The 69,576-nt window shown below is 35.8% G+C and overlaps 3 protein-coding genes across 8 annotated transcripts; 2 read left to right on the plus strand and 1 right to left on the minus strand.

The window, feature by feature from the left end:
* Positions 1–3,420: 3,420 nt before the first annotated feature.
* LOC132600406 (GATA transcription factor 11-like) lies at positions 3,421–9,078 on the plus strand. Of its 2 annotated transcripts, none has more exons than XM_060313551.1 (3): positions 3,421–3,576; positions 5,126–5,383; positions 8,121–9,078. In XM_060313551.1, exons 2-3 carry the CDS (start codon positions 5,129–5,131, stop codon positions 8,772–8,774), a joined length of 909 nt encoding a protein of 302 aa, XP_060169534.1. In that variant the 5' UTR covers positions 3,421–3,576; positions 5,126–5,128; the 3' UTR covers positions 8,775–9,078. The 2 variants fall into 2 exon arrangements, with proteins under 2 accessions (XP_060169534.1, XP_060169535.1); XM_060313552.1 differs by having other exon boundaries at positions 3,447–3,576; positions 5,129–5,383.
* Positions 9,079–28,442: 19,364 nt separating this feature from the next.
* On the plus strand, positions 28,443–34,506 carry LOC132600407 (auxin response factor 18-like). Of its 4 annotated transcripts, none has more exons than XM_060313554.1 (5): positions 28,443–28,720; positions 30,646–31,800; positions 32,939–33,819; positions 33,967–34,029; positions 34,222–34,506. In XM_060313554.1, the coding sequence occupies exons 2-5, from the start codon at positions 30,736–30,738 to the stop codon at positions 34,301–34,303; spliced, it is 2,091 nt and encodes a 696-aa protein (XP_060169537.1). In that variant the 5' UTR covers positions 28,443–28,720; positions 30,646–30,735; the 3' UTR covers positions 34,304–34,506. The 4 variants fall into 4 exon arrangements, with proteins under 4 accessions (XP_060169537.1, XP_060169539.1, XP_060169538.1 ...); XM_060313556.1 differs by having other exon boundaries at positions 28,443–28,648; XM_060313555.1 differs by lacking the exon at positions 28,443–28,720 and adding an exon at positions 28,733–29,106.
* A 5,231-nt stretch (positions 34,507–39,737) lies between these two features.
* Positions 39,738–52,413, minus strand: LOC132600408 (uncharacterized). Of its 2 annotated transcripts, none has more exons than XM_060313558.1 (19): positions 52,115–52,413; positions 49,549–49,652; positions 49,317–49,403; positions 49,108–49,183; positions 48,941–49,015; positions 48,780–48,833; positions 45,985–46,044; positions 45,752–45,868; positions 45,097–45,191; positions 44,778–44,983; positions 44,416–44,513; positions 43,826–43,929; positions 43,524–43,689; positions 43,179–43,328; positions 42,538–42,620; positions 41,761–41,902; positions 41,530–41,559; positions 41,335–41,405; positions 39,738–40,929 (listed from the first exon to the last, which is right to left on the minus strand). In XM_060313558.1, exons 1-19 carry the CDS (start codon positions 52,151–52,153, stop codon positions 40,101–40,103), a joined length of 2,586 nt encoding a protein of 861 aa, XP_060169541.1. In that variant the 5' UTR covers positions 52,154–52,413; the 3' UTR covers positions 39,738–40,100. The 2 variants fall into 2 exon arrangements, with proteins under 2 accessions (XP_060169541.1, XP_060169542.1); XM_060313559.1 differs by having other exon boundaries at positions 39,738–40,926; positions 52,115–52,412.
* Between the last annotated feature and the right edge of the window lie 17,163 nt (positions 52,414–69,576).

Raw genomic sequence — 69,576 nt, forward strand, 5'->3', positions numbered from 1 at the left:
ATACATCTGAGTGATTGATGAAATAACAAACTTGCTAAAAGTTCAAACTTGAAGAAATTTGAGCATTCAATGCAAAATTTTAATTAATATGGAATTTGGTGGAGATAAAATTCACTTTTGGGAAATTTAGAGTTTCAGAACTGCTCAATTATATATTTACGAGAGATCGTTGTGAACCTATCTCCAAAAATAAGAGTTTATTTTTGTCATTCTCACAAAATGGATGTGGATGCTTATATTAGTACTTGTTTGTTTATGTAACATAATATTTACTCCAGTGAACATACTAGCACCCAGCAAGAGCAATAATATGATAATAAAATCATGGAAGAGTTTAAAAATTGAAAATGAAAAAATAATTAAACAGCATAGGGCAAGGGGTTTAATATAGTTAAGCTACATGACTAGAAAAGTGATGGTATAATTTGAGCATTCAAGGGTGTGACCTAGTAGTTAACAAGGTATGTTGAGAATTATGAGGTTTCAGGTTTAATTCTCAACAAAAGCAAAAAATATGAGGTGATTTTTTTTTCCATTTGTTCAATGGTTGATAGATAGAGTTATTCGGTATTTATGTTGATGGGAGATTACAAATATCTCTGAAATTAGTCAAAGTACGTACAAATTGATCCGAATACCGTGATATACAAGGGGAAAAAAAGAAAGATGATGATACAGATTTGAACCTCAAAGTCTTTTTTTTCTTTTGTTCTTCTCTTTGTCTCTTTTTGAGTGTAACCCCTATTTGTCTTGGAATAAAAGAAAAGGGAATTCTCTCATCCCTTAGATTTTACTTGACGTGACTAAACTAATCATAACTCCCCATTGATAATACCTAGGGCAGATATTTGTATAAAAATATGTTTTTACTTGCCAAACAAATTTGTTTTCAAAATCTTTAGGTTTTTTTTTCTTTTTTAAATAGACCAATTCAAACTTACTTTCAAAACAACCCACAATTTTTTTATCAATACCCTTGTTAGCTACAAATAACATGCACTTTATGACTTCATTCTGTATATTATTAGTTAGTTCATTCATAACTTGATAAACAAGTACAAATACAACATAGATTCCTTGTATAAATACAATATATTTGTGATGATGTTTTCATATAATGCTTTTATAACATTTATATTTGATGTGAACTACTATTTATTTCTAGCATCCATCATATAGGTCAACAAATATCATATGTGTGTGCGCAATTCAATCCAGTCACAATTATTTTCTAAAACTTATTCCCACAATAATGCTCTAAAACAAACAAAAAATATACTGTATTAGAAAACATTTCAACATAGAAAACTGTCCAATCGGCACACAGTAACATTAAACCATGTGCATTATTGGATTGCCACACCATCAAATTATGGTTGTCAGAATTTTTTTGATGGGGTCAAAGAAAAAGAGACACCAAAAAGATAAAATTCTTTTTAAGAAATGGAATAATACTGGTCTACCCTTTGATCAGAAAGACAATCACCAATTTTGGACCCTACTCAACAGCTCAGCAATAATCAGAAACTAACATTTACTCCAACTTAGGTCCCATACCATCAAAATTATTTGAAAAGTCCCATACCATCAAAATTATTTGAAAAAATTATAAGTACTTGGTATTAAATTAAAGCAATAAATATAAGATACATGATCTTTACATAAAAATTAATTAATTAAATTATAATTAGGAATAATAATACTTTTCCTCCCTCAACTATTACGCCCTCTGTCCCAATTTATTTTATGTTTTTTGCTTTTTGAAAGTCAATCTTCTTAATTTGACCGTGTGTTTAAATATAAAATATTTAAATTTCTCGAAATAAAATTTACATATTTGGAAATTACTAAAAAATATTATAAGGTGCCATAATTAATAGTTTAAAAGACATATGAAAAAATTTTGGTCAAAGAATAATAAACTTGACTCTCGAAAAGTAAAAAGTGTCAAACAAATTGAGACGGAGGGAGTAATAAATATTGATTTTAGTTCTTGTGATACATATATGACTCAGGACGTGTAATCTTCAGAGAATCATAATGTGTGTTTTACGGGACCTATGTTATTAACTTTTTCTAGAAATGATATTACCATTAAATATGGAATAACAATACAAATTTAACATAACACATGAATACTTAAGTGGTGAAACAATTAATGATTATGGTAAATTTATGAATATCTACAAGCAAAGAGATCAAAAGTGAATATTTAATTAATTTGAAATTAAATATGATTATTCATATATCATAAGAATTAAAATCTAAATTTATCAATAAATAAAAAGATCATAAATATCATGTTTATTGTTAACGGGTTGGATGAAATAATTTCATGCGGGTCGAGTTGGGTTTATTTGGGTGGGGTAAGAAATTATTGGGGGGAAATCGGTTGGGCGTCTAGGATTAGGACACGTGACAGTTCATTTAGTAGGAGTAATTAGGAATAATAATACGTTTGATCCCTCAATTATTAATAAATATTGATTTTAGTTTTTGTGATACATATATGACTTAGGACGTTTAATCTTCAAAGAATCTAAATGTGGGTTTTCTGGCCCTTTTATAAGGGACCTATGTTATTAGCTTTTTTCTAGAAATGTTATTACAGTTAAATATGGAACAACAATACAAATTTAACATAACACATGAATACTTAAGTGGTGAAACAGTTAATGATCATGGTAAATTTATGAATATCTACAAGCAAAGAGATCAAAAGTGAATATTTAATTAATTTAAAATTAAATATTATTATTCATATATCATAAGAATAAAAATTTAATTTATCAAATAAAAGATCATAAATATAATTGAAAATTTTAATTATAATCAAGTGATATATATTCGTCCTTTAAATTTAAATTTGACAAATAACTTTTCTTTGATTTTAAATTTGACAAGTAACTTTTTTTTGTTTGACTTTTCATTGAAGTTCCAAACTTCAAATACCCACCATTCAGACATAAAACATTTCCAGAAAAAAAAAGTATTAAAAAAAGAGAAAAGTTTTTTTTCCTTTTAATAATTTTTTTTAAAAAAAAAATCTATTTGTTTGTTTCCCTTCTATCTATAAGTGTCACTTGTAGCAAAAGAGTTTATTTCAAAATAAATGTCGGTTTAAAAATTCAAATTAAAAAATAGAAATTATTTTCAATTATATCTGTATATTAAATATTTTTTTAACAGTGCTTAATAATAAAAAAATTACTAATAAATAAAGATAATCTAATAAACTATACTTTATATTTATTACTTTTTATAAGAGGCACAAAATGAGTTAAAACTACACTTATTTTGAAACAGACAGTACCTCTTTAGCACGAAAACCTAAAGTCTCAAAAATTGAAATTCCAAATACCCACCATTCAGACATAAAACATTTCCAAAAAAAAAAAAAACTTTTTTTGCCCTACTAATAAAAATAAAAAAAATAAAAATCTAATTGTTTTTCCCCCTCATATCTATATCCTCTTTTCTTACCCTATCTTTTTGTTATTCGTCTCTTCTACAAAAGAAACTCCTCTTTGACTTCAATGGCTTTCTCAAGGGTTTAAGGGTTTTGTTTTTCCACAGGTAAGTACACTTTCTTCTCTACATGCAAAAAACATACTTTTTTCACATACCCATTTCATTATTTTACCAAAATATTCAATCTTTTTTAGAAAACAACCCCCCCCCCCCCCCCCCAAATAGTAAAAAAAAAAAATGGAGTTTTTAGCTATTTTTTGGTACAAATGGTTAAAAAAAATGGGGTTTTTAGCTAGTTTTATTGGTACAAATGGTTAATTTGGCTTAATGGGTCACTGAAAATGCAGTTTTCTTGAGTTTTTTTTTAATCTTTGTAATGATTATGCCTTTTTTGTTTTATTTTTTCAATCTTTGGGTAAAAAAATTTGGAGTTTTTAGCTTTTTTTTTTTTTTTTAAATGTACAAATGGCTAATTTAGCTTAATGGGTCACTGAAAGTGCTGAGTTCTTGAGTTTTTTTTTTTCCTTTTAATTAATCTTTTCCCATTTTTTCACTATTCTACCAAAATTTGTAAAAAAAAAAATTAAAAAAATGGAGTTTCTAGCTACTTTTTTTTTGTGGGTACAAATGGCTAATTTAGCTTAATGGGTCAATGAAAATACTGAGTTCTTGAGTTTTTTTTCCTTTTAATTAATTTTTTTCCCATTTTTTCACTATTTTACCAAAGTTTGTTAAAAAAAAAAAAATGGAGTTTCTAGCTACTTTTTTTTTTGTGGGTACAAATGGCTAATTTGGCTTAATAGGTCGCTGAAAATGCTGAGTTCTTGATTTTTTTTCTCCTTTTTAATTAATTTTTTTTTCCATTTTTCATTATTTTACCAAAATTTGTAAAAAAGAAATTTGGAGTTTCTAGGTTTTTTTTTTTTTTTTTGGGTTAATTTGGCTTAATGGGTCACTGAAAATGCTGAGTTGTTGATTTTTTTTAGCCGACATGTTTGTGTTTGTTTTCTAGGGCAAAAGTTTTTGTGGTTATGCTAGGTTGATGTTACACTTTAGGAAAGTGACTAATAATACGTTGTCGTTTTTAATTAGGTGTAAAATTATTTTTTTCTGTTTATTAATTAATTAATAAAAACACATGTTTTTTTCTAATTTGGTCATGGATTACTATTTGGATGAAAAGATTCTGTTCTGCACAATCCCTTGATTTTATATATTAAAAGATATATTTCCATATATTGAATAATTAGTATAATGGGGTATTTTTAACTTTTATTATTAGTCTGATAATTAGTATTTTAGCATATAATTAGATTCTAATTAGAATCCTATTTTTGGTATAATTTTTACTAGTACATTTAACCTAATACTAATATGTCTCTATTAACTTTCTTTCTTACCTACTAAGGTTTTGTATAAGTAAAATAAAAACTCGTGTACACCTTATATGGATAAAATTTGAATAGGTAATATTAATCCAACCTTATAGATAACGTGACTCTTATTCTTTTTACTTAAATAGTGACAGATAATTTTGGCAAAAAAATAATCTATATGGTGAGTTTACGTGTATAAATTTTGTGCATGAATACTTTTGTTCATTGTAACAACTTTTGGTGTTACAAAGTTACAATCTTTTTTTTTTGTACCTCAGAAGATGACTATGGTTGAAAATCGAAATTATATTGATGGAATTCCGACTATTGTTGATGAAGACTTCGATGAATTATTCGATTTTTTGGATTTTCCATTGGAAAGTTTGGAAGATGATGGACTAGGTGTAGAATGGGATGCTAGTGAATCCAAGTTTCTTGGACCGATTCCTACCGATGCTCTTATGGCTTTTCCGCCCATGCCTCAAGGCAACATTGGTAACGGTCGGGTGAATGCAGTGGCAAATTCTCATCCTCCTGTGAGTTTTTAAGTTTTCTCGTAAAGCTTGTTTGTATGTATGAATGCTCTGTGTAACCATGTATGTTTTTCGATTCAGTTGTGTTGTACTCCCTCCGTCCCTGTTTTACCTAAAGGTGTTACTGTTTGGGGGGAGTCAAACAGTTTTTTCTTTGACTATTATTTTCTCAATTCTTTTTAAAAATATTTTAAAGTATTTTAACCGAATTCATAGTCAAAAGTAAGTGTGTTGACCCTTGCACTCCAGTTACCTTCACATAAATTGGGACAAAGGGAGCAACTAAATATGAAGTTGGTGCAAGCTTATGGTTGTGGGGTTTAGTTCTTTTTTTTTAAATGGTTTATTCTGTTGCTGATAATAAAGGGTCAAAAACACTAGGTGATTTCTTCCCTTTTGTCCTAGCCTTGGTGGACAGAGTTACCGGTACCTGTTTCTGGTTGGAGGTGGCAGGTATTCCGTGGAATGTCTAGGTGTGCGAAAGCTGACCATCGACACCATGGTTCTAAAAAAAAAAAAAAAGGGTGAACTCTGTTTTTGATTTGGAGTCTATAAACCAATGACACTGTCAAATTTTGAAACTTGAGACTTTTTTGTTAATGCTTCTTGCTTCCTGATGAGTGAATTTGGCTTTACTTGCATATGCCCTTTATTCATGTTCCTGCCAAGCCTCTACAATTTTCTCACATATGAAAGCAATGACGTAGAGTGAATTTGGATTTAGTCGCGCATACCCTTTATCTTCTTGTTCCTGAAGTCTCTACAGTTTTCTCATATATGAAAGCAATGTGATAGAGTGTATTTGGCTTTACTCGGACATACCCTTTTATCTTCTTGTTCCTGGCATAGCCTCTACAGTTGTCAATTATGGAATTATTATATCAAAGCAATGTCATTCTTTTTGGAAATCCCAAGGTTTGATAGACAAAGAACCGTCAATGTAGTGTTCTTGAAGGAAAAAAACAGACTTCTTCTTCTTCTCTGTCTTTTTTCAATTTTATTTGTTTGTGTTTTTTTATTCCTCCTACTTTCTCATTTGTAAAAACTTCATGAGTGAAGGCCAGAACCTGTTAATGGAGTTCTAAACCTGAAAGATAAAATGGAATAGACTGTATCAGCTTCCAAAATGTTACAGGATTGAAACGGAAGGATGAAATACATATTTAATTCTTACTTAAATTGGCAGCATATAAATGGTAAGTGTTCCAATGTAGAAGCTACAATAGAAGATTGGGTTACGGGTAGCTGTTCCTTTTTCTTCATAACGCTTCTGTTATAGGAAGTTTTGATCTTTCAATGATGAGTAACGTGTTGTATGCTTCATATAAGAGGACATTGAACCTTTGTGAAGGCGCTCGAATCGGTGACCATAAAGATTAAGAAAAGAGAAGATTATTCTTAAAGCACAGTAGTCTTGCTTCTGTGAACAAAAAAAAGGTAATCTGTTGCGTTGAGGAGTATTTTTTTATTCCTCCTACTTTCTCATTTGTAAAAACTTCATGAGTGAAGGCCAGAACCTGTTAATGGAGTTCTAAACCTGAAAGATAAAATGGAATAGACTGTATCAGCTTCCAAAATGTTACAGGATTGAAACGGAAGGATGAAATACATATTTAATTCTTACTTAAATTGGCAGCATATAAATGGTAAGTGTTCCAATGTAGAAGCTACAATAGAAGATTGGGTTACGGGTAGCTGTTCCTTTTTCTTCATAACGCTTCTGTTATAGGAAGTTTTGATCTTTCAATGATGAGTAACGTGTTGTATGCTTCATATAAGAGGACATTGAACCTTTGTGAAGGCGCTCGAATCGGTGACCATAAAGATTAAGAAAAGAGAAGATTATTCTTAAAGCACAGTAGTCTTGCTTCTGTGAACAAAAAAAAGGTAATCTGTTGCGTTGAGGAGTATTAGAAAGCAAATTCGTAGGTATAAGTCCGCCTAATAACAGGATTCATGAGATTAAAGGGTTATGAACTTTGTCTTAACTCACTATTTCATCTGAGTGACATAAAAATCTGAAATGTAGTTTTGTGGCATATTCACCTGGTGAGCCAGTCATGTCTGTATTTTGGGTTTGAAGTTATTGATCTAATTTTAACTTCTATAACCTTTACAGCTATTAACATGATACTTTGCTTTAAGCTTTCTGTGCATCTATTTGTGTTTCTCATAGATGCAAGCATGCAGCAGAACATTTTCATCTTGTAGCATTTCTTATGTTAACATGCAAGCCCATCAAGATATATTGCGAAAGCAGTTTCTTTTAAGGGGTCGTTTGGTTGCTGGTTAGGAAATGATTTATTCATGTATTAAAACCAGCATAACTAGTACCCATGTTTGGTAGCATTTTAGTTGCTATGAGTAAATATCAGCACACCAAATACGGTGTTTGGTTACAAGTTTACAATTCCGCATAACTAATACATGTATAAGTTATGAGGGAATGAAATGTATTATTTTATGCAGGGTAGAAGACTAACTGATACATGAAATAGTAAACCCTGTATAACTAACCTTGCATAACTCTAACCAGCAACCCGACGACTTATTGTATTGCATGGATATTCATGCGCATATTAGAAGTTTTAGAAACTGAACTCATGGAACTTTGTAGTTCTTTTGTTTCTCACAGTTTTTTCTGTTAAATTCTTGTGATCAACTCTTAAAAGAGTGGTAGAGTGCAGAAATGCTTTTTACTTATATCACATTAATTCCTAATTTAGTGCTATCCTATCAGATCAAATTTACCGAGGCCCAGGGGACTGGTACTTTCCAGACACAGAGCCCAGTTTCAGTTCTTGAAAGCAGCAATTCCAGCTCTGGTGGAAAGAGTATTCCCGTTCGTCCTCGTTCCAAGCGTGCGCGACCTTCAGCTGTTAATCCTTGGATTTTGATGGCTCCCATATCTTCTACAAGAATTGCATCCAAGAAGATTTCCGATGCCAGAAAGGGTAAAGAGAAGAAGCGAAGAATTTCACTCCTATCAAGTGCCGAGGAATCCATGAAAAACTCTGTTCAGCAGTCTGGTTTTGTCAAAAAATGCACACATTGTGAAGTCACAAAGACACCTCAGTGGAGAGAGGGACCACTTGGGCCAAAGACACTATGCAATGCTTGTGGGGTCCGCTACCGTTCAGGGCGTCTATTCCCGGAATATCGACCGGCTGCTAGTCCTACGTTTGTTCCAACTGTGCACTCAAACTCTCACAGGAAAGTCGTAGAGATGAGAAAAAAATCTCTGTATGGAGCAGCTGAAGTTGAAGAACCTTACGAGGTGATGATGGGAAGAAAGAGAGAAATTTTGCCAGAACCAATTGTTATCGAAGGCCCTCCAATGTCACCGGCGCCAGAGTTTGTTCCTATGAGTAGTTATTTATTTGATGTATACTGAAGAGATGATTATACTTTTAGTTAGGAGCTTAATTTAGTTTATTGTTTTATTTTCGATGGGGGCAGGGGTGGTTCTGGTGGTATGGTTACTACTCCTGCTTTAAGAGGTTAATGTACAAATGTTGAATCTTTAGGTGTCTAGGTTAGGTAATTTGATTGGAGGTTTAGAAGGAAAAGCTTTGAGTCATTTGTTTGATGAAGCAAGTTCCTCTAATGTAAAAGCTGAACTAGATATATTAGATGGTTAGGTTTCATTGGTAGCCCCTGGGTTTGACCTTCAATATATTTTTATGAGTCTTGGTGTCCCTGGAGTTGTAGCTTTTGGATTCTTGAATTTTGCTTATTTGCAGCCAATTCTTGATTCATTTTAGGGATTGGAATTGCATTACAGGCCTAACAGTAGCAACTTCAATCTATACTCATATGTTGCAAAGTTCAATTTTACCAAGCCTCTTCCACGTTTCTGCTTCCTAATCCACTTTTCATTTGCTCACAGCCTCACATCTTTCCCAAAAAGAAAAAGAAAAAAACAACAATTCCCTATTTGCAAACAAAGTTGAGATCGGGATCGGCTAGTTTAATTCTCATTGTCCATGTCGCTCTGTTTAAGCCTGTCTCCGTCCAATGCAGCCCTACTACAACAACGTACCTTGTGTAATTCCACAAGTGAAGTCTGGGGAGGTGGTGTATACGCAGTCTTACCTCTACCAACCCAACTAGAAGTATGGAAAAATGGAAGAAAATAATCTATATGGCAATACCTATTGTTGGGATTATGTTTTACTTATATAACAGCACTTTCGTTGGAGTACTCTTTCACATACAACCTCTTTTCTTACTACACTCGGAACACTCTACTCAGGGTTCCAAACCTTCAGTGAGTGACTAAAACGATTATGCCGTTGAGGTTTCCACTACAAACTGGTCAAGGCAAGGGTTTGAGTTATCCATTTAAGTGCAGAGCAAAACTTGAATTGGGATGATATTCATAGATTGCTAACTCTTTGCGTACGTTATGGAGTTTCCACTCCATGTTGAAAGCTCTTTCAATTAGCATGAGCTTTGAAATTCTTCAATTCGACTAGGCCATTAGATTCTTTTTTTATTTTGACTTCTTTACAAATACCAATTGTGGGGATTATGTTTTAGTTATGTTAGTGTGTTTACTTTAGTTCCAATGTTTACTGCGAATTAAACAAAAATTCAGTAAACAGTGGCATACACCTGGGAGTGTCAAAAAAGTATGAAAAACCGACCGATCGAACCGAACCTAATCATACCGATCCGATTTATAGAGCTTTTCCAATAAAATCATGAAATTAATTTAAGATTATAACCATCCCGAACAATTAGGGCGGTCTTTTTAATTTATAAAAAACCGAAAAAAATTCTCAAACCGAACCGAATAGCCTTACATGTATTACATATATTTTACATATTAACAAATATGTTAAATATATCTTATATGTTACGTTTCAAATATAAAAATGAATTTTGGCCACTAAACTTTGAGCCTTTAGTGGATTGAATTTAGTTTCAAAAAGAATGTCTCATATTCATACATTTTTTGGCGCAGATTTCCCTTCTTTTGGGGTGGTCTTTAATTTTTGCCCTTCGCTTAAAAAAGTGACAAAAAATATCCTGAGATTCTGGATTCAAACCCCGCTCAATAAAAAAAAAAAAAAATCACAAAACAAGGCTTTGGGAGAAGTCTGCCTTATGGGGCATAGGTTGTCTTAAGGCATAACTTTGAGTTATGCCGGATCCGGCATAACTTTAATTATGCTTTAAGACATCCTATAACTAAAAAAATCTGTCTTATAAGGCAACCTCATTAGTTATGCCTTAAGACAACCTATACCGCATAAGATAGATTTTTCCAAAAGCCTTGCCTTGCAATTTTTATTTTTATTTTTATGCCTGAGCCGGGGTTCCAACCCAGAACCTCAAGGTATTCTAGGCGAAGGGCAAAAATTAAAGGCCACCCCGAATTAGGGGCATTCATGCGAATTGCCCATACTCATATACCAAGTAACCAAGCAATTAGTTGGCGGCCAAACTTAAACTTTTTCTATTACTATCGCACTCCTATCAAAAGTTTGAAACTAGATACTTCAATTTATTGCCTTGCTACTTTGATAGTTGATATTTCAGTTTAGATAGAAGCTTTATTTGATGGTACAACAAATAGATTTATGGAAGTCTGCATCGTTATATTTTAATAATGGTGTATTTTGAGAGGTGACGCATTAAAATTAAAATAATTAAAAATTAACCGAACTGTATCGATACCGAAGAAAAACCGACATGATTGAGATGGTTTTAAAAAATGTTTTGGTTATACATTATAAAATAATCAAAGAATTTGGATGGTATAATTTTTTAGGAATAACCGACTGAGTTCCCAAAAATAAAAATAAAAACCTTTTAACAGTCCTTTAGGCCCATGTCCAAATGTTAGTGGGCCAAAGGAAGGGCCACAAATTGTAACAGCCCATCACTGTGAAAGGATCTCGGCCCAATAAGAACCCTGAATAGGGAACCTACCCCTGTACTGGGCTTTTCCTCTTTGGGGGTCCATTAGGGCAGTCCGAAGCAACAATGAAAGATTCGCTTTTGCACTTTTGTCCGTATTTTGTGCTGGTCTAAGTTTTGTCCCTCAATAGAAATAACTTTTTTTACGGAGCATAAATTTATATTTCTGCAGCATAATATCTCACAAGTTATGTCCTGAGCCCTCAAAGAATTTATACCCTGCTAGGCATAAGTTTGTTTTTGAATGACAAAAATTAAAGACCAGCCCATTTTAAAAGACAAACAGTGCAATTTCTTCGGGATTCAGTTGAATACCTTGTCCAATTGTATAATAGTTCTAACTGGTCCTTTTTCGGCCCAGTTTTTGAAAAATAGTATTCATCCTATAAATTTACTTTGTAATAGTTGAAACTCTATGACAATAGCTATTTTTCAATTATAGAGGAATTTCTCCCTATACTATGACCCCCTCATATTACCCGAACTCTTGCAATTATTTTTTGTATACTCTTGTACTTAATTAGACCACCAAATGAAGTAAATTTATGTTATGTGTAAATTGATGTAATATATAGCACATGATAGCCGACCGTGAGTTCGTAATTAAGTTTATATATATTGAATTATAAACCATGCACTTATTGATGTGATACAAAGCAAAATAAGTTGGCGAGTATTTGCAAGTTATATAATAATTCATGTGTCTAGGTTTGAAAATGAAGTTCACTCATCTATTCTAGCTAAGTATAACGTGCAAAGAGCAGTACTCATTCTCATACGATCCAAAACACAGTATAGTACTATGTATAAGTACGGCATACTTCAAGTCTAATGACACACTTAATGAAGTTGATGAATTCTTTTATACAGGTCATAATCTAAATAAGTAAAGTTATTTTAATACACTTGACACATGATATGTCTCCATGACCTACTAAAGTAATCATCAGTATTATTATATGGGTTAAATCTTTAAGGTCATGCCTATTATCTGTCAATAAGGTCCTATTCCTTTTTCAGATTTCACAGTGCGAGCTATAGCTATAGCCAATAAGATTCGATTCAAAAAGTAATATCTTAATCAATAAATTATTTTAGTGAAGGACCTAACTAAAATGATTTGATAATCTACTCGATCTGGTCCCAGGTAAAAATTGTTCTCATACATGAAGCTCTTTATAGATAGATGTTCTGGACCGCGCACACACTACACTAAGTATTCAACGAGTATATAATTTTGACCAACAAATACGAATAATTTTTGAAATTTTCTTGGTGATAAAGATGATTATTCTAATTGTTGATCTCAACACAAAATTCTTAATAAGCGCGAGTCATCAGCTCTATTGACTAAGCTTGTGCCCACCGTTATAAAAAGATAGCTTTTCAATGAAGGTCAAATACTGGACAAGGTAGATAATTTATACTTCCCACAACACTATAATGCAGATATACAAAAGTATTGAAACTAAACTTACAAAAATTGCACCGAAGGGTTTGGCGTAGTGGCTGGATTGAGAATCATAAGGTTTCAGATTTAATTTTCAGTAGAGGCAAAATAGCAGGTGAGTTCTAACAATCTGTACAACAGATAGAGTTACCTGGCACTAGAATTTATAGGTTTCTACATTGACTTCAAGTTAATATACAATAATTAATGGATTCACCGTCGACTATTTATACATGTTGAATAGCTTTTTTAACACAAAAACAGAATTTAAACAAGAGCTATTGCGTCCACATGAGCCCGTATAGAATAAGGTCAAAATTAGTTAAGATGCGCACAATCTATTTCAAGGTGTTACTAAAAATAAAATATAAGAGTGAGCGGGAAAGAACAGGGAAATCACACACTTTGGCTGATGGCGCATTCATTGAATGTCATTTGGTCCCCTCAATTATTATTTGCTGTGTTATCCCATGTGATCTTTTCTTACTGAAAAGCCAGCCTACAAAATTATTGGTGTGTGTCAATAGTGTTTAGTACCCATTTTGAGTCCCCTGCACTGGGCCTAGTCCAATAGTCCGCCTGGTCCATACTCTAACTGGGATCTTTTCATTCAACTTTCTGTTATACTGAATATGAAAGTTTAACATCCAAATTAAAACTTTGGATTATTACAATCTGTTTCCAAAAAATCTACATAATCGACGTGGGACAAATATATCCTTTAAAACATTATGGCCTACGTGTACTTTGTCAACGATTCAATATGTAGCTTAATCTCTGATTTCATGATTATAGACTTTGTTGATTTTTCAAAAACACAATAAACGTCTGCTAGCTATCAAGAGATATATCTTCAATGGCGTCCACAAATTTTTTAATAAACGTTTAAAGAAGTAAATAAATAAGTAATTTATGTAATAATATTATATTAAAAAGAGAAAATTTAGACTATAAAATACAATTTAACATATTGCATAAATCTTTTCAACGAATTTTTTTAAAATGTATATTCATGATACCAAGAGACATATAAACCAAACAAAAGGAGCATTACAGAAGCAAACTCTTGATTCGAGGCGTCGGCAAAACATTCTCATCAGTTTCAAAAGCAAAAGCCTCTCTTAGCATACTAGAACGGTGATAGAGCGGAAACGAATTCAGAATTTAAAATTTATTGGTTCTCAATTATCTCACATTAAAAAGACTTAGAAAGACAAAATAAAGGGTTGTATGGGCTTCTGTAAAAGATAACACAAACAATAGGTTAATAAAGGTGCCTAGAGGATTCAAATCCTTGTCAAGGAGGGCACAACAAAGCTTAGCAGGGTTCCACCTTTGCTGTTGAACCAACAACCCGTTTTTATACTGAGTTCACAACGATTTTTTTATTTTTATATATGTAATGAATTCTCAATATAAATACGGAGGCCAAGCGAAAGTTGTTAGGTTTTCCCAGTCCCCTTCGAATGGGGGACAATCCTACACGCAATCAACAACAGCACCGACTCAATGAAGTCAAAATTGAATCTTTCTGTTAGTTTTTTCAATTTAATTGTAAAAATTAATTCAAAACCGTGAAACGAGTATCGTACTTTTAGCACCGGTAAAACCCATCCATAAATAATTAAGACAAAATTTACACTTTAAGGGGTCTTTTGGTTGAAAACAAGTTATCCCATGATAAGTTATCATGGAATTAGTTATTCCATCCTCGCATAGAGATAAAATAACACTATAATCTCAGAATAACTAATTTCAAAATTAGTTATACCATTATTTAGTTATGAGTCTAATCTAATTTACTCTTATGAATTGGTAAACTAAAAATGAGGGGCAAGTGGCACGTGGACTAATGAAAGAAGAACTAAACAGTAAACTAGCTGATGATAGCAAAAGCCAGCAGGCTCATAAATTAGCTGAAAAGGGCCAAAAAGCAAAGGTGAGGATAAGCTGAAGAAAATTGTCAGAGCTATGACATTGATGCTATATTGCTGTTGCTGTTGCTGTTGCTGTTGCTGAGCTTTTTGGCTTTTGTGTCTCTTTATCTTACCCTTAACTTCCAGTTAGCTTTATCCTTTCTTTTATTTTTTGTTCTTCTTTCTTTTTGCTTTTTGTCTTTTATTACACTGAACTGCAAAAGCTTTTACATGACTGGATAGAGTCGTGATTCGTGCATGGTTTAAAGTTAGATTCTAGTTCTAGGTAAAAGCAGAGAAAATGACAACAATAATTACTTAGGCTTGTGATAGATTTAAAAAATGTAATTTTTCAAATATGTATTACGAGTAATTTCAATCTCTTAAATTACGTTTGATTTTTACCAGACATTAAATATTTTAATAAACTCAATCGGTTAGATTTGAGGGAACTAAAAAAAAAAAAAAAGTTTAAGTAGAAGTGTCAAGTCCTATTAAATCTTAGAAACAACACAAAAAATTGCACTAAATACAAAATATAAATAAAATATAGAAGAATTTGTAAAGCTACACCAAACTTTAGAAATAGAAGAAATTAGAAAAATTGAGCATATACAATTGTGAGTTCCCGCTATTTCAAATACCTATTTCTGCGGTTCCTGTCAAGACGGATTGTTAATATTTAACGTAGATCAAAAGTGCTCATATTTAAAAAATTTAAAGGACCAAAATTACTTAGAAGTATATTTTAGGGATTACTTAGAAGATTATATTTAATGTCACCTCAAATTTAAAAAAAAAAAGAATTATGTGTCTGTCAAATAAGTTTTGACCTCCAACTTTGTCCCTCAAATATACTTAACCACCAAATATAATGTTCTGTCGTAGAAACAACCATCGATATAGTTGCAAAATAGAGAATGAGCCCACCTCAAATTCTTCTAAAATACCGTACTAAGTTCTGTTAGCTGGCTCCTTAATTAAACAATTCGTTTTGTTGGATAGTTGCCAATATTATTTCAGAACAGAATAATACGTATCAAACAATTATTGGAGATGAAACAAACAAATGATTGAACTAAGCTTTGAAGTTATCCATGTACGTTATATATCTAAGTAGCTCCTTCCATAAGGACAATTATAGCATCAATTTAGCACTAATTCAAACACAAACGTGTACTGTTATGAGATCCCATAAAAAAAATCTAACAAAAGGTTTAATAGCTTATAGCCAAATTTCTTTGACAAACCCCTTTTTTCACGGGCAATTATTAGTAAGTGTGTGTGTAATGATAATTACATATATGTTGGCTATCATTAAAAAGTTGATCTAAATTAAAAGTAAACGGTTAAGGTTTAAAGTTAAATGAGCCTCAGACAACTCATAAAGTATGACTTTTATGTGTAGATATACGATGGGTTAAATTAGAAATTAAGAGATTATGTGCAATCATAATAGGATTATGATTGCCAAAATGTACTAGTGACTAATTAAGGGCAATTTCAAGACTCAAGCTAAATTCGTAAAAGCCAGAATATGGATGAGTTAAACTTTTAACGAATAACATAGATATTTTCACACAATAATACAGAACTGGTAGTTGTAGTTACATAAAGAAACTTGCTATCTTTAATATAAACTTTTTGAATGTGCTTCTAATAATTGATTGACATGTTTGGTGTTCGGTCGTAAAACTATAGGATATGTTCCACCAGGACAAGCTCATTTATGGAGAACTGAGAAGGACAACCTAAATTGACGACAAAAACAAATAGCTGGACAATTCCTCAGCCCTATTGTTGGATAGTAGTTGGCATAGGCATGCTTTTGTGACAAGACCTATAATCAGAACAAAGGAGAAGCAGAGTATGGTAGATAAATTGTTAAAGTGAAATATAGAAAGAGTAATGGGATCACATTTAATGCTTCTTAAAGTTCATTTTGCTGTTGGCTTGATGTGGTATGTCTGTTACAATGTTGTTTTCTTACCTCTCAACCACTTGTCATTTTGCATATTTTGAGAAGTCACCATAAAGTATCGTTCAGATTTCGAATTCAAGTTCTCAATATTTAAAAAAAATTGGTAGGAGAAATGCCTCTCCTTTTTAATGGGCTTTATGTGGTTGTAATACGGATTCATCGGGACACTATACATGTGCCAGACACAAGGTGAAAAATATATATTTTGAGAAGTATTTTGTTTCCATCAAGACCTTCGATCAGACATTTTAAGTTCGAGCTTGAAAATGAAAAAATTTATGATATGGCGTTCTTCTTCTTAAATGAACCGTACGCAACGAAAATCTGAATTAGTTAGACCGGGTAAGTTTTGATTACTAGAGGGTTAAATTAAGAGAAGTCATTTTCCTTGTTGTATCATTTTTTTATTTTATTTTTAAAAAATAATGTGTTATTGTCCTTGCGCGTAATGCTTTGCATATGCGATATTATGAGCCAACGATACACCTTTCTTAGCTAGCGTTTAGCCATAAATTTCAAAAAAAATCTTGAAAATTTTGATTTGGGTGAAGTTATTCAAGTTTTGAAAATATGTTTGTTCATAATTTTTCAAAATATATTTCACTTTTCGTTTTGAAAAACATGAAACATTACTTATACTCGTAAGTTCTAAAAACTATCAAGAATACACAACCATACAAAATATGCCTACTTGCTAATCTCTAATTATGCAGAATATGATATTTTAATAACAATTGCTAATAATACACTTACTAGCTACTACAATTCAAATTAAAATATAAAGATCCATCCGTGTAAGGAAAAAAAACAAAGGTAGTAACTAGCTGTTCTTTAATATATTTCCTACATTGTACGAACAATCTTCACTTTATAGAAAAGACTGCTTTAATTATGAAAACATAGTAGATACGACTTTAATAGAGGAACATGATAGATAAAATTAGTTGGGTCATAAATAGATGGATTTTTTTTTATAAATATAAAAGTTTGGGATAGTTTTTAAAAGGCCAAAACATATATCTTTGCTCAAAAACAGGTTTGAGCCAGAATTTGAGAATTTGAAGATTTGTTTTCAAAATCTTTCAAAATTTTATGGCCAAACAAAAATTTGAAAACAAATCTTCAAAATACTCTTCCAAAATCTATGGCCTAGCGGGAGCTTAGAAATGTGTTATTTTTTACCTTTTTGACGTTTCACAATGTGTTAATGGTACAAGCATTTACCCCTTGTGGCAAAAAAAAAAGAACAAGAAGGGAAATAAATCAATAATTCATTATACTCTTTCCGACTCATAATAAGTGTTATCTTAGCTAAAAATATGCATATTAAGAAGTCAATAATGCAATGTAAAGTTTACCAAATCACCCCTATATAATAAAAATGAATTACTTTGCCTTTTGATTAGAGCATACATAAGAAGTAAACCTTTTGACATTAGAAATCTAATATTATCAAGTTACTATGTGGTTTTTCCAATCATCATTTAGATGTTACTTTATTATCTAAAGGTAAAACTGAAAAAAAAACTAGTCAAATTATATCTTGATTTTTTAAGATAACATTTATTATGAAATAATTTTTTTTGATTAAGATGATATTTATTATGGAACGGAGAAACTATATATACGAGAATAGGTTTTGCACTTCACAGAATCATAATTGTACTTTATACTTGACTTTTCTCTTCGTCAACAATTCTTTTGTCAGAGGATGTATCACGGACTAAATAGTTTATTTTCTTAACGAATAATCTAATTCGTAGAAGTACCATGGTCAATCATCCTTTACGATAATATTTCATTATAAATGTCAAGTTTTTATTTTTGGAATCGCTGTTCATATTATGTTATATTATAATCGTATTTCATTATAACAATTAAAAAATATTCGGACAAACAACAAACGTACGTCGTTATAAAGAAATTTGGCCGTACAAAATCCCTTAAAGTGCATTAGTTCCACTATTGTTTTGCAGTGACATTCTTAGTTGTTGTGCCAACTCAACTTGTGTAGTCTGTCCTTTTGTACAAGCCTACTTTATAACCATACAGGAGTTTAAACTAGGAAATTACTAATAAATGACATGTTAATGATCTTGATCTAAACTAATGAACTCAAAACCAGAAAAAATTAATTAATGAACTCAAACAAAGAGCTTTATGTCATTTTGCAACAAGTGGGTTAACTTATGCTCGTGTGCAGGCTGAAATCAAGGTCACTTTTCTATTTTCCATGGCTTCATTCAAATGTCTTCTCCAATTTCCATGACTTCATTTATTTTAGCTCTTTCTTCTATATTTCTTTTGTAATTTTAAAAGCTCAGGGAAATTAAGAACAATAAAAGATGATGTAATTGATAGAAAAAAAAAAAGTGACGAAAGTGGGTTAAATTCATAAATAGCTGAGCTTCAAATTCACATGTGAAATTTCATAATATTACTCCTTCCGTCTCAAATTATCTGTTCTGATTTCTAAAAGTAGAGTCTCAAAAAATTTGTCATTTTAGTAGTTCAAGCAAAATTAGTGATTTTCCCCCAATTTTAAACTTAGTAGTAATTATTCTTGAAGACTACAAATACCTCAATTATGGAAAGATGACATATAAATAGCGTAAGTATTCAATAGAGATAATATCTTAAAATATAAATAAGGGTAGAATAGTCCAAAAAACCCTCCTAATGTATGTTTTCTTAAGGGGCGTATAGACGTGTAACTCAATTTAACAAAATGAATCCGAGGTTATGACAGTACAAATCTCACCATCACGCGGAAAAAAAAAACTTGTGCATGTGTGAGCGTTTTGAAAACTTAAATTAAATGAATTATTCCTCCATCTATTTTTACTTATCTTGTATTGACTTGATATGTCTATAAATAAGCCAAAAATAGAATGTTAATTTTACTATATCACCATTTAAATATAATAGATACCATGTTTTGAGAAATACATTAATAAGTGATTATAGTAAATAATAAGGGTAATTTAGGAACTAAGTGTTAAATTATGTCTTAATTTTCTAAACTGAAACAAATAAAAATTGACATATATTTTTAGTATAGAGGACAAGCAAAATTGGACGGAGGAAGTAGTACCTTATTTTTTATTTTTTTTGGCAAACGACATAAATTGATCCCTAAACTATACCCTAAAAGTCGATATCACACTTAAACTTTAGTAGTGATAGACTATGTAATAGTCTACGTAAATATTGTAAATATTCTCTTCCTTATCTATAGTAATTAGGTCCTATAATTTAGCCTAGTATCATTCTGATAGTGAGATACCTACTTTGTATATAATGACTTTCATACATCAATACAGATCACGGATTGATTTCCTACATGGTATCAGACTAGGTTTCTCCTAAAAACCCTAGCATCCTAAACCCTAGCCGTAGCCGCCACCCCTTCCTCCTTCCTCTTCTCTCTTCAATGGCTGACAACAAAAATTTTCATTCTGCTTTAACCGTCACGAATGTGAAATCTTTAATCTCAATCACTCTAGACATGGAAACCGGCCATTATCACAAATGGGCGACACTATTCAAAGTTCTAGCCCGCGTCCACTCCGTACTTGAACACATCATATATACCACCAACTGACACCACTGAACTCACCGCGTACAACGCAACAAAGGCGACTAACCTTCCGCTCTGAAAACGGCTAGATGCGGTGGTCCTTCAATGGATATACGCCACCGTATCCCATGATATTCTTACCTCTATTCTCGTGGCGGATGATGTTGCAGAGAAGGCTTGAAATCGAGTTGCTCAACTTTTCCAAGATAACAAGCACTCAAGGGCAGCGTACCTTGAAACTGAATTCACCACCACAAAAATGGCCGACTTCGGCTCAATTATGGCCTATTATAATAGGCTAAAGTCTCTCGCGGATCAGCTGCCAACGTAGGGTCGCCGGTGTCCGACCAACGTATGGTTTTGCGCCTCCTTGCAGGCTTACCGGAGACATATGCACACTTTGTCACCACCATCCAGCAGAAGGATGTGCTGCCCTCTTTCTCTGAAGTGGGCTCCAGACTCAAGCTCGAAGACGCAACAGCCAAGGAACGTGCCCGCGATTCCAGTCCCGCAGCTCTACTTGTTAATAATGATACTCCCTCCCCGCCACCTGGCGGCAACAATAATTCAACTAACTATCGTGATAATAATCGTGGCAGGAATTCTAACAGGAACAAGGGAAAGGGGAACAACAACCGCGGGAAATCCGGCTCGGCAGCGGCGGACAGACCAGCAACGGTCAGTGGCCGAAGGGACAGCCACCAGCAGGGGGCTACTACTGGCATGCCTGGCTGCCCCAGCAGTGGCCAATGCCCCCCTGCCCGTATCCGACGAGACAGTGGCAGCAGCGTCCCACCACACCGCGGCCCGACAACGGCATTCTCGGTGCGGGTCCACGACCTCAGCAGGCCTATTCCATGCATGGTTCGACCTATTCTGGGTACACTCCGACAGACGTGGAGGCAGCCATGCACACTCTATCCATGCATCAACCGGATGATAATTGGTACATGGACACCGAAGCGACTTCCCACATGATTGCCAACTTAGGTACTCTCACGTCTTATTTTAATTTGAGCAATAATTCTGGAATCATTGTTGGTAATGGTAGCACTATTCCAATTCGAGGCTATGGTCATACATCCCTACCCCCACCTAATCCTCAATTATGTCTCCGAAATGTCTTGCATGCTCCAAAACTCATCAAAAACCTTATTTCCGTACGTAAATTCACTAAGGACAATAATGTTTCTGTTGAGTTTGATCCTCTTGGGTTTTTTGTGAAGGATTTACCGACGGGGATCCCCTAATGAGATGTGAGAGCACCGGGGAATTGTATCCTATCATTGCCACAAAATGGACCACTCCACCATCCACCTTCATTGCCGCATCACCTAGCTTGTGGCATTCCCGACTCGGTCATCCGGGAAATGCTATCCTTAGTTCTCTTCGTAGTAATGCCTTAATTAAATGTAGTAGTGACCTATTACACACATAATATATATAAAAAATGATATTAATTCCACCTTCCGAGCTGATGTGGCACAAAAAAAAATTATAATTAAATAATAGGAGAGTGAGAATAAAATTAAAGCAAAAATAAATTTAATTACAATAAAAAAATTAAGTCCCACCCCACCCTCTTCTTCTCCAACTCGCCTTCTTCATCCCCAACTCCAACCATCCACACCCACACCCACCACCACCACACCGGAAAAATCCCCACACCCACCACCACCCCACCAAATCATCCAATTCCTCCTCAAATTCGTCCCACTTACACTCAAATTCGTCCAAGTTTAAGAAACAATACGTAACTACAATGAAGATGCACGAATTGCCCTTCAAATGGACTTTTAACAACAATGAAGAAATTGCACGAACTACCCTTCAAATGGGAAATTTTCTTCATTGTTGTTAAACAATGAAGAAATTGCACGAACTGCCCTTCAAATGGACTGGAGAAATTTTCTTCATTGTTGTTAAGCAGTGAAGAAATTGCACAAACTGCCATTCAAATGGATTGGAGAATGAAGAAATTGCACGAACTGCCCTTCAAATGGACAAGAAATTGCACGAGAAGACGAAGAAGAAGGGAAGAGCCGGGCGGGGGGGGGGGGGGGGGATTATAAATAAAATTTCTAAAAGAAAAGAAAAATAATTTAAAATTTAAAATTCCTTGACGTGGCATTGATGTGGGAAGAGAGTGTGTACACTCTCCCCTAGTGCAACTGGTCATATTATATTAGGGAGTAAAAAATATCATTTTTAATATATTAAGTGAGTAATGAGTCGTCAGGATAGTTTAAGTGTGAAAATGACTTTTGGAGTATAATTTAAGGGTCAATTTATGTCTTTTGTCTTTTTTTTTTTTTTTAGCTCAAACTTTTAAATTAGACTCAATAAAAGGTGGTCCCCGAGAATGGCTTATAAAAAAGGAGTATTTATTACTCCCTCTGTCCTAAAAAAGATTATCTTACTTTCCTTATTAATTTGTCTCAAAAAGATTGACATCTTTTTATATTTAGAAACAAATTAACTTTATGAGATGATTTACACCCACATAAATATCTAAGGTTTGTTTTGAACCACACATATTAAAAGTCTATCTTTATTTCTTAAACTCTGTGTCAAATTAAACTAGGATAATCTTTTTGGGACGGAGGGAATAATATTTTTCAGTAAATAACCATGTCTAAGGGGAAAATAACAGAAACCAAGTAAATTTAGCACAAATTGAATAGTGCTTTGGTAGAATCTGAGCAACTCAGAAGTACAGTCTTTTTCTTTGTTAGACAAAGAAAAGAAAAGGAAAAGAGAACAAGCAAATTTAATTTAATTACTGTGAATAAAAAAGATACTAACAGGAACTGTGGATTTGATGGGACAGATCCTATAACAGGAAACTACTTTTATGTCACTATTACGTATTTACATCGTATAGCCGGTCAGAAGATCGCGACGAACAGAAGCTAACTGTACTATTAATTGCCTCACGCTTCTATTTAGAGCGTGTGCATCACGATAGTGGCAAAACCAAGACGACGGATTTCTGAACTTTGCATTTTGATTTTATTAAATATTTCCCAGAAAAGATTAAATACGTTTTCTATTTTCATTCGGTATTTAGTACTAGTACTTATTTTGAAGCCGGATTAATTTAGACTACATAAAAACAATCTCACATTGAAGGGTAAATGCCTCCCGACAAAAGGCGACTTCATAATTCATACTTAAGGTTCAAACTTGACACTTATCATTAAAGGTAAAGAAATGCTTATCATTCCGCCATGACTGCTATAGTAAAAACTATCACTGAAACCATTGGCCACAAGGCGAATGTAGTACATAGCTATTGGTTTATCTGAATTTAGGACTTTTAATTTATATGTTACCCACTGCGTTTCAATTTGCCTCTCTTACCCTCTTTTTTAGTCCGTTTAAAAAAATGTCACATTTTTATATTTGGTAAATCTTTATGCCCAACATTGTAAACGACATATTTAAGACTACAAGATTTAAAGGACACTTTCATACATTGCGCACATTTTTAGTTTTTTAAGACTATAAAATTTAAAAGTCTTTTTTTTTTTTTTTTAAATTCGATGTGAAGTCAAATTAAGATAAATGAATCGAAACGGACAGAGTAATATTTTTTACTAAATGAATAATATTAGATCTCATAATCGGTGGAGTGGTAAAAATCCAAACTCTAAATAGTATTTTCAAAATTTTAATCTACCTTTGCTTGGCCATATAAGATAAAACAAATTTTAGACAATAGAGTGGTTGCTACACCAACTATATTTAGAGTAATACAGTTTTCATTTGAGTTTACATGACATATTAACCCTTTTAAAAAGGAACGATACACTTCTAAATCATACGTACAATGTTTAAGTTAAACAAGTGTGACCTCTATCACGTGTTGGTCATTTTTAAACAAGATAATTATAAAAAAGAAAAGCTATAACTAAAATGATGCAATATTAGAAGTGAGAGAAGGATTTTTTTTTTTTATGAGGTAAGAGTTAAGACATGCATTTACCAAAAAATTACAAACTCCTTTTATTAATGTAAAGTGGAGATAATTTTTTAATTGACTCTGTGAAAAATTAAAGTTAATTTTTTGGAAGGAAAAATATCATAGATATTTAGAAGAGTTTTTAGAAAGTTATATTGTAATATCTTTGATATATATACTTAGGAAATGTCTAGAAATTCTAGACACTTAGATATTTATAGTTGAGGATCAAATTATCTACATCCTTTTGTATCTAGAATAATATCAAGATATTCTAGAGTAGTGGTGGGAGATAAAGATAACTAGATTTTTCTAATAGATATATCTAGAAGTATTTCTAGAACCATCTCTACACAAGTATAAATAGGGGTGGTCTTAGTCATTTGTAACCAACCCAATTGAAAGTCATTCAAGCCAATTCAAGAGTCTTCTTCCATTACAAAATTCTCCTTTCCAAAGCTTGCTCTTCTTTAGTTGAATCTTTCAATCTTAGTAACGATCTTGGGCTAGCAAAAGGTTTCTCCGATTTACTTTTATTCTGTTATATTCTCTACATGGTATCAGAGCCATAGTCGTAGTTGGCTTCTGGATTTTATTTCAAGATCGGGTTAGAGGTAGATTCAACTGGTTTCTCTAAATGGATTTAAGAGACCGTGTTAATGGACTGGGAATGGAGTTGTTGCATCAGTCCAATTACAAGGCATGGAAGACATGTATAGAGTCATACCTTGCGGGAGAGGATTTGTGGGATGTTGTTAATGGTAGTTACACAAGTCCTCCTACTGACGGACCAGAAAATAGCAGTGCATACAAGAAGTGGAAGCAGATTAATGCGAAGGCGGAGTTCATCCTAAAGAGGTCCATCTCACACAACTTGTTTGATCATATTATAAGGTGCAAATCAGCTCATGAAATTTGGAGGACCCTTGATCGTTCATTCGTTTGTGTAACAAGAAAGATGAAGCCCGGCTACAAATATTGGAGAATGAATTGGTGAACATCACTCAAGGTAATCTTTCTATTACCGAGTACTTTTTGAGGATTAAGAACTTATGTTCAGAGATCTCTTTATTAAATCCGGACGAGGCTATCTCTAAAGCACGAGTGAGAAGAACTATCATTCGTGGTTTGAAGCCATAGTATATTCCTTTAGTTACATCAATTCAAGGATGGGCTCAACTACCATCCTTGGAGGAGTTTGAGAATTTATTGTCATCACAGGAGCTACTAGCCAAACAGATGACTAGTGTATGTTTTAAAGAAGAGGAAGGAAATGCTCTTGTAGCCGACAAGAGAAACTTCAAAGGAAAAACATTCACAGATACGCCACACTCCCGATTTCAAAGTGTTTCCAGCTCGCCAGAAAAGGAGAGAGAGTCTACTAATAACTATAAGAAGACTCTGAAGTGTTACAGGTGTGGTAAAATAGGACACATAAAAAGATATTGCCGAACAAAAGAGAGCAACATGGCTCAAGTTGAGAAAGCTACTGAAGAAGAGGAGGACTGGGGAAGGTGCTTCGTAGTTGAGGCTCGAGTAGTAGATGCCCCAGCTTCCTTCAATTTTGAAAGAAATTGGATCATGGATTCAAGAGATAATACAGTCCATCACGTGGAGAAGGAAGGCATTAGTGTCATCAACAAAAAGCAAGAAGATTCCAAAGACGTTCAGACTAGTGACGTGGTAGCTGCTATCGAGGAAATCAACGAAACAAATCCTAAAATTAGTATTAAAAGTCTGGACGTGGAAGATGTTGAAGTAGATCCTGAGCATGAAGTTTCTGAAACTATATATGACAATGGTGACCATTCTAGAGAAAGCATTGAGGGAGTTGTAGTGGAAGTTGAAGTCTCTGATCAATCATCTGCCATATCAGAGTCAATCACTGGCTCAGATCAAATACTGGAAGCAGATGGAGAAGCTGACGGTCAAATAAATGAAGAGGTTGACCTTGAAGTCCCAATTTCATATGGAGAGACAGATAATATGGTTCTCGGATGCTCTGAAACTGATAAACAGTTCATTGAGGAGCTGAAAAAGGAATCTGGTGGTGGATCCTACGGTGGTGCTAAGTCTTCGCAGGAAATTAATAGTCAGATCGTGACCGACTCAGGTGCTTCTCCAAATAACACAATTGTCAAGGACCTAAGAGAAAAGAGGAGTCTGGAAACTCAAGAATGTGAAACTCAGCATGAAGATGATTCACGTGGTTCGCAAAGGCCAAAAAGAAATATTGTCAAGTCTGGCCGCAACAGAGATGTAAATTTTATCAACACATATTCATGTTTCTTTGGAGGCCCAATTATTAGCGGAAAACCATCATCATTTGAAGAAGGAAGAAGTGTCGAGAAAGTATTGCTGAGATCTTCACCATGGCACGCTCAAAAGCTTCGTCTGAGTTCTTGCACGACAAGTTCAGGATAGCTTCCAAAAAGTTACTTTAAGGGGGAGTGTGAAATATTAAAGTTAATTTTTTGGAAGGAAAAATATCATAGATATTGTAATATCTTTGATATATATACTTCGGAAATGTCTAGAAATTCTAGACACTTAGATATTTATAGCTGATGATAGAATTATTTAGATCTTTTTGTATCTAGAATAATATCAAGATATTCTAGAGTAATGGTAGGAGATAAAGATAACTAGATTTTTCTAATAAATGTATCTAGAAGTATTTCTAGAACCATCTCTACACAAGTATAAATAGGGGTGGTCTTAGTCATTTGTAACCAACCCAATTGAAAGTCATTCAAGCCAATTCAAGAGTCTTCTTCCATTACAAAATTCTCCTTTCTAAAGCTTGCTCTTCTTTAGTTGAATCTTCCAATCTTAGTAACGATCTTGGGCTAGCAGAAAGTTTCTCCGATTTACTTTTCTTCTGCTATATTTCTCTACAGACTCCACCATAACCTTATCCACTACAAACACACAAGAATCGTCAGAATAGCACTGACAAAGTAAAAATTACCTCTTCCATTTTAATTTATGTGAACCCATTTAATTGAGCACGATATTTAAGAAAGAGTGAAGACATTTAAAACTTATGGTTTAAAATAAGTCTTGAGTAATTGTGTGGTCGTAAATCATTTTATAAAGTGAATTTGTCTCCAAATTAGAAAAAAAATTATTTATTTTTGTACTGACTAAAAAGAAAATAGATCCACATAAATTAAAACAAATAAAGTATTATTTATGTCATTTACTTTTACGGTACTTGTTTTTTTTAACTATGGTTAATTTTGTCAAAAGTTAATATTAACTGTTCTGCTCAGAACTACACTCCCAGTGAAAAAGACTGTGCCCCTTATTTCTCGCGTTTTCTTAACGTCTCTTCCCTCGCGATACGATATCTTATCAACCACCAAATGTCATTACTACTTATTAAATCAATCTTGATGAATTTAATCACAACATTTAACCACTTTGTTTGTTCTTATCTTCAGATATTTGGTTTCAGATCTGAGCAAGGAGAAACAAAACAGATAGACAATTACAAAGACATTCTAACCCCTTGTCTGGATGGTTGTTGCCTATTTTATTTGTATTGTGTTATTAGTTTAAATGCATTATTTGTTTTAATTGTAACTTAAATTTTATTGTATCGTATGTTAAATTCATGATTAGCTAATGATAAAAAGTCTCATTTGATGTAACAACGGATTTGGGATGATTGCATCGTTACTTTTGTTCTTTTCATTTTATCTTTGCTTATTATCAAATATATTATTTTATCCTTTATCTTATCTTTTTATACCAGCTTTATCTGTACCCTGATTTTTTTATAGATTTATCCTTCAAATTATTGATGCATGACATTATGTAAGGACGAAAAATGATACTCTCTCCATAACAAAAAGATTGTCTTAGACTTGTTTTAAATCTATACATTTCAATAGTCTTCCTTTATTTCTTAAACTTCAAGTCAAATTAAACTAACACAAGCTTTTTAGGGCGGAGGGTACAATCTATTCAAATATTATATTCATCAAAATAATATAATATAATATAATATAATATACTCCCTCTGTCTCAATTTATATGACACATTTTTCATTTTGATTTGTCCAAAGAAGAATGTCATATTTCTACATTTAGATACAATTTAACTTCATCACATGACTTATAGTCACACAAAAATCTACGGCTTATTTTGAATCATAAATTTCATAAGCTTTCATGGTGCCACATAAATTGAGACGGAACGATGCATTATAAAAATGTAACAACCATCCAAACAATGTGTAAAAAAGGTTCAGACAGTAGTATACTAGTAGTATAGCCGTATAGGTGTAGCCACTAGTAGTAAAATTCACATATTTCTTCATTGCAGAAGAAAACGGCAACGGTGACGGTGACGGTGACGGTAACGGAGATGATCAGAAAGTAGTGTGTATTCCGTCAAGTATAACGCCGGCGACAAGTCCATGTTGCTTTCGTCATTTAGTTGCTAAGATCCGACTTTTCTATGTTGTTTTTTTTTTTTGTTGGTGAATCGCTTCTATCCGAGTAGAAAAAAATGTACGGAACATTGACATTCACTTTAATGCATTTATGCTGTATAGATTGTTGTACACTCAGACACGCAAAATAACACATCAGTACTTGTTCTGTCTCTCCACTGAAAAGAGATTGATCATTAGGGGTTTAAAGTCAAATTTTAATATGAGGCCTTAAATATATACACATACACAAAAAATTTAGTGTTAGACTTTTTTTTCTTTTTGGTTTAAATATATATATATACACACAAAACGATTACTGTTGTCTTTTTTTTTGTTTTTTCATACTTGTTTGTTTTTTTAAGGTAGTGTTCTAAATTTTTTGGAGTTCCTCAAAATTAAATCAAATGCTTTAGTAGCCTTATCCTTGAGCCAGCTCTGTTGTTTACGATTTTTACATTGGAGGTGTAATCTGAAGTTCATCATTTATTTATTTTTTACTGATTTTGCGAAGCATTTATTCATATTGATATAAGTAGAAAAAAAGGAAGTAAGAGCTTGAGCTTTCGGTTTAGGATTTGATTTAACAGAGAGTATTGATGATGCCGTATGAGTAATTTTTTTTAGGCTTTAATTTCAGTTTTCAAAAATGATAATTTCATTTCCATTTTGATCGGCTTTAATAAGGTTAATTTCATCAGATCCGTTTTTTATTGAGTGTAAATGTGTTTTGTGTGTTTGTACTCTGAATTACTGTATAAGGTTATTTACTGCAGTACTGGTTTCTGTATTTATTTTTCTCGTTTTTGTACCTTTAATTAGAATTTGTTGTTAGAATATTCCCTGTTTCTGTATTTATTTTCTCTTTTTTGGACCTTTTACTAGGATTTGTTGTTAGAAATTTACCTGTTTATGTATTTATTTTCTCTTTTTTTGACCTTTATTAGGATTTGTTGTTAGAAATTTACATGTTTATGTATTTATTTTCTCTTTTTTTGACCTTTATTAGGATTTATTGTTAGAAATTTACCTGTCTTTGTATGTATTTTCTCTTTTTTTTGACCTTTACTAGAATTTGTTGTTAGAAATTTACCTGTTTATGTTTTATTTATTTTTTTCCTTTTGGACCTTTTATTAGGATATGTTGTTAGAAATTTACTTGTTTCTGTATTTATTTTCTCTTTTTTGGACCTTTTACTAGAATTTGTTGTTAGGAATTTGACCTGATTTTTTTTTTTTTTTTTTTAAATATTTTTTTTTGGACATTTTAATTGAACTTGGTGAGATTTGCTAGTTTATGTATTTATTCTCCTTTTTTGAACCTTTTACTAGGATTTGTTGTAAGAAATTTACCTGTTTCTGTTTTTTATTTCCTTTTTTTGGGCATTTTAATTGAACTGGTTGAGACTTGCTGGTTTTTGTATTTATTTTCTCTTTTTTTGACCTTTTACTAGTATTTGTTGTTAGGAATTTACCTGTTTCTGTATTTATTTCCTTGTTTTGGACCTTTTAATTGAACTTGTTGAAATTTGCTGGTTTTGGACCTGCTATTTGACTTTGTTGTTGAAATTCACTGTTTTTTTTTCTCTTTTTCTGTACCTTTTACTTGAATAGTTGTTGGAATTTATTGGTTTTTGTACTTTTTACTTGAATTTATTACTGAAATTTGTTTATTTGTGGTACACAGTATTTAATCTTTTTTTGACTTTTTACTAGGATTTGTTTCTAGAAATTTACCTGTTTCTGTATTTATTCCCTCTTTTTTTGACCTTTTAATTGAACTGGTTGAGCCTGGCTGGTTTCTGTATTAGTTTTCTCTGTTTTGGACCTGCTAATTGAAATTGTTGTTGAAATTTACTGATTTCTGAAAAAAAAATAAGTCTCCTCTCTGTACCTTTTACTTGAATATGTTATCCAAATTTATTAGTTTCTGTACGTTTTTTTCTCATTTTTGTACCTTTTACTTGAATTTGTTACTGAAGTTTATTTATTTGTGGTACGCAGCATTTAAGCTTTTCTGAAATTGCTGCCCTTTAATTGTTTTCAACTAAAGCATCACAGAGGAGAAGGGAAAAGAAGTGTTGGATAGGCGAAATGAAGGAGGTTTTGGAGAAATGTGTGGATTCGCAGCTATGGCACGCCTGTGCCGGAGGAATGGTGCAAATCCCTCTGGTCAACTCGAAAGTCTACTATTTTCCGCAAGGGCATGCTGAGCATACTCTTACAAACGTGGATTTCTCGGCTTTACTGAGAAGCCCTGCGTCGTTTCTATGTAGGGTAGCTGCTGTGAAGTTCTTAGCGGATCCTGAAACGGACGAGGTTTATGCTAGGATTAGGCTTGTCCCAGTTGGGAACAAGGGGAGTGACCTTGATGATGACAACATTTTGGGTAGTAATGAGTCAGGAACAACTGAAAAGCCCAATTCGTTTGCCAAGACATTGACTCAATCGGATGCGAATAATGGGGGTGGATTCTCTGTGCCAAGGTACTGCGCAGAGACGATATTTCCTAGGTTGGATTACACAGCTGACCCGCCTGTGCAGACTGTAATAGCCAAAGATGTTCATGGTGAAACTTGGAAGTTTAGGCACATTTATAGGGGGACTCCTAGGAGGCATTTGTTAACAACTGGTTGGAGTACTTTTGTGAATCAGAAGAAGCTTGTTGCTGGAGATTCCATTGTGTTTTTGAGGGCAGAAAATGGTGACCTTTGTGTGGGAATCCGTAGAGCAAAACGGGGCGGTATTGGTGGGCCTGAAACCCCAACTGGATGGAACTCTGGCGCTGGAAACTATGGTGGATTTTCTGCGTTTTTGAGGGAAGACATGAACAAGAATGGAAATCTGATTTCTTCTGTGGGGAGCTTCAAGGGAAAGGGAAGGGTGAGGCCTGAATCAGTTATTGAAGCTGCATATCTTGCTGCTGGTGGGCAGCCTTTTGACGTTGTTTATTATCCCCGTGCAAACACTCCAGAATTCTGTGTTAGGGCATCTTCTGTGAATACTGCACTGAGGATTCAGTGGTGCTCAGGGATGAGGTTCAAAATGGCTTTTGAAACGGAGGATTCTTCTCGAATCAGTTGGTTCACGGGAACTATATCCTCCATTCAGGTTGCTGATCCCGTCTGCTGGCCCAATTCGCCATGGCGGCTTCTTCAGGTAATTCAGCTACTTTCATTTCTCTATTTGGGGCCAAAGTTTGTGTTGTTGTTTATTAATGTCTTTCTGATATTCTTGGGCATCGGCTCTTTAGTTGATAGGTGAACATCATATAGCGAGTCAATAGTCCACCCATTATTATTTCGGCCTACCTTCCATACTTCTAAGGTGTTGTGAGATGTCATTTTGCATAACTTCCTTAGAGCTTTTCCAAGGTTTTCAAAGCAAGTCACAATATGTAGTTGATTGCTTGAGTAAGTAAGACTACAATGTCTCAGTATGTTTAGGATTTGCCTCAGGTTTTTGTTAGCTCATATTACTTTAAAACATCCCAATGCCAGGAAGATCTGCTTTTTCCTTATTCATGTTTACTGAATGTAGATAAAACATTCCCTTTTATTGCAAGATCATTCTATAAATAGTCCGTGTAACTTCTTCTTGATTCCCTATAATTCTCAAGGGTTTACTTTCTTTCTCTATCCATCATTGTTTTCTTAGGCATAAGGGTTATGAGTTTTAGGGATCTGTCCATCATTGTTTTCTCAGACCACTATTTCATTGGCAAACTATGACATTAGTAAATAGTTGATACCTTTGTTCCATCTCTTGGTTTTCGAATTATAATATTTGAATTTGGACATGCTCCAGCCTTTGGTTCAGTGGTAAGAACAAAGGGCATGGATTGTGGGTTAGACACGCCTCACAAGTTCAAATCTTGCCACTGACTATAGTACAACAACAACAACATACCCAGTGAGTCCCACAATGTGTGGTCTAGGGAGGGTAGATTGTACGCAGACCTTATCCCTACCTTAGGTAGGGAGGCCTGTTTCTGGAAGACCTTTGGCTCAAGAAAAGGCTGCCACTGACTATAGTCTGGTACTTAAATGACGAATGGTCTATACTCCCAGAATTTTGAATCGATGAGCACAATTGGGGTTTTAGCTGATTCACATGGGATTTCTCTGTGATTTTTTTTTCCCCGAATTTGGACTTTCTTAAATGATTCTGTTGTAGGAGAAACTCTATCCACGCGCTATTTGATGTCCTCAAATTCAAATGCAATGTGCAGCTATGGCTCTGCTTACCTTTTAGTCTGAGTTTATTGTGGTAAACTTTCTTCCATTATGTACTGCAGGTTACATGGGATGAACCTGATTTACTGCAAAACGTAAAACATGTCAGCCCTTGGCTTGTCGAATCGGTCTCAAATATGCCAGTTATTCACCTCTCACCCTTCTCACCACCAAGAAAAAAGCTGCGCCTTCCACCAGATTTCTCGCTTGACAGCCAATTTCAGTTACCATCTTTTTCAGGTAACCCCCTCAGGTCCAGCAGTCCTTTCTGTTGTCTATCTGACAACATTACTGCAGGCATACAGGGAGCCAGGCATGCTCAATTTGGAGTACCTTTATTGGATCTTCATCTTAGCAACAAAGTACAGTCAGGACTGTTACCACCAAGTTTCCAGCGAGCTGCAGCTGACTTACAACTTCCTAATGGCATTAGTAAGCGCCAAAATGACAGAAATGATAACATCTCTTGCTTGCTTACCATGGGTACTCCAAATAAGATATTGGAGAAAAATGATAGTGTGAATACACCTCGGTTCTTACTCTTTGGTCAGCCAATTCTGACGGAGCAGCAAATCTCTAATGGCTGTTCTGTCAATGCTCCAGAAGTAGTCCAAATAGGAAAGGACTTGGGCAGGATACAACTGAAAAATGAAAGATTTTCTCCTGAGCAGAAAGGCGTTCAAGACTATCTATCAAATTCCACATTTTTCTGGAATCGAGGTTATGATGCAGCTGAACTTGGTGTCGATATTGGTCACTGCAAAGTATTCCTCGAGTCACAGGATGTTGGGCGTACACTTGATCTGTCAGTTCTGGGATCATACGAAGAACTGTACAGAAGACTCGCAAGCATGTTTGGACTAGAAAGATCAGATATGCTGACCCGTGTGCTCTATCATGATGCAACAGGTGGTGTTAAACACACTGGAGATGAACCATTCAGGTGCCTATTTTTTTTCAGTACCCTCTGCTTTTGATAATTAATTAATTTTGATGATTTTTCCAGTGAAAGCAGGTGTGAGTGTATACACGCGTGTGCCCATTGTTTATTTGAAACTTAATGATCCTTTCTCTTGGACTTGTTTCTCAGCGACTTTGTTAAGAGTGCAAGAAGACTGACCATTCTGATGAACTCAAGCAGCGGTATTAAAAGGTAATTGTAAATCATACTCTTCCTTTGGAGGCGACTGTGTGAAACTTACTATAGCTAAATCCTTAAAGCGGCGAAGTATGATAATTTTGAAAGAAAATAGTCTGACCTGTTCCTAATTGTTCAGGTTTTGCAAGGAACATTTTGTATGTATTTTCTGCTTTGTGATTAATGACTTGCAATCTTGTATTTCAGGAAATGGTTCACTGGTCTCGCAACTGCTGAGCGTGGTCTAGATTCTTCAAACCAGGCAGGACCTCTTAGCATCTTTGCATAGAGTCGTCGGGATTTGATAGCCTATGTGTATAAGTACCTTCGGTTTGTATTTGTTTCTTCATCGTAGTGCTAAGGACAATATCAGTGGAGCATTGTGTTAGTTTCTGTATGGATATTTTGTGTTGCTCTTCGTGTTGGAAACGTTCAATGTGCTTTCTGTAAGATACAGTTTGCGACATCTTGCTAGCCGTGGTACTTTCGTAATTTGTTGGTGTTATTAATCTGAAAGACATGAATATGTGAGCTGCTGCATGAGTCCCCCATGGCCTATCGTTGCATGTTTCATCTAGAAGTTCTGTCAGATAAGAGTCCACTTTTTTTATGGTCTTGTGTCTTTATCTTATGTCAATCACGATTGAGCTTGATTCTTTTCCACGGAGCATGTGAAATTAGTTTTGGATTGAGTGTTGGTGAGACATGACTAGGATCTCTACGAGTTTTGTTACCATTTTGAATTATGTGATGTTTTAAAAAGGTTTTCTTTAGTTGAAAAATCAACATTAAAATGTCTTGTCATTTCAGTTAGGGAACCAAAAGCAACTTTGGTCATGTTTTTTCATGAGGTGTATGCAGTTGAAATTTTAATATTCTGATCTTTAATTGCCCATGGTACTTGGCATTTATTCTCGATTTTGATGGTCCATCTCTTAATGAAAAAATGACCAGAAACTTTATGTGGGAAATAAATTGAATGGTCGAAGATAGCAAATAAAGCAAGCACTTGTTAGGAAAATCGGAAATGAACATCCATTTCTCACCCAGTGTTGGTGTTGGCTCCTTTTAATGTTCGGCAATAATATAAATAATAAATGTGAAATTTGTTCCTCTGTCGTTGTTCTTTTGGCATCAAAAGGATCTTGCGGTGGGCAAGTTAATTCGACATCGTATTTATGTTTTCTTCAAAAAAAGAAAGAAACAGAAATAAATGACACATGCTATGGTTTTGTTTTAAAAGTCTAAAATAACCATACCAACCACCAAAACAACAATTGAAGCATTGTTTTCCAACCCCTATTAAGGTTAGTTTTTCATCAAATCGAATGTGATTTCTACTTTAATCAGACCCCACCCACCCAACCTCTTTGAAGTGACGAAATGAGATAAAAAAAATTACTCGCACCCGTTGTAGATCAAAATAATGAATGCAAGATATATATCTCTTTTCAGAGGTGGATTCAGTATTTAAATTTTATGGCTAATTTATTATATTCTTAAAAGTTATTAAGTTTATATTCATATTTATTTCAATTTCAGCGAATTTTTACACATAAATTTGTGTTCGATGTCGAAAGTGCTAGGTTCGGATGCACCTGTTAACATCAAGCTACGTTCGCTCTAGTGTCGGTCAAAAATATATTTAACACTTAACCATAATTAAGAGATGTATAATTCTTCTATAATTTTCGAACTGTTAAAATTAAATTGATTAATTTGATGTAAATATTTAGTATGGTGGGGGTGGGGTGGGGGGAGCCCTTTTCACGTGGGGGTTCCATTGGCATCGCCGTATTGATGGTTGTGTCTCATTTATGCTCTCTCCACTATGTCTAAACTCTTATTAATGGTTTATTTGACTACACGCACTTTGGTACTATTGATCCCTTAGAAAATGTGAATAACAATCTAGATTTAATAATTCTCGTTATGAAATTAATGCATCACGTTAATTGTAATAATTTCAACAATCCCATTACTAATCCCCATAAATGGAACATTGAATAATGGTCATTATTGTTAAGCACAACAAACGGGTAACTTGTTCTAAGCAAATTAAATAACCTTAGCCTAGTAGTATAACGAGACCAAATGATATGGATGATCTGTTCAAGTTAATCAGAGGTATTTCCGATTTTGAAGTCAAACCAGATTTTCAATATAAAAAGAAATAAAGACATGAAATAGTCAAGGAGACACCATATTTAATACTATATACATAATAAAAGATTGAGCATATATATACAATATCATTTTCCGATGAATAAATGTCATTGACTTCTCTTGAACAAAAATAGCTTACCCACTAAATTCAACGTACATCTATTAGGTATCAGATACAAATGGTCAAATATTAGGGAAACATATAAGATTTTGAGCTTCCCAAGTTTTCAACATTGTGTTATCAGTTCCAAGATAGGTCCAATACACAGAGGCAGATCTAAAGTTTGATCTTTATAAGTTCTAAATTTTAAGACATTGACCTTAAATGCTAATAACTGAGTTTTAGTTTAGTTTTTGTACATATTTTTAGTGAAACTTTTAACATCTAGTATAATGTCTGAAGTAAAATTACCAGATTCTGCCAAATTCATATCTAAATGCCATACATCCGTCCCGACCGGATTTCTACTAGACTTTAGTTTCAAGTACATGGGAATCAACGAGGATTTTGTTTAATAGTTATTTTTTAAAATTATTTTCTTGGTTCTCATAAATCCTATTAACCCTATTCATCAACTTTAGATCATTATAACATATTCATTTCTCAAAGCACTTTCTTGTACTTTTTTGTTTTGGCTTTGGATAGAAGTCGTGTTATTTTCTGATTTCCATGGAGACAATTGTAAGAGTATGATAAGAGTTGAACAGATGTAAAAGAGTACAATAAAATTTATATTTTTGTACATACTGATACTGACATTCTAATCAAACAAAACGGAATTTGGGGATTAGATTGATCTGAGGAAATTATAAACAAATTAATAACTCTAATATATTGTTGAGAATAACAGTATATCCAAAAAGGATGTTATAAAAGCCCTCAAGACTAAATACATTAATTATTATTAACCGTAGTTCCTCGTATATAGGTACCTACAATATACAATTAACATATAGAGTAAATTCCACTTAACCCCCTTAGTGGTTGAAAAACAATACTCCCTTCACAATCTGTGATTCATTTCAATCTATACTACACGAAAAATTTATAAGTCCTCTTGTTTATGATTTATGCGCAATCTAATTAGTTCAGATGCATATTTTTTCTTCAAATATATAAGTGAACTATGAAATTTTCTCCAAGTTGTGACCAACATAATAAAATGATTTCACATCTGAAACAAATGAAAGAGATAAACCGTTTTGCTGGAAAAAATAACATGAAATCTCAAAAATAGTACTACTATAGTAATCTTTTCAATCAGGTAAAGGATTAATGTTTGTCAATTCATAAAAATGCAATATGGACGTCGTGATGTAATTTTCTTTCATTGATTGTATCACTCTAAAAATGAATGGAACATTTCTACTCTTTCGTCCAATATTTTAAAAGAATGCTAGCATTAGTTGATGAATAAACTTCTGATACAACTATTGTTGTGGAGTAGTACATATCCCTTTCTTAATCAACGGTTTCGGCAGATTTAGAGTTAGGATTTTCGGTAGTAAAATTCAAAATAAATAGAAGCAAAAAATTGAAGATGTCAAGAAAATTCAACATCTAATATATACATAAAAGTAATTTTGATTTTAAGTATCTAGCATAATTTTTCGATAAAGGAAGTTTGGATGAACCCTTATGCCGCCCTAACTCTGCTCGTAGTCATCCATTCGAACCTTCCCTCAAAAATAAAATAACCTTTAATAGGAACGAAACTTCCAGGCACGAATATGTATTAACCAGTAAATCTGAGAAACAAAGAAAAAAAAAATGTTAACAACCAACAATTAAGTTTCACTATCTTAACCCCAATTAATTAAGTTACACAAAGCAAAAAAAAAAAAAAAAAAAACCTATTTCTAGAATTAATTATACTAAGAAAAACTACAAAAATAGTGATAATAGTTCACTTTCACTATCTTACCAACTAATTAAGTTACACAAAGAAAATAAAAAAAAAACTATTTCTAGAGAGAATTATCCTAAGAAAAACTACATAAATAGTGATAATAGTAGTTATCGTATTGTTAATGTCATACTCTTTAATCCTTACGTACCAAAAAACGACATAGATATGCAGACGTGGATTAAACCGTGCGGTAGGTCCCACATATCCTTTTTAATATTTTTATCTTTTAAAAAAAAAAGATTGAACCGGGGCAAGGCCCACATAAACGGCTCAAATATCGTTATCGTGTTTCCTTAAAAACCGCTTGAATTGTCAATTTATCAATTTCTCCCGAGATCTCGAGATTTATACTCTTTTCGCCGACACCAAGTGCGTTACTCATCTATTTTTACCGTGGTAACTTTTTTTTTCTCCTTCTTTTACTGTTGTTTTTTATACTTCGATTATCATACTATTTTGTTATAACTACTGTTATTATTTTGCTTTGACTTCTCCGATTTCGTTTTTTTTTTTTTTTTTTTTGAATTCCAAGGATCTATCGGAAACAGCATCTATACCTCCAAGATAGGAGTAAAATTTACGTACACTTTACTCTCCTCATATCTCACTTTGTAGGATTACACTAGGCATATTGTTATTGTTGTTGTAACTTTTTTTTCTTTTTCCTTTCACCACTTGTACCATGAAGTCCGGTATTCTCTGCAGTCCATTCTATTTAAGATTTTGACACTCATTAAAAAGTTAATTAGTAGCATTAATAAGAGATTATTTAACTGAATTATCCTTTATTTTTACTCATGCATAGAAAACTTTTTTTACGTAAAAAACTATATAGATTACTTAATAGAGCAAGAATATATTAGAAGAAATAATATTTAGTGTTACCTTGATTTCTTAAAATGACGCTCATTATGAACCAAATTTAAAGGGATAAAAAGTCACTAATGAATCGGATGAAATACACGGTGATTGAGATACGTGCTAGTATCGTAGAATACTTGACTAATCAAACCCAAAAATTTAGATTTTTATTTGGTTTGATATGTTATCTAATCGGTCAATGTGAGTTATATAGTTTGCCAAGTTGTTCCTAGGTATTAGATTGGCTACCTTAGGCTATGTCCACATTAACTCGCAAAACAAATATAGTCAGTTAATCTGCTCCAACATGAACCAGCTGTTAGCGCAATAGGACTTCTTGGTTTGCTATTCCTTTTTCTATTTTTTGTAGCACTACAAAGTTCAGTCTATCTCTTAATGAGTTTTAGCAAAGAACTTGCAACTGAAGAATAAAGAAAAGAAAACACAAAGAAGATTCAGCAAGCATTGGCCATATCATCGAAAAGTCGCATTTTTATGAGACTTGACATAGTAAAAAAGCAAACTTCTTACCCCTCTCTGGCTCTCCTTGTATAAAACCCAATAGTCAATATTGATTATCATGACATGTCATTTACAGGTCACCCAATCACACGGGCATTAGCCACGAGTAATTGCCTTGATCACACCCGATAGCACAATAAAGAACGTTTGCACTAATTAATCGAAATAAGAATTGTGTGTATGTGTTTGGGGGGGGGGGGGGGGGGGGAAGCCGTTACCTTAGTTTGTTTTTTTCTCGTCTTATCCAATGCACCAACATGAATATCAGGGTAAAGAATATAGAGTTTAAATTGTCTCAACAAGGCAGCCTTTAGGCCTGCTCTTAACAGGATGGAGAACGGAGATTACTTCAGAATCTCCATACAACTACAGAAAGATGACAAGTCAGACGAGAAGAAACCAAAATTTTTTTACAACGAAAACATAACCTGAATAATGAACATTAATAAGAAGAACAATAATTAATTGGTGACAAACCTTAACATTAGCCTATTGTTTGATCCCAATTGTAACCATAGTACACTATACACATCTGCTGCATAAACTCACCAATCGATAGTCAGGGATCCTGGCTATTAGAGCTCCATGTTCCACGTTGAAACAACCAATCAATAGATCTCCACACAGTTATTCCGACACTGCAACTTCTTGATCGACTCTCCAATAATTTGCATCGTTGTACTCTTTTACTCCTGCCCCACCATCATCTGTGCTCTCCTTTTCCGGTACCTTGGGAACAATGCTCCTTTTCAATGGAGCGGCTTCGCCAACAATCCCTTCTTTAAGAGCATGTTCCATCGCCTTCTCAGTACCCTCCAATTCCACGCCAACAAATTCAACATCTTCTTCAAACAAAGAAGGAACGGTAGTTGCTTTCTGACTAGAATCAGACCCCGAACTTTTGCTAGAATCAGGAGATGAGATACCATTTGGAATAGATTCTCCACTACAACTAGTAGTGGAACTAAGTGGTGGAGTTACGATCTCCACTGAGTTGGCAAGATGGTCAGTAGAGTTACTATGGTCTTCAAAAGGGTTCACAGTGGATCCACCAACTTGAAAATTTGGGGCATCCCCCCATGCTACCCATTCGGGCATAGACGTGTCTCCAAAGGGGTCATCATTCTCTGACGTCTCGAACTGTACAGGAATCATGTCAATTGCGGCGCCTGCTTTCTCATTCTGTTGATTTTGGTCTCCACTGTTACCAGAATTGGCTACGCTGAGCCCATTAAAGGCGTTTGAACTAGAGCTGGAAGTTGCATTAGAATTTTTGCTCTCAGCCAATTCATCCTCCTCTCCAACTACCACTTCATCATCACTATTGCTTTTGCTACTATTTGACGTTCCATTGAGGTTAATATCCTCCATAGCATCAGCAGGTGAGGTGCTCATAGAGGCATCACCCATTCTATCATCTTGGAACGCAAACCAGTTTGAATTTGTGAACAAACTGCTGCAAAAGTGGAGAACGGGAAAAAAGGAAAAGTTGGCCATTATACAAACAGTGGTAAGTCCCAACAGATAAAACTGAAAGATATTACAAAACTGAATCTTGTATAAAGTTATAAACTATTAGGTCGTTTTACATCTGCCTGTAAGAGATGTAAGTTCGTTGTCCTGACCTTAGAGGTATTAAGAGTTCCAGTTAGTTGACCCTTGTTTTCATGACGATCTTTTTAAGACACTCAAGACCCAAAGAAGTGAAAAGCACACGTTTACCAGAGTCAAATAATTGGAAAAAAGTACATAAAATTCTTTCGTCATCTGTATTCTCTTTCTTTTTTCAGTTTCTTTTCTAGAAGCAAATTTACTCAAAGTTATTCCTTGACAAAGAAAAAACATGGGAACTTGAACTCACCTCCCCTGATCATCTGCCAACCTCAGGGATGATATCACAACTTCAGCAGACTCGTCATCAAAATAAACATCCTACAAGGCATGAACATAACACTGTGAGGAGCACTATGGCAAATGATAACAAATAGCAAATGCAATAATTTTGATAATATATCCACAAGGAAGACGAGATAATCAGGGATATGAAAGTATTGACCTCATCATCTCGTTCAAGAGCTCCACGCCCCTGGAAAATGCAACAGAGACCGTGAGCAAACTGACACTGAAAGTCCCCCCCCCCCCCCCCCCCACCAAAATACCAAAGGTTGAGTTGGGGGTTCCAGTACAAAAAATGCTAATGAGTTTACACATTCCTCCTTTTTCCTTTTTGCATGTGGAACCCGACACTGTCCCAACTTTCACCTCCCAAAACGAAATAAAAATTTACCTCTTCAGCATCATCATTATCATATATGGTGTAGCGAAATGCTTGACTCAGATTATTCGCTAAAGCTGCTACATCATAATCTCTGTCATGAACATCTTCCTCGTCGCTCTCCCTCGTTCTGTCGTGCAATGCAGTTGGTCGGCTGGCCATACAAATAAAGGACATTAGCATAAACTAGTTATTTCGTGGAATAGCATTAGAATAGAAAAGGAATAGCTAAGGAACTTAAAAAAGTAACTTTGCCACCAAAAGAACTTTACAAATAGACCTCCACTCATCTTTAACAGTTTTTAAAATCCAAGTTTATCCCAATGAATTCTGCAAGCCTCTCATGACAATATCATTGGAGAGTTACCCCCAAAATTTGTTTCATCTAATAGCAAGACGTCCTGGACTACTAGATCACAACAAAAAGCATGTCTTTCAGTCAATTCCTGGCTTACCCCACCCACCCCGATTTCCTATTTTCCCCATTTTTCACTTCCTCATATGTGAAAATCAAAACATTGACAGAGACGGTACAATGGCTGGAGAATGCAGCTTGTTAGGACACCAACAACATACTGAATGACTTGCTTGACATATCAGATACTTCAAACTTCACTTTCTGCATACTCTCTATTTAGTTTTCCATTTTGTATTACTGTACCGGGGCACTGTTAACACATAAAAATATAGTCCAGGAATGGTTCCAAGCAATAGCTTCAATAAAATAATTATCCAACTTCAGATCTATGTCGAAGTATAATGCAGACAACCAATATGATAAAACCTTACCCACAAGCCCAGCGGTAGACATTTTCTAATGTATTACGCTCCTGCAAGTCAGTAGTATGCCAATCACTCCATTCCATATTTTTCTGGAGTACAAGATGAGTAGCAAAACCAGTTAGAACAGAAACATCATCATTATTTTTTTTATTTTTTTGATAAGGTAAAGAACAGTTACATCATTATTAAGAGACAATACCAATTTCAACAAAACGTTAGCGGGGAAGCCGTAACCTAAAGCAGTATCAATACCAACAGGCACCTCAAAAAAAAACACTGCCCTCACAAGGGCAGTGATTACTGAGTCGTGAAAAGGAAAAGTAACCGAGAGATCATTCAAATTCAAACCATTCTTTTGTCATGCACAGCTGAATAAATATCAATGCACACTCAAATATTGTCAAAAACAAACCAAGCTTCAGCGCACAAAAACTTTATAAGAATTTCTGCAATGTGTAAAGGCAAATAACTGTGTGTTGAAATTCTCTTCCCGTGCCACCATGAAGTTTCAAAAAAGAAATTGTCTTAAAGGAAAACACAGTAAATTTTATCATTAAAGCTTCAGTAATAATTACTCCTCATTAGAGAAAGACCCAGAATCTAGGTTCTGTGAAGTGTATCAAGCAACAGAGTTATATCTGACAAACCTCAAGATGAGCGCGAATGAGGTTGTCATTGCTCCCCAACTGAATGAGGTTGTCATTGTTCCCCAACTGAATGAGTTTGTTAGAAATCCTAGTTATATGCCCTATGTTACCTACTCGGGGTGCTTGTTTTCCAGTAGCCGGTAAGGTGGGCTGCATCAGTTAAAAAACACCATTAAATACTTGCACAAGTCATTACCAGCAATGGGACTGCATACTTCAAATTAAACAGACTTATCCTTGACAGGGGGAGAAAACTCGGGTGAATTTTTATTCAAAACTGAAGGGGGATAGTGTGCAAAATCAAAAACCTCAAAAAAAGAATTTCGTTGCTTCACAAAGATCAACCTGATTTCCATCACCAGAAACTGTAGGCTGTTTATCGGTTTGAATAATTTTGCCAATCAAATTGCACTCCTCAAAAAGATGGTCAACGATTGTAGTGTTCTTACTTTCTAAGCATGAGTATATTATACTCTCCACATGATGATGTAATGCATTGTTATAGGGATACCTACACAGAAATTAAGCAAATCGTAAAAATGTCAAACAGAAATTGGTTTTAAAAAATTCAATAATAAGATCTATGAACATTCACCCCAAACTACTTATTAGGCCAATAATCCAGGAACATTGACACAATATCTTACTCAAAAAAGAGATTCAGGACCCTCTCAATTGTCCCAGAGCTGATCAATTCTTTCTCTGCAACTTCACTGCCAGTCTTCAGTAGCACAGAAATGAATTCCACGATCTACAAGGAAAACAAAATACTTTAAGATGGAATAATTAAAAGATTTGTACAAGATTATCAACACAATAGACCAGAGACACCCATTCTGCAAGCACTCAAGAACTGGATATACTCATTCAAAGCTACTATCTCAAATAATAGAGCCTGATAAATATATCCCAAATTTCCATCAGAACATACACGAGATTTATAACTCCTTTGCAACAGAGCCATAAAGCCATTTGATCTCTTGACAACAAATATGAAACATCATAATAGTGAAGTTCTCACTTCGCATATCCCAAATAATAGAGCCTGATAAACCTAAACAAGACTTATAACTCCTTTGCAACAGAGCCATAAAACCATTTGATCTCTTGACAACAAATATGAAACATCATAATAGTGAAGTTCTCACTTCGCATATCCTCCTGAGGGAACACCAGTCAAATAGGAAAGGAATAACAAGGGCCAGTTCGTTCTTCCAGGAATATAACAAAGACAAACCTTTAAGCGATGCTTTCCAAGAGGCGGCCTGAGTTCTCCATATGTTGTGGGCAGAACCTTATCATCAGATGACACATTCAACAGCTCAAGCAAACCGCCTGTGCCATAAGTGATGTAAACATTATTAAATTTTTCAAGATGAGCTCCAAATAAAGAAAATTCACAGGTACAAGTAGCATGCATTCTGCTTGTAATTTTTTTTCTTGTTTTTGCCAGGTGGCAGGAGGAATTACTTTGTATAGATTTTTCATTTTGACACTTCCCTATGAACTGGTCTCTGGTAGAGAACTTGACATTGACCTTTTCTACAGTTAAGTATTCAAATTCAAAAGTGTAAAAACTTTCACATTCAGAAAACTTACTAAGTTTAGGAAGCATTGCATCGATAGTGTCAGCATTGACATGCACGGGAGACTCATAAGCCTGCTGGTTCCGAAAAGAATACATCATAGATGATGGAATTGATCTTTTTGGATCCAGTATAGAGATGCAGACAGACAATGAATGGACAAGGGAAGACTTCGAGTGTGAGTCTTCGAGGGCATGACCAAATATCCTGGCAACAAAACTGCAAGCAGAGAAAGTTGTGGTGCTTAATGAATTAAAGTCACTATCTACAGAAAAGATATCCCAAGACAGAGACCAACTTCCAAGAGCAATATCAACCAAGTTCCAACAAACCTTGGGCTGGATAATTTGGTGGCAAGAGGGGACGGCGTGTTTCTGGTTATTGCACATAGTGATTCTGCTGCATTAGCATGAACTTCGGGAGAACTCTGAAAAAAGAAAGCAGTACATCACAAGAGTTTTGAGCGTGAGGCCGTCATTCAGTAAAAGACCAAGTCACACTAGTGCTCCAAAACACAAAACTCGGAAATATATTAACTATTCAGAAAAATAATAATTAAAAAGGGAAATGAAAAACAGAATTTCCAGTCAAATCAATTAAGGCGGAGAAAGAGAACATGCAACTATAATTGGAGAGGATTCGTTATAGTCTAGTTGTCTGGTAATAGGTAATTCTTATCAGCTAAGGTAAAACATCCAAGCTCCTGCTGCTACTAACACCAGAAACTCATTAGACTCCGCACACCACTAAATAACCACCAATTTGACATTGAAACCAGCAAAGCATGTTTGGAAGGATGATCAGTTAAGGCATTGCAATGGAATAATGATAACAAGAAACACAAGAATAGATACCAACCGATAGGCGAAGCAACGCAATCATATAATACTCTAGAAGGCACATCCAATGCTAAAATGCTAAATTTCCGCATGTGTATACAACATCCAACCACCATTAACATAATATCAGGTAGAGTTTTTCACTTACAAAGGGGCTCAATTTGTCCACTATCATTTCTAATAGATTGCTCTCAGTCAACCATTGCATCACATCTGTAGTAGTGGGGTACATATGATCATCAGCTCCTACAAGTCGCACCAAAACCTTCAAAGAAAGAACTTATTAGAGAAAAAGAGTTGCCTCCACTAGATCAGCCACATCACAATGTGACTTATTAATGATTGTGTTAGATGGTAGAAGAAAAAACGAAGCTAACTAACCTCCATTATGGATGTGATACCAATCAAATCCACCATCTGTTGGAAAACATCATGATGGGCCTGTAACAAGAAAAATCAGGAAGAAAATGCATTTAAACAACCATTTACAGGATGCAAAGGCACACAAATTTGCATTAAATCATCTTCCACATAGAGTTTGCACAATGAAATAACCTAGATTATGGTTCCTAAGAATAACACCCCCCCCCCCCCTCACATAAGCGAGCTCTATAAAATAGTTAAAAACTAGTTTAACCATGGGATGAGCTCATGATTCTCCTAGCTTCATCACCCACTCACCGAGTCTAAGAAGATTTGCAAGAATACACATTAAATTCAACTTCTCCAACAGATTCGTTTCACTCCTTTCTTTTTTTGAAATGGCAGATCCAGTTAACTCCTTAAAAGAACATAATGCAGATTCCGGACCCTGCAATTACTATTCCTTCCCAGTGTATCTTAATCCAACCTTCTAAAAAAGTAAATTCCAAGAAGAGCCAAGCACAAGCTCTCAACGAATGCAAGATAAGTTAAGCGACTTTGGTATTAGACAATGTAGGCTTCAGAACATAGAATGGTTTTAAAATTTGGAAAATGAAGCGAACCGCTTAAGCTCAAGATGGAAAGGGAACAAGGTCAAACCAACATGAAAAAACAAAAAACTATTAGAAGTGGAAGGAAAACATAAAGATCATAACTTCATATCTAGTGAAAGCTGGCCACAGTCCCCATAAAAGAAGCCACAAGCACAATGACGCACATTAATTAAACGGAAAAGGGCCAAATATACCCCTGTACTATTGGACAAGGGCTAAATATACCCCTCGTTATACTTTGGATCCAAATATACCCCTACTGTTATACTTTGGGAACAAATATACCCCTCCACCATTAAAGTTAACTAAGGTGTAACCCAATGCCACATGACATTAATATTTTAATGAAGTAAATACCATGAGGCATACCACCTCATTAATTAAACCCAATTTTATACCCCCCACCCCCACTCCCTCTCCCTACCCCATCCCCTCGTTCCATATCAATTTCACCATTACAGAAGTCTTTCAAACCCCTAATGTATGGATCAATATTTGTCCTAAAAGAAAACTGCAATTGGATTGCTTTCTTCTATTTTAACAGAGGGTACCTTAACCCCTCCCTCCAATTATTAATTCATTAATTCTGGAGCTAGCATCAGATGAACAAGGCATGACGATAAGTCTATTCACATTGGAATCTGGGATCGAATACAACTGAAGTCTAGCATCACATTCATATTGAAGCTTGCTAGAATACAACTGAAGGCGTTGTTGTGGATATCTCGACTCTTTCGCATAATTTTCCAAACCCATTTTAAGGACAAAAGGGTTCTACAGTTTGAGCCCCAATATTTTGCACAAATTTGTTCAAGGCATATAGTTATCAGTTCTTGATCTTGGCATACTATGTACAGTTGCACCTTGAAATTGATACGGAACGAAGGGAATGCGTGGGGTTTCCCCGCGGGGGGGTGTTAAATTGGGTTTGGTTAATGAGGTGGCATGCCACATGCTATTTACTTCATTAAAATATTAATGTCACGTGGTTGGGTTACACGTTAGTCAACTTTAACGGTGAAGGGGTATATTTGTGCCCAAAGTATAACGGTAGGGGTATATTTAGACCCAAAATATAACGAGGGGTATATTTGGCCCTTTTTCGATAGTACGGGGGTATATTTGGCCCTTCTCCGTTAATTAAAACCCTAAGACCTAATCCAATTTTGAGAAAACATTGACGATGCATAAGAGAAAAGGCCGGATTTACCGGAGTTTCTGAGATCCTAAGGCTCTTCTATAGATTAATTGGTAAGCTAAGGAAATAATACAAGAAGAATAACCGACAAAAGCAAAGTGTTCTCTTCAGAAAGCAAGGAAGTCAGAATCTTATTATTTGGAACTGAGACAAGACCCTAATAGGGTCAAAGTCAACGTAAGGTATATATTTTAGGAAGACTATTCGATATTTGGAAGGGATTAAGGATTTAATAAATAATATATCTACCCAATCGGAATGACAAGGGAGATGAGAAGCTATGGAGGGGGAAGGCAAAATCTTATTATTTGGAATTGTCAGAAACGGGAGGTCAAGGGAAAAGTTCTGGAACATCGATTCTCCAAAATAATTAGCCTTCCTCTCTGTTGTGCAGCATAGGATGCTACCCGAACAATTTAAGGAATAGAACAAGATTTTTGTGAGTTGGTGTTGCATGTGCAAAGAATCTACAGAAGATACTAATAATCATTTTGGTTTATAGGTTGGCAACTGCTAACCCTCCAGCTCTTATTGTTCAATATCTGTGTGGGTGTTGCTGAGGACGGTGGAGGATGCAACCATGTGTTAGAGATTACATAGGACTGGCAAGGTAAAGAAGCAGTATGACGGCAACATCATGTCCCTTTTGGAGCATATGAAATGAAAGGAGTAGAAGACTATTGCATCATACTGAGAATCATGCAGAAAGCATCAAGAGATCCTCTTATTGCACTTGTATTTGTGGCGTAGAGAGAAACTTACTATTAGTTCGTCAAACCTGATAGATGACTCAAGTTCAGTTATAGTATACAAATTCTTTTTTACACCGACTTGGTGTTTATGAGATTTATTGTGTCTTAATTAATAATCTTCTAGAGACAAGTAATAAAATATATATATTTCTTGATGGGAAACCAAAACATCATAGCTTTAACTACATGAAGCAGGAAAAGCCAATAACTTATATAATTCATGACATGCAATAGATTTACTAGGCAAACCTGCACATAATTCATAAGTATAGCAGTCTTCCGCACCATAAGGCATATCACCACCTACAATTCAGCAAGAACTACATAAAGCAACTTCTTTTAGACCAAAAAGAAACGTTTCAACAACGAGTAGTTTGTCCACAAAGCTTGTGGATGAATCAAATTTTTACCTTACTAAAATACCCAGCCAGCAAGGCGCTATGAGGACGACTTGGTTCCAGAAAGGAAAAGAGCAAATTCATTAGCTGCAGCAAGACAGATAAACGATTGAAACGTCAGAGCGAAAGACCTTCATTTTAACTTAAAATATCATTACTGCATCTTGTGAATACAGTACCTCTTCATGATCCACTAAAGTCCTAAGGATGACATCAATTTCACAGGTAAATATCTCACAGGCAATGAAAGGGAACCTAGAAGGTGAAACAACATTAGAAGCTAGTAATAAATGTTGTTAAATGAATAAATTTAAGAAAACTGCAGGCACTTGCAAATAGAAATACAGACATAACTGTTAAACCAAGGTCAAGTACTGCAGAAACTTACTTAAATGTTCGTCTGCTATCAGCATCCTCAGAAGGCTCTTCAACAATGTAACGCAGCAACTGCTCAACCTGCGTTCTCTCTCTCAAACTGAAAACAGAAAATGATAACCATGTCTCAGTGAATCTGAAAGTTTAAGCTTAACTAAAAAAAAATATAGTCAGGAACTACATTCTCTCCAGGCGCATGTTAAATTAAAAGCATCGATATAAGTTAAAACTGGGAGAAATTTTACAAATTTATGAGACGACTGTTCAAAGCTTTGCACTCTTGGATTATTTCTTCTTCATCAAGAAGCTCTTCCAAAGTGAAATTTTCCTTGTCTAGTACTGCTTCAACCTAAAATTCCAAGGAAAGAAAAAATCATAAATAACAACATTCACCAGGATGGAAAGAAAGTCAACAGGAAAGCAGATAAACACATACTGTATTGAGGTAACAGATTTATTACGCAAGCTAGACGTAGTCAATATCGCAATACGAATAATGTAGCACCAGGTTATGCAAGAAAAAAATGTGCATAAAGTACTACAAAATCACATTATCAAATCCTCCTCCAATCAGATGGATATTACAGCTGCAATGAAGGATCGGCAATCCGGAAAATACTCCAACTTAAAAACCGTTATGAATTGCACAGATATTCACTTTACTAAGTCCATTCCTTTTCAAATGAACTTATGTATTTGTTAGATTTAAGAGTTATAATCGTGAACTCAATTAATATGAAATTACAGAATAGTCTCAAAGTACTTTAACCAAATTCCTTAAAACATATATGATGATTCTACTCACTTTTGAATTCAATTTTTATTGGAAGGAGGACAAATAATAAAATCAAATGAATTTAGCTCAAAACAATTACTATGAGCTAAACAGAGTTAAGCTACCACCAGCGCTAGCAGCAAAACTACTAGAAATACATCGTTGAAACACCAATAAAAACACGTTCACGATCTACAAAAATAGGCTGAAAACAACAAGTACACTGCTTGGCCAATTCAATATCACAGAAGTAATATCACAGAAGATCAAAAAAAGTGAGTCAATAGATTTCTTTCCACGCAATCAATTTGAACACAAGAGGAAAATAATTTAGTTTCACATAGTTGAAGCACCAACAAAAACACGTTCATAATCTACAAAACAAACAACGAGTACACTGCTCGGCCAATTCAATATCACAGAAGATCAAGATATGCTTCGAAACACAACTTTACAAGCAAAATATAACAGAAGATCAAAATATGCTTCGAACGCAACTTTACAAGCAAAATATCATAGAAAAACAAAATAATTGACCTCAATCAATTTGAACACAAAGGAAAATTGTAAAAATGTTTCGAAAAGCAACTTCACAAGCAAAATATCACAGAAGATCAAAATAATTGAGTAGTCGATACATTTCTTTCAGCTCAATATCAATGTGAACACAAAGGAATTTTTTACTGCACAATAGACATGGATGAATCACTGTTGAAGCACAACAAGTACATTGCTCAGTCAATTCAATATCACAGAACATCAAAATATTCTTCTAAGCAACTTTACAAGAAAAGTATTGAAGAAAATCAAAATAATTGAGTCGCGATATCACAGAGATCAAAATATGATACGAAACGCAACTCTACAAGCAAAACATCAAAATAATTGAGTCGGTGAATTTCTTTCAGCTCGATCAATTTGAACACAAAGGAAAATCGTAAATATGCTTGGAAACGCAACTTTACAAGCAAAACATCAAAATAATTGAGTCGATAAATTTCTTTCAGCTCAATCAATTTGAACACAAGGAAAATTGAATAGATAGCATCAAACCCACTAGAAATACATAGTTTCACGCAGTTGAAGCACCAATAGAAACACATACATAATCTAACACTGCTCCACCAACTCAATATCAGAGAAGATCAAAATTTGCTTCGAAATGCAACTTAAGATCGGAATAAACTGTAAATATGCTTTGAAACGCAACTTTACAAAGCTAAATACAAGTCGATAAATTTCTTTCAGCTTAATCAATTTGAACACACAAGGAAAATCGTAAATATATGCTTCGAATCGTAACTTTACAAGCAAAATATGAGTCGATAAATTTCTTTCAGCTCAATCGATTTGAACACAGTGAAAACTGTACATATGCTTCGAAACGCAACTTCACAATCAAGATATCAAAATAATATGAGTCGATAAATTCCTTTCAGCTCAATATCAATTTGAACACAAGGAAAATCGTAAATATTCTTCGAAACGTAACTTTACAAGCAAAATATCGAAATAATTGAGCTCAATCAATTTGAACACAAATAAAACTGTAAATATGCTTCGAAACGCAACTTTACAATCAAAATATCAAAATAATACGAGTCGATAAATTCCTTTCAGCTCAATATCAATTTGAACACAAGGAAAATCGTAAATATGCTTCGAAACGTAACTTTACAAGCAAAATATCGAAATAATTGAGCTCAATCAATTTGAACACAACTAAAACTGTAAATATGCTTCGAAACGCAACTTGACAATCAAAATATCAAAATAATACGAGTCGATAAATTCCTTTCAGCTCAATATCAATTTAAACACAAGGAAAATCGTAAATATATGCTTCGAAACGTAACTTTACAAGCAAAATATCGAAATAATTGAGCTCAATCAAGGAAAAAACTGTAAACATGCTTCGAAACGCAACTTTACAATCAAAATAATTGAGTCGATAAATTTCTTTTCAGCTCAATATCAATTTGAACACAATTTAAAATTGTACTGCACAGTATATATATGGATCCATAGAAACATACCGGTGAACAAGAGGAAAGCACTGGAAGCTTCCAAAACATATTCGAATCAGATAAAACGACGGCGCACCGTAACAGATCTGTAAACCCTAAAAATTGAATGAATCTGAGAGATTCGAGATTGAGAACCCTAGCTTTTGTAAACCCTAGCTTTTTTTTTTTTTTTTGAAGATCAAAACAAAGTGAAGCCGTAAATATCGATATAGAGAAAGAGATAGATAGAGAGAGAATTTTTTTGTATAAAAATGGCAAAGCGGAGTTATGGAGGCTAATGTTTTTGTTGAGATTGGGACGGAAAAGTACAACTCAGAAAGTTAATAAAATTAAAATTACGTAGGGGATAATAGGTTTTGGTTACTCTGGTAGTGGTAAATTATGATTTTCCATAACTTTCAATTCAATTAATTAAAATGTATGTTTGATGTGGTAGGAAGGTGTGGAGGACCCACATTAGGGTAGAAGGCTAGTATATAAGTCTCGTTATCTTTTCTCATTAGTAGGCGCATTAGCGCATTATAATTTCTTGTGCTTTGATTTATGTTATTATTTGCTACTTTCTGTACTTTGATTACTCTATTTTATCTGTGCCGCTTTCGTGATTTGCATTTCCATATCGCTTTGAATTCCTTGATTATCCTGTTTTACTGTGTCGCTTGCATTATTTCATTGCAATATCGTTTTAAATCTTTTAACCTTATCTGACCCCCCTTTTTATGCTTCTATTAAGCCGAGGGTCTCTCGGAAACAGCCATCCTACCTTGGTAGGAGTAAGGTCTGCGTACATTATACCCTCCCCAGACCTCAAGATGTGGGATTTCACTGGGTTGTTGTTGTTGTTGTTGTTGTATGTTTGATGTGGTAGCGAGCAACTCTTGAGATATCGAATATAGGATGAGAAATCAAAAAAAAAAAAGTGCTATATATGAACTATTTTTTAAGTATGTTATAAGGTTAGAGGCCGGTTTGAACATGATTTCAAATCATGGTATATCATGATTTAAAATTAAAATTTTGTTTAGATATATAATTTAGATTTTTTATGTTGTAACTTTTTTTCATAAATATGAAAACCTCACAATTTGTGAAAATTATCAACATTTTCATACAATCTTATCAAATGAATAAATCATAATTGATAAACAAAATATCAGCATATCTTAATGTTTACCCCAAATTTAGATAATCAATTAAATTTATGAGTGAAGTATAGGATATGTGGTTAAGCCTTAATCTATTTGGTAGAAAAATGATATGTAAGGATATGCTACGAGGAAGCTAATAATAATCGGTAATTTACTATAGATATACGTATCTAATAATATATGAGTATTGTTTGATTAAACAGATCTAAAGGATGAACACAATAATCCGGACCAAAATCAGATGGTGAGAGGGAGAGATTTATATATTATTGCTATTACAAAGTATTCTAGAACTCAATCAGTCAACCCCTAAAAGTAGGGTAGTAACCCTATTTATAGTTTTGCCTCATGGGCTTCATACAACATAAGACCCTAAAGAGTAAAGAAAAACCCTACAATGGATAAGGTTGGTCGTACGGTCTGACACCCGTACGATTGGTAGTACAATGTGGCAGAACGGTATTGACGCGTGGCAATTGTGTAACGGATCACCCGGACCAACGACCACAATCAAACGGACCAATGGCCACGATCAACTCGGCTATGGAGAAACCGGACCAAATGATGTTCTTCTCTTTCTTCGGTTCAAGCACTCCTCCGGTCCAGAAAGAAAGTCTTCGTGCATGTGTTTGTCCCTTTTTTCCCTCGGTCTCCGGTCTTACCGGTTTACCGTATACAGATAGTCCCCACACTTCCCGGACCGTAGTTTTACCGGAGTAACGGGAAGTGGATGAATCAAAAAAACGGTGGTTCCGCATGCCCATTCTTATTTTTTCATTTTGGCGGGAACAGTTGTGTCACGTCCCGTCTGTCGTCAGCCGTGTGCCTCATCCCGGATGGTCAGCTCTGACAACCGCCGTAACGTACGTCGTTTCAAGTCACTTCTCAATTATGGGACACGTGGCAATCCCCGGTTGGCTGGGATTTGTAACCACCTCGATCCCATGCCTATATGACGTCCTTCACCTCTTCATTTTAACATTTTTACCTCTTAAACTCGCTTCACTTCTCTGTTTTCAGTTCTTCACTTCCCATCTTCCAATTCACATCTCTTGTTGATTCGTTGCTTATAGTACGTGAAAAGAAACGATTCTGCCAACTTCCCTTCTAATTATTCTTGTGTGTTGCTGCTTCTTCTCTTTACTCTTTACCACTTCGAGTCCTTATTTGACTGTTCCCTCACTTCTGTTCTTAACTTCACTTCGAATTTTGCCAAATCTTTTTTCGTAATCTCCAAATGTCTGCTAACACCGAAACCACTTCTCATGATGTTCCCTCGGTTTCGTCTTAAGGAACCGAGCCAACTTCACCACCTAAGGCAAAAATCACCTTCGAGCCCACTGCCTTGGATATTGTTCCGTCCAAACCCAATTATAACAAAGATTTCGAGGTTGAAAAACCTTCCCTGGTTTCCGATAGAGGGTATGATGTGAGACGATATCCCTCGTCCATTACTGAGGGCAAACTCGATTTAGTCCGAGCTGATTGCGAATGGGATAACCGTCTGGTTCAAGTTTTTGCACCCGGACCGAATGAATTAATTACCGACCATCAGGAGGGCTTCTTATACGTTTACACTTACCCTTTCACCCTCAAGCTCGACCCCCCGATCGATCCGGTCATTTTGGAGATGTGCAAGACTTATAATGTGACCCTGGCCCAGATTGGTCCGATTGTCTGGAGAACCGTGGCCTGCCTCCGGCTATTGGCCAATAATTCGGGGAAGGAGTTCACACTTGCTCACTTCATCCAGTTATACTCCCCGAGGTTATTCCGGGGTGGTGTAATAAAGCTTGCTAAGCGCAGCCGGAACCCTATCTTTTCGAAGATGGACGAAGATAGAGATCGGGTTGGTTGGAGTGTTATGTCCGGGTGCGGACCTCGGATATTATTCCGGACAACTACATGCCCTTTCCGGAGAGGTGGAATAATAATCGTAAGTCTGAACTCTTTTAATAATTGCTTTTGTATGCTTTGCCAAACTAATTCTTCCATTCTCGCTATTTGTCCACTTTATTGTTTCAACCGTGGGTTGGATTCCTCCGGCTGTCCGGAATCTCAACGAATGGGTTACTGTTCTCCTCAGCCAAAAATTCCCACGATGCACGGACGTGGGGTCACCTGTCGCGCGGCCGATGGGTCGCCCAGAACCACGGTAAACCTTTGCTTCTATCCGCATTCGTTGCATCTTCTACCCTTCCTTCTGTAACATCTTCGGCTTTCAGGTTTACCTAAGGGCTCGGTGGACCCAAGGCCGGATTCATCAGCTGAACCCGCAACATCGGCACCCGAGTTCGATTCGGCGGGTGCATCCCGTATTCTCGCTGCCGCCGCCAAGAGAAAAAGCCCCTCGGACAAAGGGCAGAAACCGAAGAAAATGGCGAGGAGCGTCGTTAGGACTTCAAGGGATGAAGCAGAGCCCGAGCTCCTCGTTCGGAGGATCGGTGTGGACCCTTCCGTGGCTTTGACCAACGAGAAAGGAGTTTCTCCCGTGCTTGATTTCGATGTGGTTCTGTAAGCCCACAATACCTCTAGTAATACTTCCCTCCAGTGATGCTTTGATGCTTCAAGTCTTTTCCTCGGGTTTTGGATTATTGTTTTGTTCGTGGATTCCGTCTGTCCGTTCGCACACGGGTGATATGGAGTTGATACAATTTTCTTGATTTTCAACCCTTCGAGGAAATCGTTGACTTTGCCGCCCACGAACTGAGGACCATTATCACAAGTTATCTCGGCAGGGATGCCGAAACGACAGATAATATGGTCCCATATAAAGTCGATGACCTCATTTTCTCTAATTTTTTCGAAGGCATGTGCTTCAACCCATTTGGAAAAATAGTCAGTCATAAACAAAATAAATCTGGCTTTACCTGGTGCCCACGACAATGGACCAACAATGTCCATTCTCCACTTCATGAAAGGCCAAGGTGACACCACTGAATGCAGCAACTCCCCGAGCTGATGAATCATCGGAGGATGTCTCTGACACCCGTCACATTTCCGGACGAAATTCTTTGAATCTTCCTCCATCCGGTTCAAGTAATAACCAACTCTGATAATCTTTCGGACCAGAGCTTCAACACCGGAGTGGTTGCCGCAGGTCCCCTCATGCACCTCTCTCATCACATACTCCGTTTCTCCGGGACCCAAACACTTGGCCAGGGGTCCGAAGAAAGACCGTCTACCAAGCAGAAACGCGCAGCTTTTGTTCTTAGTGACCGTGATTCTTTTGGATCACTCGGGAGCTTTCCATCTCACAAGTAATCGATGTACTTGTTGCGCCAATCCCAAGTTAAACCCATTGTGTTTATTTCGGCATGTACATTCTCTATCGTTGTATTCATCAAGTGCACCGTTGTCCCGGGGTTGATTTCTTCCCCTTCGACTGAAGATCCCAAATTGGCCAATGCATCGGCTTCGCTGTTCTGCTCCCTCGGTATATGCTGCATGGTCCATTCTTTAAACCGGTGTAGTATCATTTGGATTTTTTCCAGATACCTTTGCATCTGTTCGTCCTTGACCTCGAAGACGCCGCTAACTTGGTTTACGACCAAGAGAGAATCACACTTCGCCTCGATTATTTCGACCCCCATACTCCGGGCTAATTCCAAACCTGCAATCATAGCCTCATACTCGGCTTCATTGTTAGTCAATTTAACAGTTCTAATGGATTGTCGAACGGCATCCCCGGCCGGGGTTCTAAGGATGATTCCTAGCCCGGAACCTTTGAGGTTCGAGGCTCCGTCCGTGTGTAGCGACCAAATACCCGAGGTTTTCCCTGAGGTTAGCAGAAGTTCTTTCTCAACCTCGGGGACCATAGCCGGGGTGAAATCCGCCACAAAATCGGCCAAGATCTGGGACTTAATGGCCGTCCGAGGTTTGTATTCGATATCATATCCGCTAATTTCTACGGCCCATTTAGTTAGTCTACCCGATAATTCCGGTTTGTGCATGATGTTTTTTAGGGGGTAGTCACTACACATATCGGGTGGCATTGAAAGTAGGGCTTGAGTTTTCTAGAGGTGTTTACCAATGCCAATGCCAATTTTTCCAAGTGGGGATAACGGGTCTCCGCATCCCCCAAAGTTCTACTTACATAATAGATAGGGAATTGCGTACCTGATTCTTCTTGGACCAAAACACCACTTACCGCTACCTCAGAGACAGCAAGGTAGAGAAAAAGCTGCTCGTCCGCTTTTGGTGTGTGCAACAGCGGTGGGCTGGACAAGTATCTTTTTAATTCTTGTAAAGCTCTTTGACACTCCTGTGTCCAAACGAAGTCGTTCTTCTTCCTCAGTAAGGAGAAGAAGCGGTGACTCTTGTCCGAGGACCTCGATATGAAACGACTCAGCGCCGCTATCCTTTCGGTGAGCCTCTGCACTCCTTTGACGTTATTCACTACCTCGACATCCTCGATGGCCTTGATCTTGTTCGGGTTGATTTCAATCCCCCGATTTGACACCATGAAACCCAAAAATTTACCGGACCGGACACCGAATGCACATTTTTCCGGGTGTATTTGGATTTGGTTAGACCCGGAGTAGGCATCGAGAAAACTTAACATCTCATGCCCGGCCGTCGCATCGATCATTCTATCGATGTGAGGCAACGGAAATGAATCCTTCGGGCATGATTTGTTTAGATACTTATGATCAACGCACATTCGAAATTTATTACCTTTTTTCGGCACCACTACTACGTTAGTTAGCCAATCCGGGTATTTTACCTCCCGGATAGAGCCTATTTTTAAAAGCTTCGTTACCTCGTCCTTTATGAATGCATGTTTTGCCTCTGCCCTGGGCCTTCTCTTCTGCTTCACCGGGGAAAACCTCTCGTCTAAGCTGAGCTTGTGAGTTGTTACCTCCGATGGCACACCTGTCATGTCTATATGGGACCATGCGAAGCAATCGGCGTTAGCTCGAAGAAATTCAATTAATTGTTCCTGAGCTCCGAGGTTAACCCCGTGCCCAGGTATACCTTTATGTCCGGTAGATATTCGAACAAGATGATCTGCTCCGGCTCCTCTACTGTTGACTTGGTTGCATCCAAGTCATCAGGCATGACGAATGATCTGGGTACACCGAAATCATCCTCTTCATACCCCTGATCCAACCCGAGTGCTTTGATTGTTATTTGGTGTCCTTTTCCCCCGGTTGAATCTTCTTCCTTTTGATCCGATTTTTTGGGCTGAGGTGTTGCTTCTTCGACTGCGAACATCTCCCTTGCAGCGGGTTGTTCACCTCGGATGGTCTTTATCCCCTCCGGGGTCGGGAACTTTAGCAGCTGATGCAATGTCGACGGCACGGCCCTCATGTTATGTATCCAGGGTCTACCCAGTAATGCATTGTACTTCATATCTACTTCGATCACATAGAATACCGTTTGCTGGATAGTGCCATCGATGTTTACCGGTAATGAGATCTCCCCCTTTGTGGTTTCGCTCGCCATGTTGAACCCGCTGAGCACCCGGGTTACCGGTACGATCTGATCGAGTAACCTTAACTGTTCGACCACTCTCCACCGGATGATGTTGGCCGAGCTACCTGGGTCAATCAAAATACGCTTAATTTGAGTTTTAAAAATAAGAACATAGATTACCAATGCATCATTGTGCAGTTGAATGATTCCTTCAGCGTTCTCGTTGCTGAAAGAGATGGAACCCTCGGGTATATAATCCCGATCGCGCTTTTCACGCACAACAGAAACCTTGGTTCGTTTCATCACCGCCCCTCGTGGGGTATCGGTGCCCCTGATTATCATGTTGATTATATGCTGAGGCTCTACTGGCTCGACCTTTTTATGAGTCTCTCTTTCCTTGTAGTGACCTTTGGCTCGTTCACTCAGCAATTCTCGGAGATGGTCATTCTTCAGTAACCGGGATACCTCCTATCTTAGCTGGCGACAATCCTCAGTTCTATGTCCATGGGTTCCATGATATTCACACATCTTGCTCGGGTCCTGTTGGCCTGGATCCGACCTTAGAGGTCTTAGCCATCTTACATCCGGGATACGGCCAATAGCTGAGACGAGGTTCGAGGTGTTGACGTTGAAGCTATACTCCGATATCCTCGGCAAGTCTTTGTTGCCGGCAGAGCTTCCGCCATCGCTCCTGAATGAGAGACCTCGACTGTTCGACAGACACTCGACCCGTTTATCACCCCGATCGGAGAAATGGCTCGGGCCAACCATGGATTTCTCCAACCTGAAGCTTGGTTTTTCCGAATGAGAATAGGGCCGATACCTTTCCCTTGATGATCTGGCCTCCGGTTCGTAATTTTTCCTTGGTCTCTCCAAACTTTTGTTCAGATTTACTAGCCCCGGGGGAAGCTCGAGTTGGTCATCCTCCACCCGAATCTTTGACTCGTATCGGTTATGGACATCTGCCCATGTCACAGCCTCGTATTCCAGCAAGCTTTCCTTTAATTTGAACGAAGCCGTCGAGCTCCGAGGATTGAGCCCCTTTGTGAAAGCTTGTGCAGCCCATTCGTCAGGAATCGGGGGGGGGGGGGGGGGGCTCCATTCGTTCCCTTTGGAATCAGTTGACAAATTCACGCAGCAACTCATCGTCCCTTTGGGCTATACGGAAAATATCCGCCTTTCGAACCTGCACCTTTTTGGCTCTGGCGTGTGCTTTTACGAAGGCATCGGCGAGCATTTCGAAAAAAGTGATTGAATGCTCGGGCAGATTGTCGTACCAAGTCAATGCTCCTTTTGACAGAGTTTCCCCAAAATTTTTCAGCAACACGGATTCGATTTCAACTTCTTCCATATCATTGCCTTTTATAGCGCATGTGTATGAGGTCATGTGTTCGTGAGGGTCCATTGTGCCGCCATATTTCTGGATATACGGCATTTTGAAGCTCTTCGGGATCAATTTTGGGGCTGCACTCAGAGGAAAAGGCCTTTGGATGTACCTCTTCGAGTCCGGCCCTTTCAGAATAGGTGGAACCCTCGGTATTTGGTCCACCCGAGATTTATATGTTTCAACCCTCTTTTCAGTCGAGTCTACTCGCTTTGCCAAAGTTTCGAGCATTCTTAGTTCCTTGGTGGATGAACCAGCTCTGGACCCATTGCTCTCAACCATCCGTGCCTCCCTTCTGGGTTCAGCAACACCCTTCGTATTCGCCGGGGTCGTTTTATCACTTCTGTTCTGCAACTGGGCTATTGCGATTTCTTGTTCGGCAATCGCTGCTCTCTGTTCCTGCAACATTTAAAAAATTAAACGTAAGTCAATATTATCCCCCGGGGTATCCGGTACTTTCCGGCCCTGAGTCCGGGACAAAGTAATTGAATTGTTAGTATCTAAAGGATCGGGTGCCGGACGAGCGGCATTCTCCTGATTCACGGTGTTTTGCCGGTTAAGGCCTTCCCTCGAGTTAACGGGGTTCGGGTCGGCAGGATTTGGTAATCCTCGTGGCCCACTGTCTTCATTTTCGTCCACTATCTCGTTGTTGTTGACGTGACCAGATTGTTCACTGTTAACCATTTTGTTCGTTTTTACAGAGACGAACAAAGGATATTTTTTATTCTGACGGATAAGATAGAGATCAAGATCAAAAATCACTATTATCCTAGCCCCACGGTGGGCGCCAAACTGTTTACCCCAAATTTGAATAATTAATTAAATTTATGAGTGAGGTATAGGATATGTGGTTAAGCCTTAATCTATTTGGTAGAAAAATGATATGTAAGGATATGCTATGAGGAAGCTAATAATAATTGGTAATTTACTATAGATATACGTATCTAATAATATATGAGCATTGTTTGATTAAACAGATCTAAAGGATGAACACAATAATCCGGACCAAAATCAGATGGTGAGAGGGAGAGATTTATGTATTATTGCTATTACAAAGTATTCTAGAACTCAATCAGTCAACCCCTAAAAGTAGGGTAGTGACCCCTATTTATAGTTTTGCCTCATGGGCTTCATACAACATAAGGCCCTAAAGAGTAAAGAAAAATCCTAAAATGGATAAGGTTGGTCGTACGTTCTGACACCCGTACGATTGGTAGTACAATGTGGCAGAACGGTATTGACGCGTGGCAATTGTGTAACGAATCACCCGGACCAACGGCCACGATCAACTCGACTATGGAGAAACCAGACCAAATGATGTTCTTCTCTTTCTTCGGTTCAAGCACTCCTCCGGTCGAGAAAGAAAGTCTTCGTGCATGTGCTTGTCCCTTTCTTCCCTCAATCTCCGGTCTTACCGGTTTAACATATATCCGATTTTTACTATATACACTTAAGACATCGTAACTATAGATAGAGGGAGAATATTTTTTTTTATAAAAATGACAGAGGAGTTACGAAGTACAAAACTAATGTTTTTGTTGAGATTGGGACGGAAAAGTACAAAACTATTAAATTCAGATTTATTAGAATTCACGTCAAATCAATAAGCAACTTGATTAAAAAATAATTAAAGATTAGTTACGTAATTAAGATGAAAAGTTTCCTAGCAAGTGACGAAGGATTTTTTTTTTTTAAGAAAATGATAAAAATGATCTTCTTTGATTGCAGGTAGGTTCAAAATAGTCCCTTAAGTATGCATTAAATAGTCTTGGTCCTATAAAGTTTCCCAAAGTTAACATTTTGAGTCTCTGTGATATATTTACTAAACTCTATCAGTTACATTTGATGTGACCTGTGAAAAAAGTGGAAATTAGCAGGAACTCACATTTAGAGGCACAATTTTTTTGATTTTGGTTATTTTTGATTTATTTCTAGAATATGGTGCAGCTTTTTGAGGTGTCATTTCTGCTACTCCCTCTGTCCCATAATAAGTGTCACCTTATCCCAAACAAATTGTCCCATAATAAGTGTCACGTTAGAAAACCAAGACATAAATTGGCTAGTTTTTTTTTTCAATTCTACCCTAAGACAAAAATTGACAAGTTAAAGTAATATCTAAAAGATGATTGGAAAAACCGCATAGTAATTTGGTATTGTTGGATTCCCAATATCAAAAGGTTTACTACTTGTGCATGTCTCGAGAGGAAAAAGTAATTTAATTTTTATTATATAGGGGTGATTTGGTAAACTTTACATTGTATTATTGATTTCTTAATATGCATGTTTTTTGCCAAGGTGACACTTATTATGGGACGGAGGGAGTAATTTTTAGTTTTAATGTAGTTTTTTGTGTTGCATATTTTAGGATTTGATGGGATTTTCTTGATGTTTATAGTTAAATCTTTTTTTTCATGTTCTCGTCAAATTAACAGACATAAACTGTTAAATATTTGACGAGGGGAATAGAAGTGTTAACTTTTGACAAACTTAAAAGACCAAAATTGTTCAGTGCATACTTAAGATGCTATTTGACCCTACTCTCAAACATAAAGGACCCTTTTCATTTTCTCGAAAAGTTACACGTCTTACATATATTATTATTATTTAATTATATATACTTAATGATATATTTGCATTTTAATCATAAAATTAATGTGATGTGGTACAACATTTGAATCAGAATGATTGTTTTATGTCTTACGATTGTGTATGTGCATGTGACAACTGTGTACCAAGTATCATGTACATCGAGTTTGAATTGCGATTCAAAAACTTGCACTTTATTTTTATTTTTGGAAGAGAGCAAAGATGTTCACAGTACAACATTAAAATTGATAAAAAAATGATCATTTTTAAAGAAAAAACAATAATTACATATTTAATAACAATTTTTACAATTCAGATCATTTAAAAAAATTCAATAGAATCATACTAAAGAGATTTATTACTCTACAAATTTCTACTTTGTTTTTTTAAACTAAGACATGCGAAGCATATGTTATTTCTTAAATACAATGAGTGGAAAACTTATAAGGAGAGGCCTCTTTTTTAAGGTTATACTATTATACTAAGAGGCGAGATCAAGATACAAGTTATATGGGTTTGACTTTTAAGACTTTTAATATGAAATTCGTTATATTTTAAAAATTATAAGTTTAAACCTATTGTTTATTATATTATAATATTAATGAGTTTCAATTCAAAAGTACTATTAGATTTAGATGAACTCAGCATCACAATCCACAATAATGCATTCGCTTCCATTTATACCGGAGAATTTTGTATATGTCACAATCCATTATAGACTTGTGGTTGAAAACAAAAAGATTCCTGTGGTATTTAGATATACCAGTCTCTACTTACATGTGTTGTCACGTCATTTACCAACTTGTTGTATTAGGAAAAATTCGTAGAATACAACTGGACTAATACTGTGATCACGCGTCTCGTGAGTCCGTTCCAAGTTAGCACTCAAGAACTCCGAAGGTAATCTGGAAATTCAGGTCCTCGTTGGTCTGTTGAAATTACATGGTACTGGTTGAAGAGGCCAACAGTCAACCGTTACAAGAAAAACTTGCACCTTTCACGGAGCATTAATAAGAGTTATTGCCCTCTTTATTGTCCGTCATTACTGTAGCATTAATTCGTATTTTGATGGGGGCATATAATTCATGGAATGCGTACCCTTTAGCCCAAGTATAAATAGGGCCTATCACTTCATTGTAAAGACACTAATTACAAGAGATATACAACACACAAATTCAATACTCACTTTGATTTTTTACTTTGATTTCTATTCGGCTGAATTAACAGTGCATAGCGATTAGCCTGAAGAATCTAGCTCAAAGCTTCTTCAATGCTTAGGCTATTCTAACCCTTTATTTAAACTACATCTCATTTATATTAATTCGAACTGCAAACTTTATCATTATCTCTTCATATTTGATCCACGTGTCCTTAACCACGTAAACAAATTCAACTGTACCAATTTACAGTAAACACTTGTGTAATTTATTAAGTGAGAAACGGAATGAAGAGGAGGTACACAAACATGTTATCTCGCCAAATAAACCTCAATCATTACTTGAAGCTTGTTAACAAATTAGTCTTTACATCTCGACTGAAAATAAAGAAAATTGGAATGCAGCGTATTTCTTTTTGATAGATCAAGAATAAATATTTGTTCAATTGGAACGAGTGTAGTTTGAGTGTCTAAATAAAATTTGATAAGGAAAACATGATACACACAAGAAAGAAATGAGTTAAAAGTCCAAAAAAATGGTTGGACATTTGTGTCCTGTCACGACCCAACCCACGGGTCGTGCGGGCACCTACCATATTACTAACCTAGTAGGCGAACCCTTACCAACCAACCCAAGCATTCAAATAGTTTATAATAAACAAATTCTTAAAAATCACAAGATTAAAGTAAAAGCTCATACAGACTCTGTTTTAAACACAAGAAACTAAAAAGGACTCTCCAGGACCTAATCTAGACAGGTACAAGAGCTCCTACTGTACAGGAAGATAAAATAAATGACACAGCCTCTGCTTGGAGTGAGAGGAGCGAGGCTGTAGGAGAATGCCTGATAAATCCACACGAAGAAACTTCAACTTACACCTGCAACATACCTACACCAAAAAACCGTGTAGCAAGAGTAGTATCAGTACACCACACGTACTAGTAAGCATCATAGGTCGACTAAGATTAGTTCACGCAACACAATAAAAAGTCAATAAGATAAGCGGCTAAGTCAAGACCCTCAGGATTCTCAATATAGGTTATTTCACTCTCACGAACTTACCTTTTTACTCCCAACTATTCACATCTTTTATCCCCGTAGGAATATACCGGTTATCTAACTTGTCATTTAAACCCATTCCACCTTCCCTTAAGTTTCATCTTCTCATTTACACTAACATCTACGTCCTAACTTTTAGCCCTAAAACCTTTGTACCCAATTCACTTACCAGTTATGATACCCCCATGGGACAAACTTACCACTTAGTACTTCAGATTTACACTTACCTTTATAATAATCACCACCTCACGCAATCTCAACGAAATCATAAAAGATGCATAATAACAGGCTGGCGGTACACACATGCAGGACGTAGAAATATGAGATGTAATGCAATGCAAATGCGATGCAAGGGCCCAACCACGCTATACATACATGCTAATTGATATCATTGCTCAGTAGTCATGACCTGCAGGGGACCCATGGTGTTCATGTACCACTCGTTCCGGATACTCATCGAACCCGAGCCATAAATCCTCCGCTCCGAAAAGAACCTCGGAAGCGAATCCACATCATATAGATTACTCACCATTACATTATTGTAATGATTGGCTGATAGATAGTACCTCATATTCCACCCAACTCGGCCATAAGATCAGATAACACAACTGACACATACTCAGACTTCCTGCTCCACATATTTCCTTATAACCACATGCCATGTATACAATGATGCAAGTGAATAAAACAAGTCATGAATCATGCCTTGATGGGTGCATCACTATCACGATTTCCTTCAGTCCTCCAATACAAACCTCTTGTTAGCAAGTATGACAATCACATGAATATTTCAGTATACTTGGAAATAAGGTCGGAAATCGAATACCCCTAGGAATACATATTCTAATCAACACAATACCCCTATTTCTAGCCATGATGAATAATCAATTCCCATCCCATACACATAAACCTCAACAATGGTAGCACTCAAATAAATACTCATTATACCCTAGTTACTATTTACACACAATTTTCGTTGGGTTTTCCGAATATATCCATCCAAACTCCGTGTCTGAAGACCTAATCATGCAATCTCCCATCAACTCTAAGTGTATTTACGATTCACTAATCAAAGTCTAACTCAAGTAAACCATAACCTACCTTGTTGACGAACAACCAATTGAATCTCCATGAATTGTTCGCCTTCCTAACCTTCATCCGAATCCATGAGAGATGATAGTCGAGGAGAAAGATGTGGAGAAAGTAGAAAGAGTCTCTTTTCTTGGTGTCAAGGGTTTTTCCTTCTCGTGGAAACCTAATAGCAGCCTTAGAGAGTTTTTTATTAAAAAGGAGAGTGAAAAATAAACTAAGTGACCAAAACGCGGCCACTACCTCGCCTCATCCACTGCAGCAGACAAGGTCTCGCTATAGCGGTACCGCTGTGGTGGTCCCTTGACCGCTATAGCGGTCCACTTCCTGCCCTGGGCCTACGACTTCTAACTCTATCCGAAATTGATTTTTCCCACTATTAATCCTTAAAACACCCCATAGAGCTTATTATTTATGATCATAAACCTAAATTGGGTATGGGTTCGCGAAATATTAAATAACGACCGGACGAGTCGTTACACGTCCCGGAAAAAAAAAAGGTAAAGTGAAAAAGGAAAATAGTTACTGTAATGAAAAGCATGGTGGGGAGGAATATTACAGCCCACTTCCATCTTCTAGCAACTTGTGCCCAATTGTCCATCACTTTCCAGGCCACATACATACATCCCTCTCTTTAACTATCCCTTACTCCGATCAGTCTTTGCCGGACCTAGATTTCCATCAATCCCCCGGAAACTAATCCTCTACCAGAGAAGAATTCTCCAACTCCAGATCTCTCTAATTGAAGTAGTTATAGATCGCACAATTAATTAATCAATTTCTGATGATGATTTATTGGTAGCAACAGTGAATTAATTGAACTTGTTATTTTACTAGTGGTGGTTACTGGTTGGTAGCTGAAGAAGAAGAGGACAAAAAAAAAGGTACTCTTTCTCTCTCCCAATTTATGCGACACAGTTCGAATTTTGAGAGTAAAAATTTTCAATTTTGACAGTGATTTCGGACATATTTGGAAACTATGCAGGAAATACTATAAGAGAGGACAAATTAAGAAATGAGTGTGAGCAATGCGTCAGTGCATCCAGTTGACGCGCCACCGTTACAAATAGAAGCAGCGAACGTGCCGCACGTGAGAATGAAAGATGTACAAGGCATGCCTGGCACTATTGGTGGATTCTTCTTACGTTTCGCTCAATTTGTATTTGCTGTTGTCTCTCTTTGCGTCATTTCAACTACCGGTGATTTTCCTTCCGTCACAACTTTCTGGTAATTTATTTGTCTCTCAGATGTTAAGCTAATTTTTAATAAGAGGCCTATAGTGAGTGTGTGTTAATTTTTTATTATGCTGTTGTTGTCTCTCTTTGCGTCATGGTTACTACTGGTAATTTTCCTTCCGTCACTGCTTTCTGCTAATTTGTCTCTTTCTAAAAGTATTAAAACTATTAACTACAAAAGTTCAGTTCCGATCATGTTTATATAATCATATATGTGAGCAGTTGGCGGAGCCAGGATTCATATTAAGGGGTGTCAAAAAATATAGATACGTCACCACGCAGGTTCGAACACGCAACTTAGGGACTTTTCGTAACCCCGTCTTCAACTTGTGTCAAGGGGTGTTAATACTGATATACGTACCAATAAAATAAAAAAATTCACCTATCTATACAATGTAATTTTCCGGCGAAAGGGTGTCGCTGACACCCCTCAAGCAAGAGTAGCTCCGCCCCTGTATGTGAGTTAGATGTTGAAATTAAGGCGTAAGTAATTGCAAACGATAGCATTATTACATCACATTTTTGTCAATGAGCTCTCTTGGCAATATTTCTGTGTTAACAGTTGTTTCATTTGTATGATTTAATGTTGAACTTTAGAATTGAGATTTCAGTTCTGGTAATTTTTGTCCCTTTCTTCACTTTCTAAAAGCACAAAAGATGTAACTACAAAATTTTAGTTCTGATCATATTTAAATAAGAGATAATGGTCAAAAGCACACCTTAGCAGGTGTTTGCGTTTCGTACTTGAACTATCACTAACTATTTATCAAAACACATCTCGAAATTAATGAGTCAACTGCCTTTTATGGGAAAATTAAGCTGTCATATGCCTTTTGGCGATTATATTCAAACTCTTGGTCTAGTCAGCTTCGAGGTGTGTTTTGATAAATAGTTCCTGATAGTTCAGGTACGAAACTTGCAAAAAAGTGATACATCAGGTTGTGTTTTTGACCATTATCTCTTTAAATAATCATATGCAAGTTAGATGCAAGTTAAGGCTTAATTGCAATTGAGTTCTCTTAGCAATAATTTTTTTCTAACAGTTGTTCCTTTGTATGGAGAGTTGTTGCTGAACTTTTGATGCTTCATTTCAAGTTGTCAATAGAATGAAATGAGAATGTGCTGATTTTTTATGATCATATAATATGTGACTTCTAATGTTTCCCTCCGTTTGTCTTTGCTGTTGTTTCTCTTTGCGTCATGTTTACAACTGGTGATTTTCCTTCCGTCACAGCTTTTTGGTAACTTTTGTCTCTTTCTAAAAGCACAGAAACTATTAACTACAAAATTTCAGTTCCGATCAACAACAACAACATACCCAGTTGAATCCCACAGTGTGGAGTCTAGAGAGGGTTAAGTGTACGCAGACCTTACCCTACCTTGGAAGTAGGGAGGCTGTTTCCGAAAGACCCTTGGCTTAAAAGAAAACAAGGGAAAAGAGTCAGATATAGACAAGCAAATCAAAGCAATGCGAAAATGAGAAATAACAAGAGCAAAGAAGTCATGATAAAATAGCATGGAAAGACAAGACCCAACACATAAAAGCATGAATCAAGGACAATAAACAGTAGAGCAAAACTACGCCTACTAGTGCGAAAGAAAAGTGAGACTACCTACTAGTCTTCTATCCTAATCTGAGTCCTCCACAACCTCCTATCTAAGGTCATGTCCTCGGTAAATATATGCTTCGAAATGCAACTTTACAAGAAAAGTATCGAAATAATTGAACTATATAAATTTGAACACAAGGAAAACTGTAAATATACTAACTTTACAATAAAAATATCAAAATAATTGAGTCGATAAATTTCTTCCAGCTCAATATCAATTTGAACACAATTAAATTTGTACTGCACAATATATATGGATCCATAGAAACATACCGGAGAACAAGAGGAAAGTACTGGAAGCTTCTAAAACATATTTTGTCACACCCTAGCAATGGTAGGGCATGACGGGCACCCGACTCTCATCAGAGTCGAGCGAACCCTTAGACATTCACTCTATTAAAATCTGTCATTTCAAAAACTTTTAATAACGTAAATTTTTTCCAAATTGAAATCATTATCTCTATAACGATTATGAAAACTTTCAATCAATAAGTACTTTAGACCAATCTAAATCATCTAAAATACATACTTTTTTAAAATCCACAAAGGACTCAACTGACATCACTTTGTCGACACCTCGACAAACGTACTACAAGACACTGTCTGCAAAAGTCTCTAAGAAGTGAACTGAACATTATGAGTCAGGACAGGGCCCTGACATACCCGTAATCATACATATTTATACATGACTCAGCACAGCTCCAGAATGAGGTGGAACTTGCCAATCCCAGCTGACGTCCAAGCATCTTAGCTATACACTTAACCTGCCAAACAATCTGGGGCTG

Source organism: Lycium barbarum, chromosome 6, assembly GCF_019175385.1.
Source record: "Lycium barbarum isolate Lr01 chromosome 6, ASM1917538v2, whole genome shotgun sequence".
NCBI lineage: Eukaryota > Viridiplantae > Streptophyta > Magnoliopsida > Solanales > Solanaceae > Lycium > Lycium barbarum.

Excerpts from the sequence above, each read along its gene's own strand:
- LOC132600407 (XM_060313554.1), top strand. The coding sequence starts at position 30,736 with ATGAAGGAGGTTTTGGAGAAATGTGTGGATTCGCAGCTATGGCACGCC. Across the intron at positions 31,801-32,938 it reads CGCCATGGCGGCTTCTTCAG|GTTACATGGGATGAACCTGA; the intron begins GTAATTCAGCTA and ends TATGTACTGCAG. Across the intron at positions 34,030-34,221 it reads TCAAGCAGCGGTATTAAAAG|GAAATGGTTCACTGGTCTCG; the intron begins GTAATTGTAAAT and ends CTTGTATTTCAG.
- LOC132600408 (XM_060313558.1), bottom strand. The coding sequence starts at position 52,153 with ATGTTTTGGAAGCTTCCAGTGCTTTCCTCTTGTTCACCG. Across the intron at positions 49,653-52,114 it reads TGCTTTCCTCTTGTTCACCG|GTTGAAGCAGTACTAGACAA; the intron begins GTATGTTTCTAT and ends TTGGAATTTTAG. Across the intron at positions 42,621-43,178 it reads TCATTCGCGCTCATCTTGAG|AAAAATATGGAATGGAGTGA; the intron begins GTTTGTCAGATA and ends CTTGTACTCCAG.
- LOC132600406 (XM_060313551.1), top strand. The coding sequence starts at position 5,129 with ATGACTATGGTTGAAAATCGAAATTATATTGATGGAATTCCGACTATT. Across the intron at positions 5,384-8,120 it reads TGGCAAATTCTCATCCTCCT|ATCAAATTTACCGAGGCCCA; the intron begins GTGAGTTTTTAA and ends CTATCCTATCAG.